We start from the raw sequence: 72,089 nt of genomic DNA on the forward strand, positions 1-72,089 counted from the left end.
GCAGACAGTTTACTCTGGGCACGCTTTTCATCCGGACGTGAAAATACTTCCCCCTACCCCAAAGAAGTTAAACCTTCTGCTCAGACTCCTCAGGTTGGGTGGAAAATACCATAACATTTTGTCTGAGAGCCAAAACTGACAGAGCTCCTGGCTGGTTAACCAGTGGTCTCTCTGGAGATGCTGTGGTTTTATGATTTAAGCAGGTTGTTCACTTGGTGTGTATGTGTGCATGTATGTGTTTGTGTGTTATTCTCTATTATGCATAATCTCTGTTCCCTCTACAGATCCTGAATAGAAGACGTGTGTAACCAGGCCTGAAGGGGACCGTTTGTCTCGGACGCTTCTTCAAGAATCCACACAAAAGGTTAGTACATTCAGTATAAACAGCATGGTCAAAAATATGCAGAACAGTAGATGTGAAAGAATTCTGAATCTGATTCCGATTCCAAAATAGATGTATTGACCTCATGGAGAACTTCATTGTTACAAGTGTAGAGAGGAGTAGGCAGGAGGTAGTTGCAGGTTTAGAACTACTGAGTTTATTAAAGCACTATATATATATATATATATATATATATATATAGTACTGTGCAAAAGGTTTAGGCAGGTGTGAAAAAATGCTGTAAAGTAAGAATGCTTTCAAAAATAGACATGTTAATAGATTATATTTATCAATTAACTAAATGCAAAGTGAGTGAACAGAAGAAAAATCTAAATAAAATCCATATTTTGTGTGTCCACCCTTTGCCTTCTTAACAGCATCAATTCTTCTAGGTACACTTGCACAAAGTCAGGGATTTTGTTGGCATATATTCAGGTGGATGATTAAACAATTATACCAAACAGGTGCTAATGATCATCAATTCAATATGTAGGTTGAAACACAATCATTAACTGAAACAGAAACAGCTGTGTAGGAGGAATAAAACTGGGTGAGGAACAGCCAAACTGTTAAAAATCTCTCTAGGGTAGCACCTGGCCAACATCCGGTGAAATTGCAGAGCGCCAAATTCAAAATACAGAAATACTCAAAATAAACATTCATAAAATATACAAGTGTTATACATCGGCTTAAAGATTAACTTCTTGTTAATCCAGCCGTTGTGTCAGAAAAGGCTTTACGGCAAAAGCATACCATGCGATTATCTGAGGACAGCGCCCCGCTTACAAAAGCATACAAACATTTTCCAGACAAGTAGATTAGTCACGAAAGTCAGAAATAGCAATAAAATTAATCACTTACCTTTGATGATCTTCATAAGGTTGCACTCACAACACTCTATGTTACACAATAAATGTTTGTTTTGTTCGATAAAGTCCCTCTTTATATCCAAAACACTCAGTTTTGTTGGCTAATCCAATGGCTCAAAGGCAGTCACAGCAGGCAGACGAATAGATCCAAATAGTACAGGTAAAGTTCGTCGAAACATGTCAAACTATGTTTTTTATTAATTCTCATGTTGTCTATTGTCTTTATAATCAATAATATTTCAACCAGACAATAGCGTATTCAATACAAAGGAAAAAGAACGGAGGACGCGCTCCCGGTCGTGCGCACAAAAAGCTCAGGTTCATTCGACCGACCACTCAGATAATGTTGTCATTCTTACTCATTTTTCAGAATAAAAGCCTGAAACAATGTCTAAAGACTGTTGACATCTAGTGGAAGCCATAGGAACTGCAACCTAGGTCCCATCCATTTATATGGTGGATAGGCTTTCAATGGAAAAACACAAGAATGACACTTCCTGGATGGATTTTCCTCAGGTTTTCGCCTGCCATATCAGTTCTGTTATACTCACCGCCTCTGCGGTCTGCATGGCCGTAGGGAGACCAGGCAGAAGAATCAAACGACAGGCTTTGGAAAACTGGTCCACAACGACCAGGATGGTGGTGTGACCATCCGAGGGGGGGAAGGTCTGTGACAAAGTCCATGGAGAGATGGGACCAGGGTCATTGTGGAACCGGCAGTGGGTGGAGTTTGCCATAGGGGAGGTGTCTCGGTGTATTGCTCTGTGCGCAGGTGGAGCAGGAGGAGACCCAGATGTCCCAGGCCAAGGTGGCCCACCAGTACTTGGTGGAGAGACAGTCGATAGTACAGGCTATACCCGGCTGCCCCAACACAGGTGCTGTGTGTGCCCAGGCGAGGAGACAGTCCCGCACATCAGAGGGAACGTAGGTACGCCCCTCGGGACAGTGGGCAGGTGAGGGCTCCTGTCGCAGGGCTCGACAGATGTCCGCGTCCACATTCCACACGACAGGAGCAACAATGCAGGACAGGGGAATAATGGGTTTTCACTTTCTCCCTCCAATCCTCTGTGTCATGCACCCGGGACAACGTATCGACCTTGACGTTCTTAGATCCCGTCCGGTAGGAGAGGGTAAAGTCAAACCTGGCGAAGAATAGGGCCCAACTGGCCTGACGCAGGTTCAGTCTCTTCGCTGCTCGAATCTACTCTAGGTTCCGGTGGTCCGATCAAACAAGGAATTGTGCTGCCATGTTTTTAGCGCCTTCTTGACGGCCAGCAACTCACGATCCCCCACGTCCCGCTCCTTGGGAGACAGCTTCGTGAGTAGAAGGCGCATGGATGGAGTTTAGGCGGCAATCCAGTGCGTTGGGAGAGAACAGGCCCTACTCCAACCTCGGAGGTGTCCACCTCCACGATGAAGGGCAGAGACAGGTCAGGATGAGCCAGAACAAGCGTAAAAAACGTTCCTTGAGTGCACGAAAGGCTTTGTTGGCCTCCCCAGGAGGGAGGTGAGAAACCCCACTGTGCTGAAAGCCCTAATGATGCGCCTGAAATAGTTGGCAAAACCTAGGAAGCACTGTACCACCTTTATGTTGGATGGAACAGGCCACGACCGTACTGCACTGACCCTCTGCTCTTCCATCTCCACTCCCGCCGTGGATATCCGATAGCCCAGGAAGGAGACTGCCTGCTGGAAGAAAAGGCACTTCTCCGCCTTGGCGTACAGGTGATGCCCTATCAGCCTCTCCAAAATGGACCTGACATGAGAGACATGTTGCTCGCGTGTAGTGGAGTACATCAAGATGTCGTATATGTACACCACTACACAGCGACCCAACATGTCTCTAAACACCTCGTTAATAAAGGATTGAAACCCATAGGGTGCTTTTGTCAAGCCATAGGGCATTATCCTGTATCCATAGTGCCCGGTGCTGGTGCGGTCTTCCATTCATCCCCCTCTTTGATGCACACCAGGTTGTAGGCACTGTGTAAATCCAATTTGGTAAACTACTGAGCACCGTGCATCTGTTCGATCACAGTGGGTATGAGAGGCAGGGGATAACTGAATTTAACATTTGCCTTAATCAGTGTCCGGTAATCCATACAGGGGCGGACACCTGCGTCCTTCTTCTTCACAAAAAAATTATCTGGAGGAGGCCAGAGAGGTGGACGGACGGACGGAGGAATCCTTGGGCCAGTGCCTCCTGAACGTAGACCTCCATGGCTTCGGTCTCTGCATGCGAGAGAGGGTAGATGTGCCCCGCGGGAGGGTAGAACCAGGCAGTAGGTCGATAGTGCAATCCCATGGGCGATGAGGGGGAAGGCACGTGGCATGAGTCTTCGAAAAAGCCACCTGTAGGTCCCGGTATTCCTCCGGGATAGGGATGTGAGTGGCCTGGTCCGGACTTTCCACGGAGGTGGCACAGATAGACAGAGAGACACTTACCCTGACACTCCTGTGACCAACCCAACAACCTCCTCTCTGTCCACGGTGTCCTGGGGTTATGCAACTGTAACCAGGGGAAGCCTAAAACTACGGGGTTTGCAGGAGAGTCTAAGATGAGGAAAGTGATGCATTCATGGTGGTTGTGAGCAACTGTGAGCGAAATGGGAATCGAGGTCTGGCACACCAGTCCTGTTCCTAGGGGACGGTTGTCTAGGCCATGGACTGGGATAGGGGGTTGTAAAGCATAACCTGAGTCCACTAGGGCAGGTCTCAGTGGGGGTCCAGGATAGTCCGGGAAGGTGACAGGAAGGAGGACGGGCTGGGTGGATAGAGAGGAGCAAGGCATGTCCACGCCTACCTGTGAAGGTGCAGGATCGCTCCTCAACCTGTCGCTTCCTCGTCTGATTCTCCTTCTGGGACAGGTGTCCCAGGGGTAGTCTGACTCCCCGCAATAGGAGCAGAGACCCTTTTGACGGCGGTGTTGACGTTCCTCTTGGGGAAGGTGCGTCGTGCCCACCTCCATGGGCTCAGTCTCGCTGGAGGTTTCTGGGAGAGACCCGAATGGGCGACGATAGGCACGCAGGTGTCGTGTCTTTGACTATGCCAGATTAATTGCTATGACATGCTATTCTATAAAATAATTTCTCCGTAATTAATATTACCTGATTGAACTAATCATGTAAATATTAATTAACTAGAGAGGGACACCACGAAAGAATATTTATAGAGCTGTTATCTTTCGAATAAACTCTTAACGATTTAGTAATATTTTACTAAATAGCAGTCACATTAATCGTCATTATATTCAGTCTCATCTGAAAGTTGTAAGTCCTTGATTATCTGCAAGAATCCTGGCTAACAAGTTGAATCAGCAATACGAAATTGGGTTTAATTATTTATTTACTAAATACCTAACTAATCACACAGAATCACACATATACAATTAAATCATAACTTGATCACAAATTACGTCATACAGAAAACGTCCCTAGCGGGCGGAGTAGATATGGCAGCTTGTTACACAAAGAAAGGGGGGGAGTCCTAGTGAAAGCGCGGGAGACTTGAGCATAGGGGAGCTGTGCTATCGTAAATACAGTATCTTATGCATTCTAAATTACCGCCCATTTGAAGAGGTAAATGCAATCAATATTTACTCTGAGCTGCGCTTCAGTAGGTTGGTGGTAGATGGCCTGTGTCGCCAACCCGAGTCCTCTGTCCTTTGAAGAATGTCTCTGGTAGTCACGGGAACACGTTGTGTGTATTAGACGGGATACTTGGACTGTCCTTCCGAACCTGCGTTTAGCTGTTGCTAACTCCAAGGCTAGGAGATATCACTTCTGTAGTGAATACGAGTTCAAAGTTCATACCATTCACAATCAAAGTCCATGCTGATGTTGGCTTCCTCTATAGTGATTATCTGAACCATTCTGACACTGGATCGTCATCCTAGCATACCCGGAACAGAAAGTTATCTTCTGGGAAAGTGGCTTTATATAGTGGAGGGAGAGGGGTGTGTCTGAAAAGTCTATTACCCAGGTCTCTTCACAGGGGCGGGCCCCTGGTTGAGCAGAAGCCAAATTTATGAAAACACAGATCTCTCATTTGGAAGGTAAAATTACATTTCACCTCTTCACAAACAATGTCATATTCAAACATTTGAATTAAACAACAATTCCATGTGAATCCGATACCTCTGACGTTTAGACTTTTCACAGTAGCGTTTATGTCATTCTATCATTGATGAGAATGTGTCAGAGGGCAACCGAACTGACATAATATACCTTAAGTACCACCGCATATGTACAGTTGGTTGGATTACCAGAATATAGTTCATTTCCCCCAACTTCTGATGTTACCCAGAATCTCTATGTTAACCCATGGGTTTCCTTATGTCACATCAGTTATAGTGGGGAGAGAGAAAAAGGGGGAAAGAGGTATTTATGACTGTCGTAAACCTACCCCCAACCCAACGTCATGACACAGGAAATTATCCAGGCGGATAGCCATGGCGATGAGCTGGTCCAGCGTGAGGTCTGGACGTCCGCCTGTAGTCCATTCCGGAAAACAGGGCCTGGTTGTTCCAGCCTGTGGACACAGCCACCGTCTGGAAATCCAGAGCGTACTCAGACGCTGTCCTGGACCCCTTGCGTAGACGGAGGAGATGCTATCCTCCCTCTCGGCCCTCTGTAGGTTAGTCGAAAACGGCACGGAAGAGTTGGGTGAAGCGCTCATAGGACTGCACTTCTGGACCTTCCCTCTCCCAGATGGCGTGCGCCCACTCCAGAGCCCAGCCTGTCAGCACCGAGATCACCAAGGCCACCTTGTCCCTCTCGGAGGCCGTCCCGGCATGACGGGCAAGGTGGAGGTCACACTGCAGGAGAAACCCCCTACAGTGAGCTGGGGTCCCGTCTAACCGCTCCAGAAGGGGCAGGTGAATGTTTCTGATCTGACCGGGTGATGTAGATGGTGGTGGGGTGGCTGGAACGACCGCGGGGAGCTAGGAAGCTGATGGTGTAGCCTGCAGCTGGCGTACGGTCCCGAGCACCTCGTCCTTGGCTAACCCGAGGTGCTCCAGGCACGAGTCGTGGTGGAGCTTCACTCCTATAGCGGAGAGGTCGGAATGTCCTGCTGCTTCCTGTTCTCTAGGGTCGGTCATTGTGTCACAAGTGTAGAGAGGAGTATGCAAGAGGCAGTCCCAGGTTTAGAACTATTGAGTTTATTAAAGCACTATATATATAAAAGCGGGACGAAACCCAAAGTGCAAAATAATAAAGTACTCAGGAAATAGTAGGAGAGATTCCTCTCAGGAAAATGTGTGACATTCATTCTAAAACTTAACATACATATCTTGCATAACCTGCCACATGCTGCTTTTCCATTGTATTTAGAACAAATCAGATTAGGAGAAATAATAATACCTGTTGCATAATAATACCTGACCGTGTAGCTAACCTTGTCCTCTCAAACAAAGAGAGTCATAGTTTCCTGTCTATGTTGGTATTGTATTGGGTTCCTGGCACCTGTCTTGACCTGGTGCAATGACAGTCTTGTCCCCAAGGTCCTATTGTCCTACTGTAAGCAGGTGTCAGCTGATATGACCCACTGGATTTTGAAACCAAGTTGTCTGCCACAAGACTGTGTTAGCCTCTGAGCTAAACCTGAGGAGGCATTAGTTTGGGGGTCTTCAGGTCTCAGGTAAGCTTACTCACCATGTAAGCGTTACATATGCTAGGGGCTCATAACCCCAGTACTCAGGCCAAAACTAGTGTAGTTCAGGGTAAACAGTTTACGCCCGTTTATTTTGCTCAAGCATTTACACACCTATGCCGAAAAATGCATTGAAAGTATAGGAAACTTTACTTTATTCACTGTGAATGGCGATCAGCGTTTACCCACCTATTTTTTACCACTACATCACTGGCCAAAACATATTGTAGCCTAATGTACTCCAGCCGTTGGGGAGTATATAAGTTCATGGGCTGTTTTCATTGTCTCCCCCCCCCCCCCCCCCCCCCCTGACATGAAGGATCAGTCCAGTCTATTTATTAAGTGGAACTGGCAGGATTGGGGGGGGGGATGTTTTTCCAATATGGAGGGAAAACCATGGTGTAAGTGATACTGCTCTGGCCTGCATGGCTGGACCACCTGGGTAGGTCGTCTATAAAGGGGAAAACCTCTGAAACAATAAGCACAATAATCACCGTTGACTGTCACTGGCCTGGGCAGAGAGGACAGAGGAGAGAAGAGGATAGGGAGGTTTCAGAGGGTGTCAGGGGTTCACTTCCTGTTATCTGGAGCCTGTTTTGGTGCTGACTTCCTATCTCTCTGCGTACAGGATCAGAGATACAGCCTGTAGGTTTCTATAGGGGAGGAATGTTATCACTCAGGTTCAAAAGGTTGTTATCTTTTTAGTCTTAGTTATTATCTGGGCGATTTTTTGCGATGACATCAATGTGGGTTCTTCAGTGGTTCACCCCAGGAGCACCACAGAAACAGTATTTATGTATTTGGTGTGTGTGTGTGTGTGCACGTGCATGTTTTTATGTACCTTGGCATCTTTCACAGAGGTAGTTGTTTATATGAGTACCTCTCACTGGTGGATCACTCATGTGTACAGTAGGAGAGGAGTAGGTAGAGGGCCTCAGTGGCGTGGCGCAGCGTGGCGCAGGTAGAGTGGCGCAGCGGTCTAAGGCACCGCAATGCTTGAGGCGTCACTACAGACCCTTATGTGCAGTATTAGAGGACTGGGTAGAAGTTGATCCTCATGTGCAGTATTAGAGGACTGGGTAGAAGTTGATCCTCATGTGCAGTATTAGAGGACTGGGTAGAAGTTGATCCTCATGTGCAGTATTAGAGGACTGGGTAGAAGTTGATCCTCATGTGCAGTATTAGAGAACTGGGTAGAAGTTGATCCTCATGTGCAGTATTAGAGAACTGGGTAGAAGTTGATCCTCATGTGCAGTATTAGAGAACTGGGTAGAAGTTGATCCTCATGTGCAGTATTAGAGAACTGGGTAGAAGTTGATCCTCATGTGCAGTATTAGAGAACTGGGTAGAAGTTGATCCTCATGTGCAGTATTAGAGAACTGGGTAGAAGTTGATCCTCATGTGCAGTATTAGAGAACTGGGTAGAAGTTGATCCTCATGTGCAGTATTAGAGAACTGGGTAGAAGTTGATCCTCATGTGCAGTATTAGAGGTCACAATGTAGAGGACATTTTTTTTTTTTTTTTTTTTCACCTTTATTTAACCAGGTAGGCTAGTTGAGAACAAGTTCTCATTTACAATTGTGACCTGGCCAAGATAAATCAAAGCAGTTGACACATACAACAACACAGAGTTACACATGAAATAAACAAACATACAGTCAATAATACAGTAGAAAAAGTCTACATACAGTGTGTGCAAATGAGGTAAGATAAGGGAGGTAAGGCAATAAATAGGCTGGGATACTGGGATGCAAAGGAGCAAGATAAATAAATAAATACAGTATGGGGATGAGGGAGTTGGATGGGCTATTTACAGATGGGCTATGTACAGGTGCAGTGATCTGTGAGCTGCTCTGACATCTGGTGCTTAAAGCTAGTGAGGGAGATATGAGTCTCCAGCTTCAGTGATTTTTGCAGTTCGTTCCAGTCACTGGCATCAGAGAACTGGAAGGAAAGGCGGCCAAACGAGGAATTGGCTTTGGGGGTGACCAGTGAGATATACCTGCTGGAGCGCGTGCTATGGGTGGGTGCTGCTATGGTGACCAGTGAGCTGACATAAGGCGGGGCTTTACCTAGCAAAGACTTGTAGATGACCTGGAGCCAGTGTGTTTGGCGACGAATATGAAGTGAGGGCCAGCCAACGAGAGCATACAGGTCGCAGTGGTGGGTAGTATATGGGGCTTTGGTGACAAAATGAATGGCACTGTGATAGACTGCATCCAATTTGTTGAGTAGAGTGTTGGAGGCTATTTTGTAAATGACATATCGCCGAAGTCGAGGATCGGTAGGATAGTCAGTTTTACGAGGGTATGTTTGGCAGCATGAGTGAAGGATGCTTTGTTGCGAAATAGGAAGCCGATTCTAGATGTCATTTTGGATTGGAGATGCTTAATGTGAATCTGGAAGGAGAGTTACAGTCTAGCCAGACACCTAGGTATTTGTAGTTGTCCACATATTCTAAGTCAGAACCGTCCAGAGTAGTGATGCTTTGGTGTAGTGTAACATGGATGGGACAGGTGGGTGTGTGTGCGTGTGTCAGACACTAGAATGAGAGCAGTAGAGGTATTCGCCCGAGGGTGTGACTGTAACACTATTCTCTTTGTCTCCAGGTGAAAACCCTGTCACATCTAAGTTACCCCCGAAACCAGCCAGACAATACCTACACACGTCCACATCTTTCACTTTCTCACCTTCTCTTTCTCTCCTCAGTTCCACTTTTCTTTCTACCTCCCTTCTCATCTTTCTACATCTTTACCCCCCCCCCTTCTTAATGTGTTTAGCTGTGAGCGGGAAGGGTTGCTGGGATCAGAGGTGATATCACTTGATACTCTAGGAAAGCTGAGATTCTTAGCCAGTGTACTCCCCCATACCTCTGCAGACAAGGGAGTGCTTACTGTTGATTGGAACAGAGTATAAGGTTTTCCTGGGAGAACACACACGCACAGTCCCAGGTCCGACCTGAGGGCCATTGGTGTAAAGCATCCAGCCAGGTTTCCAGCTAGCAGGAAGTCCATAGTGTTCTGTACTAGGGAGCTCAGTGGGAGAGTTGGTTACCCTCAGGCCAGTTTGTTTGGATTAAACTGCTGTCACCCCCTGGTCAGGACACAACCCCTCCAGAACAATATTAATCTACCCTGACTCCCTGTAGGGAAAACAGGCCTTCACAGAGGGTTTGGACTTTCCTTTCCCCATTCCATTCTGCGTTCATGTAAAGGGCTAAGGTGGGGCTGGAAATGGTTAAGTATAATGGGAACAGTGTTAAGGCCTACAGAGCCTGTTGGTCAGTGGGAAATGGGGTTTTAAGACCTTACCGAAAAGCAGTGTTTTGGTTGTCAGTGTCTGGGTGTTGAATAGTTTCCTGATCTCTCCTGGTCTTTGTGAGAGCTGCTGTATACTGTGGAGGATGTTATCTGGGTTTGTTTGGTTGCTTTTCTCCACTTCTTTAGTGTGTGTGTGTGTGTGTGTGTGTGTGTTTTCGTGCATGTGTCTGTGTGTGTGTGTGTGTGTGTGTGTGTCCTATAATCCTCTCCAATGAAAATCAGTATCACCTTTATTCACCAAGTATATTTACACATACTCAGAATTTTATGTAACCCTCTCACAAGGCTTGAATTTGACTCTCACGATATTACCTTACTTAGAATATCTGAACAGCATGGGATATTAGGTGAGAAGGACATCTCCAATAAGAATCCCTATTGTAAACTCGCTAGGGTGATGACAACTAGAGGATTCACTTCAGATAGAATGATTATGGATTTTTGTTATTATATAAGGATATGCTTTCCCATGCATTAAATGAAACAGTAAATGACTCCACCAATGCAGCAGACATAAGGTTCAAGATGTATATTATCACATTTTCAATGTACCAAATCAAAAGAAATTAAAATTATTAACCCCAATGATTTTTTACAACCCATATCCAAATTACTTGCAAACTTGCTTAAACCCATTGGCGGGCATTGGAGCTAAAAAAAAAAAGTGACGACACACATAAAGTCTTGAAGCACCCCATCGTTGTGGTTCACTACTCGTAGATATTTCCTCAGCGCCGTGCAGGTGTCCACACAAGATCCCTAGCAAGCACAGCTATCAATGCAGACAGTACTCCTTAGCAGCAACAGATATAACCATGGATACGTGAACTCGTTAATCTTCCACAAGCAATTCTCTCCAGGTCTCGCACAATGCTAGGCTAACCTCGAGCTGTCAAATACCTCCACGATGCGGCGGTAACTTCAGTCTCTACTAAGTCTTTCTTAGCAAAAATAATAACTCTTATAAAATCAAATCAGTATTTCCCTTCAAAACTCGGTAGATATGGGTTTTGTTTTATTTTTATCGTCTTCTTTTATCATTTTTCTTCACCAACTCTGATAATGTCTCTCCATCTCTCTTTCAACGTCTCTTTTCCCAGGCCTCCAGTTAACCAGGTCAACTCTCCCATTGGCCACAGCTTAACAAAGCTACCTTATTGGTCAAAATTTAAACTTAAAAGTAAACCAACCTATTCACTTGCACATTAAATAAATATTTCTTCAAAATAGATACATTAACGACATTACAAATCAGGAGCAATTCGATCACCTTTTAAATCTAATACCAATTAATTATAACAAATAAACTCTATACTTGGTTTTAGCAAGGGTATTACATTTACTTGGTGATATGTTGCTGCTAGTTATAGGCAACATGTAGAGACAGAATACAGACAGAGGAGTTTAAACAAAGTTTACATACATTATAAACAACTAGGTAGAGTGAGCATAGAGCTATAAGAGAATGAGCAGATATACAATATACAGTGGGTATACGGTTGATATACAGTGGGTATACGGTTGATATACAGCGGGTATATGGTTGATATACAGTGGCTTTACAGTATCAGTATGAATATCTAAATGCAGAGAGATGAACAGAGTGCAATGCAGTTTAGTGCAGTTATTTTGTGTGCAGTTCAGAGATGGCTTGATACGGTGTGCAGCATAGAGTGCATAGTCCTTTAGTCTCTGTGGGCCAGATGGCTGGTTGGTGAGGACCACAGCCCGGGGGAAGAAACTGTTCAGGATGTGGGAGGTTTTGGTCATGAGTGAATTTCTGGAGTTGGGGACCAGGTGGGAGGGGTCGGCGATGATCTTTCCTGCACGCTTCCTTGCCCTGGAGTTGTGCAGGACCTCGATGGAAGGAAGATGGCAGCTGATTACCCTTTCTGCAGACCATTGCACTTTACCCTTGCAGCAGGCAGACTCAGACCCAAACCAGACTATGATAGAGGAGGTGAGGATGGACTCAACGATTGATGCGTAAAACCAGATCAGGATTGACTGGGAGATGTTGAGTTTTTTCACCTGCTACAAGTAGTCCATCCGCTGGTGTGCCTCCTTGGTGACCTCTGTGATGTTGTCTTCCAACTTGAGGTTGTGGGAGATGATGGTCCACAGGAATTTGAAAGATTCAGCCGTGCTAACAGTTGAGCCATTAATCTCCAGGGGGAGAGATAGTGGGAGGAGTCTTCTAAAGTCAACCACCATCTCCATGGTTTTGTCTGTGTTGAGTTCCAGGTTATTGCGACTGCACCAGGCCACCAGCCGCTCGACCTCTCCACGGTACATTGACTCATCGTCGTCGGTGATCAGACAGACCAGAGTGGTGTCATCTGCAAACTTGAGTAGTTTGTCAGATGCGATGCTGGAGGTGCAGTCATTGGTGTAGAGTGAGTGAGTAGAGGTGAGAGCATGCATCCTTGCAGCTGAGGGATAAAGAGTCTGAAAGGTGTTTTCCCAGCTTCATGTGTTGCATCCTGTTGGTCAGGAAGTCAGGGATCCACTGACAGATGGAGCTGGACACGTTCAGCTGGGAGAGTTTGTCTTGTAGCAGTTCTGGGATGATGGTATTGAACACAGAGCGAAAGTCCACAAACAATATTTATTTAGGTTATCAAGGTGGCGACAAAGTGTAAGTAAGCCCGTGTTTACAGCGTCGCCCCCCTCCATCGAGACAGTATCCCTGCACATTGTAAATATGGTACTGGAACTGACCCTGTATATAGTGTACTTTATCATGCTCTTATTTCTAGATCTTGTGTGTTTTTGTTCTACCTTGTTATTTTTAATATTACATTGTTATTGATTACTGCATTGTTGGGGTTAGAGCTTGCAGGAAAAGCATTTCACTGTACTTATGCATGTGACATTAAAACTTGAAACTTGCTGGTTGGCCACACACTTTGACAATGCCAGACTCTGATATGTCAGATGGTTTTTGTTTTCCAACAGACTCTTAACCTCCGAGGCGCTGGGCTCGACAGGCTGGCAGTGTTACTGTCAATATAAGAAGACACACACACACCCGGACCACCCTCCAAGTCTCTTTCCTGTACTAGGCTTGAGTATTGAGGCCCGGCACTTTTACCCTCATACAATTCAAACACATATACACACGAGGAAGGAAAGAGGGGGAGGATGAGAAAAGGAAAGGTGTTGAGACCTCTGTGACGGGTGGATCCCACCGCTGCCCGTCAGCTGAGAAAACACCTGGGAGAGTTGAGCTCCCCATCGCTTTCTCTCCCTCTTTCCTCCTCTCTTTCCTCTGTTTCCCACGGTCTGAAGCAGTACAGAGACTCCGTCACCTTCAACACAGCACTGTGTTTACGACACCTCAGACCTTAGTACATTAACAGATACACCCATGACACTGTATCTGCTCCTAACAGTGCTAGACAGTCATTACACTCAGCCCAGGACACCTAACTATCTTTGGGGCTAATGGAGTTGCCGACTGCTGAAGTTGAAGTATTGCTTTTGCCTGTTTATTGTGAGTGCAGTAGTTTTAAATTCCAACAGGAATGAGAGGCCTATTAGGCCTGCTGAAGACAAGGAACCTAAGAGGTGCTGAATGGATGGACAGATGGATAGATGGATGGTTTATTTTTCAGGGGAAGTTTGTTTTGTCCTTCCGATGGCTTTTCAAGGCTGTCGTTATGTAATGCTGGAATGTCTACTAGTGAAGGAATCATTCAGGTAGTCCTAAGCTTTATTACAGACGTCTTCTACATAAGCTCCTCTCGATGTCCCTTCTTCATGACTGAAAGACCTTTCCAGATATTTACTGTTCTAGGCCTTTTTCTATCAGTGTTGCACTATGGGGGATTTGGACTGAAATCCTCATCCATGAAATCATGAAATAAGATCCCTGCAGACTGGGCTGTAGGTTATATGATACATTAAACTCAGTGGACACGCCTATCCCCAGAGCAGGGTTTCCATTAGCTGGTAATAGCCGGCTTTTGGCCGTTAAAAAAAAAAAAAAAGTGAGAAATATAATTAGCACCGGCCAATTGACCGGGAGAAGAAAATAAATCCCATGTGAAATAATGGTTTTTGGCCTATTCATTGATGAAAATACCAGTTGATGGGAATACATTTAACTGGTCATGCTTATCGGTCTATGGGTTCATTCGCATAATTGAGTGGAATTAAATTGGCGTGTGTGTATATTTGTTATGTAGCTTATCTTATTTATCACACGCGCACAGCATACAGATACAAAGCCTTTGAGCAGGAAATATGTCAGACAGCACTTTTATAAGCCCAATCATTGCGCAACAATTCTAAATGAAAAAAATAAAAAATAATTTGCCATGATTAAAAAGAGCTACTATTTTTATTTCTCAACTGGTAATTGAAGGATGCTTCCCATTCACTATTCAAATGCATAGGCAACAGAAGGAAGGCTTCATCAGCGTGTCACACACTGCTTTGCAATGAGCTGGAGGCAGTGTGCGTTGTGAAAACATAGCTACTTAATTGTTTGAAACCTGAAAGTTTTAGAAAATATTGAGGCATGTTTTACCTTGCTTTAAAATAGCCTACGCAAAATTCTACCATATCTGTGGAAGCAATTTTTCTATTATTTCATATGCCATTGAAACCAGTAGCCTATTTCTCTCATGTTCTATTGGTTTTCAAGTTTATTTCATTGTCTGCTAGCCAAATGCACAGTCGCACATAGCCTATTGCCTTGTGTGCATTGCTGCGCAAATAATGTTAAAAAATAATAGTTTTGTAATATTTTAAGCTTAACGTTCTGATCTATCGCTTTTTGACATATTTTTTATGTATTCCAGGTCTACTGGTTGTATGAATTTGGGATCTATTGTCCCACAACTGTCCCAGAGTCTGTCTGGGCTATTTCTTTCTCGACAAGCTGACCAATAGAATTGGTAAACTTATCTACTATGTGGGAGAGTAGATTGACATAGGCTCATAGGCGGCGCCTCCATAAGGCTACGGGAAGCTAAGCTTTCCCTAAGTAAATTGAATTAAATTGACAAAATGATATACCCTAATTAGCCTGCTCCTGTCTATACAGAAATAAATACAACCATTTAAAATAGGCTACTAAAGCATGATTTGGCCACAGAGGATCATTAGCTTTTAATTTGTTTTAAATCGCATTGCCTGCGGTCGGCAAATGCCAAATAGAGGATTGTTGAGTTACGACTGTCAGTGAAAAGTAGAGAGGCCCAGCCAGGAATATCGCAATATTTAAAAATAAATTGTGGGAAAACATTGTTTGAAAAGCAAATGGCTTTGACAATGAAAAGACTCTAATCTGTCTTTTAGTTATCAACATTCTCAGCTTAATTGAGCGAACAATAGTAGGCATATAGCCTATCTTATTGGCGCCAGCGGAGAGCATTGGCCATATCTCCGGTGAGTGCGCACTGCACATATTCACCATTTATTATTGTTGGGTCAGTGCTACTTAAAAGTTTGTTTTTGGACAGTAATTTCCTCCTCCAGTTTAGATGGACGTCACATTATATTGGTGTCTCCCCTTCTCATAGGCCTATTATATGGACAAAGGCGTTTTTATTGATATTTTTGTCAGTATCAGCAGAGTAGGCTACCCTGTAATTTTTCGTATTAAAAAAGATTCTGCTGTCTCCAGTCATATAAAGTGTAGTAGAAATGCATGAAATGTGTTTTTCCAACCAAAGAAAGAAGAAACCTATCTGATATAGCCCATAGTCCAGGCCTCTATCCATGCATTGAACAGTCTTTTTGGCGAATAGGGATTGAGTTATATTATTAGCCTAAATATGACTATCCAATCTACTCACATTAGGAATAGTAGACTATCTTACATAAGTCTGAAAATGTGATGATGCATGGAATGCTTTATTATTAAGATGCATTTTTATGGTGAAAATTAGCTTCCCCAAACTTGAAACTGACACGCCGCCTATGCATAGGCTAGAGATATTGCTTTTTGTTACTCATCTTGTTGGCTGAGGAAAAGTACATATGGACAGTTAGTGCGCGGTAAGGACACACGTCGTTGCATCCTCGACTTGCATGTTCTGTTAAGATGAATTACCATCATCTAAATGGGATTTCTGTCATTCTGAGCACCGTAACCCTTATCAGGTTATACACTAAATGCATATGGGTCCGCAAATTTCTCAAATGTCCGGTAAATTAAAAAGCTGCTGGTCAAATGTCCGGCGCCACATTTTCATAACGGAAACCCTGCCCCAGAGCATCTTTAACGTGTGTGTGTGTGTGTGTGTGTGTGTGTGTGTGTGTGTGTGTGCATGCACATCTTTACCATATTACTCCTCCATCTGTGTGTAGACTCAGATATGCAGGCGTGGCCTTGGAATGGCCAGATGGCTATTTGCTCTCTCCCAAGAGTATGATCCAAGTGTGTGTGTGTGCATGTATGTGTGTGTGTAATCGTCGAGGTCTGGTTGCATGTAGAGGATGCCAGTGGATCCATTTATCATTGTACAGTATATTTGGCTACTTTGGGCCCCAATAGTCCTCAACTGCTAACATACAGTACTGTATACTACCCTGTATACTATCCTGTATAGGCTGCTTCTATTGGAGATATCAACACTCAGTCCAGACCTCAGTGTTGTGGCCCCCCAGGAGTACCAGTGTAATAGAATAGTCTGAGTAGAGTGGGTTGTCATTAATATTACTTTTCCTGACTGGAAACTCCATAGACTCCATATCAGAGTCTTTCCATCTTCTTTCCATCTGCCCATCTTTCCAGATTCTTTCCGTGTGTCTGTCCATCAGTTTCCACTGGGATTTTATGGGGGGGGACTCTGGATAACCTCATTACGCTGGCTGGAGATACACATGCATGCACATACACTCACACACACGCACATACTCACACACACTCGCACATATACACACACACACACACAGGCACTACACTGATCTAAAACACATGTGGACGGGTATAAACTGCATGGAGTCATATGTGAAGCACGTCTGGAGATCTGGCGTGTCGGGGGTCCAAGGAGAGGGTTGGGAAATCCTGGTCTACATTGACTGCTTCCTTTCTTTGTCTCACTATATTGCTATATAGTTATTCCAGGGCGCAAAGTCAGCAAACTGCATTGATCTGGTCAGCCTGTTGTCTAGCAACCTGTTTTCTCTTTTTTCTTCATCTTTCCTAAGAGCTCATCCCTTCTCTCCTGGTCTGCTTAGATCTATGTGATACTATTGATTGGTCTGTGTCAGGAAAGACAAATGACCCGCCCTCTGTGGCCTTTGTGTGTGTGTGTGTGTGTGTGTGTGTGTGTGTGTGTGTGTGTGTGTGTGTGTGTGTGTGTGTGTGTGTGTGTGTGTGTGTGTGTGTGTGTGCGTGTGCGCGATGGAATTTTAGAATGAGCTCTTTTCTGCTAAGATCAGCAATAAAAGCAGATCATCATCAGTGTGCTACTTTAGACTGAGACCATGCTGCATGGCCTTTAAAACAGACCTTTCACCTTTCTAACACACACACAGTAGATAGAGGTCTGTAGTATTTATAGAGGCAGGGTAAAAGAGGAGTCTATATTGGGCTGGAGATGAAAGCAGATGGATTATAGTAGCAGACATTGTGAACTGTTCTGTGGCTCTGCTATCTCAAGTGGATCAATGCATGGTTTCCCTAACACCCTTCTCTGCTCCACTCTGAAAGAAGCTCTTATCTATCATTTTTTTTCATGTGTTGGTGAAAAACAATCTCCAGAAGCTTCAGGTGGATCAGAAGAAACCTAACCTGACCTAACCCCAACCTTAGGAAGGACGCCCCTATTAAACTGGCCAATAGGAAAGGCTTTGGTCGTGTGTGTGGGTTCTCATATGGATCTAATTTCTTCCACTGTGACAGAAAACAGAGCAGCTTTCACTTTAATGTCCACCCATTGGAACATTAGGCTGGCTGAATGGGGACTCCCATCACCAACACACAAAACTTTGTCAGTCCATCCACCCTTCAGTCCGGACACCCGTCTGCCTGTGAGTCAGTCAGTCCGGGCTGTCATTCAGTCTGTTTCTCTGGCCGAGTTATGTTACTGGAGGCCATAAGGTGATGTAACCTGGGATTGTCCAGGGCCGTATACTTCTTATTAGCGGCAGCAGCTTGGCTAGCATTCTGTGCATGTGTACGGGAGAGAGAGCAGGCAGGACACACACACACACACACACACACACACACACACACACACACACACACACACACACACACACACACACACACCACAGAGGGTGGCCCTGTGCAGCTGGCTGCAGCATTTGTTATTTTAACCCAGATTCTGGGCTGAGCTATGGTCACCATGTGTACCCTCTCAGGGGTGTGGCCTCGTCATCTGTCTGGCAAATCACTGCCGGCTGTGAGTCCAGGGGGAGGGGTTAGGGGAAGAGCTACAGACTGGGGTCTCAGTGAGAGTTAGTTAGCGGTTGGGTGTGTGGAGTCCAGTGGTAGAACCACCAAGACATACAGCAGAGCTGCACTGAAGGAGGAGAATATGGCAAACAGGTTGGATCATATTGTTTCTCTTCTTCTCTTTGGTTTTGCGTTAGTTGTGCTACTCTTTCATGACAGAATATAACAATATGACTTGTTGTAAGGTTTACATTGATTAATTTAGCAAGTGAGAGTGCTCAATGCTCACATTTACCTCATAGTGTTTAGAAGACAGTTTCAAGTATTACTTTCCCTGATTGGAAATATTTCCCAGGCCTAACAAAGGGGGTGACTAACGCTAGAGGATGTAAATATTATGTTCCTCATATTAATCATAATGTAACTCCAGTGTTGAGCAGGTTACACAGTAGCCCTGGGAAATTATGGCACTCTCACTGTGGAAATGTTGAGCACTACAATCATTTGTCACACAGCACTGACACAACTACAATTGTTAAGAGTCATATTATACTTAATACCGGACGACAAGGCTGTGTGTGTGTTTACTGATCTTGTGTTTACTCTTCATTATCCTGACTGATGACTCAGTCATACACTAAGTTGTTTTCCAGTTGGTCTGTGGAAGTAGGCCATGGGAATGTTATTGTGTTATATGTTCATGCTTTATGTGTTTGAAGAGGCAACATGTGAAGAGTTTCATTCCAAAATGCTATATATGCATTTTCAGAAATGTGCTTTTATTGTTTTAACAAATTATGAAAGAGATTGGTGTATTTTTTCACTATCTAATCGTGACATGGGGTTGTTCAACGACAGACATGTACAGTATTTGTTTAACATCTATCACTTGATGGTTTCATTTCAGGGAGAAAAATAATCATGTTTTTTTGCTAAATGCTGCAGTATATCCACCTCACTCTCAGAGAAATAAGTAGTACTGCTAGGTTTTACACAGTGAAATGTAACAAATAACTACATTTTTTAATGAAGAAATGTACAAGTGATACATTTGTGACATCGATATTATAATTTTTGTATGATAATTCAATATAGTAATATGAGATCTGTATGTAAAACATTTACTTTTTACATTTGACTCATTTAGCAGATGCTCTTATCCAGAATGACTTACGGTAAGTGCATTCATCTTAAAATAGCTAGGTAAAACAACCACATATTACAGTCAGATGTACAGGATATGAACATTCCATTCCAGCTAAACAATGGATGTATAGCATTTCACAAAAAAAAAAACATTTTCATTCACAGCTAAAATCTATGAATATACAATCTGAGAACAGTAATATTTTACACACACACATGAAGGTACCAATAAGCAATCATTTCTGATGATATAGCGTTTTGGAATTAAACTCTGCATATGTTTCTGAAGTTGCTTTGCAATAAATAGGATAGCAACTGAAAGTAGTTTTCAGGACAGGTTTCAAAAGTAAAGACTTTGAAAGTTAGTTAGGGGAACGTCTAGAAACGTCCATACTTTTGTTCCCCTGCCTGCCCTGAGTGGATGGACGAATGACTTTATTTGGTTCTTCTTAATGAAAACCTGATGTGTAGATCTAACTGTACAGTATAGGCATTCCTCCATAGCCTCAATGTATATGGGTGTTTGACCTACAGTTGCCCCCAGTGAGTGAGAGAGAGAGGAAGAGAGAGATTGAGAGACCACCATGTACCACCCGCCACTAACCACCTCGTCTCCGACGTTTACCGTAGCCGTTGTATTTCCATAGATGTATTTCCATATTTCCTGTCAATGTTAGTGTGCTGAGGGACCTGCTGTTGAGACTGCATATCACTGTGTGACTCAGACATATTTGTGTACTTTGTAGTGCAGATGAAGTGTAGCAAAGTGTTTGTGAACTAATGGGGGTGGTAATGTGTACACACACTCGCACACAGACACACTCTAGGGTTTTTAAGTCTATGGTCACTGGTTCACTCTTATTAGTGTGTGTGTGTGTGTGTGTGTAATAGACATCATAAATCCAGTCATAGCCTAACACGTTTATGGTCTGGTTTGCTGTGCTTCACAGAGTGCTGGGAAAGTTCTGCTCATGGTAACAAACCACTTGAAGCTCTGCCTGTTTAGTGGTCTGTCTGGTCTATCTCTAGGGGAGAATATTGAAGTAGGCCATGTCCTAATATTACCTCAGAACAAAGTATACACAATCTTATCATACACTAGCAAATTTATTGACTGTAAGCTAGTTTTACCTTAGTTACAGATACTCCCCTTGACCAGTCTCTCTCTCTCTCTTCCCCCCCCCCCCCCCCCCCCCCCACCCTGCAATCAGGCACCCCTGCCTGTTGGGGTCAAAGGCCAAGTGGCCTAAACTTCAAAGTGGTCAGTTGACCCGGCTCTGTATTCCTTTCTCCAGCTGCTTTAGATTGTTTCAGCTTTCTAAGTGTTTTCGAACAACGTGTGTGTGTCAATGAGGAATTAGTCTCTGCAACTGACCAGAAAGTGTCCCAGTGCGTGACTCTGAGCCAGAGCCTTTCCTCTAGTGGTGTTTGAACTGGAGTCTGTGAAATATCACTGGTGTCAGAAAACATCTACAAGGATCTACAGAACATCATGGGTGGGTGGGAGTCCCAAAGTTGAAGAAGTTACTTGAAAGGTTGTTCTGCATCAAGACAGTGACTGAGCCATACGCTTGGCTGTTCTTCAATTGACATCTGTGTGTGTGTGCTTAGTTAATACAGATATTTGTGTTTCATAAAAGTTATTCTGATCCTATCCTACACCACAGGGATGGCTGTCTGCGCCTGTTTTTATGACCTCACTCGACTTGGACACACACCACACAATACACAAACACACATTCACACACACACTCGCTAGCCGCCCACAGATCTGGGTCATTCTGTCTGTCTGGTGGAAGGATAGAGAGGGAAAAGAGAGGGAAAGAGAGGAGAGTGAAAGAGGGGAAAGAGGGGGAAAGAGAGGAGAGGGGAAAGAGAGGAGAGGGGAAAGAGGGGAGGAGAGGGGAAAGAGAGGGAAAGAGAGGAGAGGGGAAAGAGAGGGAGAGAGAGGAGAGGGGAAAGAGAGGAGAGGTTGAAAGAGAGGGAGAGAGAGGAGAGTGGAAAGAGAGGGAAATGAGGAGAGGGGAAAGAGAGGGGAAAGAGAGGAGAGGGGAAAGAGAGGAGAGGGGAAAGAGAGGGAGAGAGAGGAGAGGGGAAAGAGAGGGAGAGAGAGGAGAGGGGAAAGAGAGGGAGAGAGAGGAGAGTGGAAAGAGAGGAGAGGGGAAAGAGAGGAGAGGGGAAAGAGAGGGAAACGAGGAGAGGGAAAGAAATGAGGGAGGAAAGCTAGGGTTTGTTGATATTTCAACAGGATAACAGAGGTCAAGGTTTCAGTAATGCTGTCACTGTATCATCTCCCTATCACACACACATAATTAATTAAACACACACATACACACACACTGATCCCTACTAGAAGGGAGTGTGACCTCATAGCAGAGTCGACTTGAACTATTATCCCTCTCCATGGTGACCGGGTGCCAAGTGACAGGAACGACCCCCAGGAGGTTCAGATCTTTGGCGGCACAGGTCACCACTGGCCCCCTACTCTGCTCCAGGCTGCTCCAGGCGCTCCTCGCTCCTCGCCCAGCTCCCCAGACTGGAAGACTGGCCCCATGTCCCTCTAGCCTAGACTTTCCCATACCACCCCTCCCTCCCAACCAGACTCCACACACTGTCCAGGCTTAGGGATTCCCATGAGCTGGGAAGGGAGGGAGAATAGGAGAAAGGGAGGGTGGTGGTTCAGAGAATAAATGGAAAAATGGTGTGTGTGTGTGCCCATCTCTCCAGTCACAATGATCCACAATACCAGACACAGTTTTACTATTCACCGCTGTGCTCATGAGTCTGAACTCATGACTGGAAATGTTAGATGGAAAACGCAATACTAGTTAAAGTGAGCCTGCTGAGAAGATGGAACCTGTGTTTCAGCACACTCAGGACTGTGTTTCAGCACACTCAGGACTGTGTTTCAGCACACTCAGGACTGTGTTTCAGCACACTGAGGACTGTGTTTCAGCACACTCAGGACTGTGTTTCAGCACACTCAGGACTGTGTTTCAGCACACTCAGGACTGTGTTTCAGCACACTCAGGGCTGTGTTTCAGCACACTGAGGACTGTGTTTCAGCACACTCAGGACTGTGTTTCAGCACACTCAGGACTGTGTTTCAGCACACTCAGGACTGTGTTTCAGCACACTGAGGACTGTGTTTCAGCACACTCAGGACTGTGTTTCAGCACACTGAGGACTGTGTTTCAGCACACTCAGGACTGTGTTTCAGCACACTCAGGACTGTGTTTCAGCACACTCAGGACTGTGTTTCAGCACACTCAGGACTGTGTTTCAGCACACTGAGGACTGTGTTTCAGCACACTCAGGACTGTGTTTCAGCACACTCAGGACTGTGTTTCAGCACACTCAGGACTGTGTTTCAGCACACTGAGGACTGTGTTTCAGCACACTGAGGACTGTGTTTCAGCACACTGAGGACTGTGTTTCAGCACACTGAGGACTGTGTTTCAGCACACTGAGGACTGTGTTTCAGCACACTGAGGACTGTGTTTCAGCACACTCAGGACTGTGTTTCAGCACACTGAGGACTGTGTTTCAGCACACTGAGGACTGTGTTTCAGCACACTCCGGACTGTGTTTCAGCACACTCAGGACTGTGTTTCCGACTCCAAGATACAGGATCCAGATAGATAATTTTAATACAGAAGGTTTTTACGTCCCTCTAGGTATGTGTGATAGAAAGAGCGAGATAGGGAGATGGAGAGAGAGAGAAAGAGAGAGATGGCGAGAGAGATAGAGAGAGGGAGGGAATGGTAGAAACATTTCTGTAGACCCAGATACTTCATTCAGATCTAGAGGCCCACTGAGAGACCTCAGCCTGACCTGAGAATGAAGTCATCAACAAGTGACTGCCTAGTCGATGATCTCATCAGCTGTCGCCTGGTTATGCTGTTTAATACAGCTTGTGGTTTAAAACCTAGCAGCTTTTACATTGCAGTAATTTACTGCTGCATTAATGTTCTGTAGCAAGAGCTCCTTGCCTTGCTATGTTTTATTACATTAATGCCGTGGTTCACATGGACTGTTAAGCTGCCTTATGGTAGAGCGTCTTTGCGGCCAAGTTATCAATTAAATTAAATGTGTTTTCAGGTAAACTGAGGGTTAGATAAAGAAGACAAATGTTTGTGAAAGGCCTTTTGAAGTAAAGCCCTTGGGATTGGGTATATGATTTCCTCCTGTAGCTAAAATCTTTTATGAACGATGTTCTTGCCATGGGTTATCTCTCCGAGCCCTGACGTTTTACAGTATTTATTGTTTATTAGTTTAGAAGGCCATGTTGTGAAACCAAGCCCTGAGGGTCAGCTTTCTGTATTGTCTAGAGATAGTGTGTGGGGTAGCCGAGTTGTGAAATGATGTCATGGGTTGTTATCCCACAGCCTTCTAGAGATAGTGATGATGGTGAATGATGTGTTGTTAGATGGAGACAGTCAGACCATCAGTAGGTTATCTATTCAACTCTCCAGCAAGCGTCAGTGAGAGTCAGTGAGATGACAGTGTTGTTGTGAGATGGACGTGGTTACCTCTCCCCCAGTACTGATGGTGTTAATGACATGTTCATGTCACTGGGGTTATCTATCTTTAGGAGGTATGTGACAGTAGTGTTCGTGAAATAGCTGTGATGTGATGGTGACACTGGGGTTCTGTGAGTTCTGTAGTGGTGGTGTTTATGAAATGGCCGTGTCAGCAGGGTTATCTCAGCCTGGCTGACCCTAGGTCAGTTATGTGTTAGCTCTGTGGTGGTTGGACAGCCAGGCTGCTATCAGCCCTACATCAGTGGCGTGGGCTGTTTCATCTGAGATTGTTTGTTTTTCCCTCTGTCTGTGTCTGTTTGTCAAAGGATCCCTCATTCCCTCTTTCCACATCTCTCTCGTCTCTTCCCTTCAACTCTCCTTCTCCCCTCCACATCTCACCCAGCTTCCCCTGGGACCGACACTACACAGACACCAGTGTGGACCCAGAGTAACTCCTCACACACAGATGCATGCACCCTCCTACACACACACAAACACACACACACACACACAGTACACACAAACACCCCCCTGGGAAGGGGAAAGGGGAGGAGCTGACCCTGTCAGTCAGGGAGCTCTGCAGGGGAAACCAAAACAGAGCAGAGCAGAGGAGTCAGGCTCCTCCAGGCTGGCTGACCAGGCCTGCCCTTTCTCTCTCTCTCCCTCCTCCTCCATCCTCCTCTCTTCCTCTCCAGGCCTGGCTTTATGTAAACATGACAAGAGGTTGTTGGTTCGTTTTAGACAAACCCTCCCTCTGTCTGCAGCCCTGTTGTCATAAGGCTCTCCCTGTCTATACGTTTCATCCACCATTACTCCCATTCACCATGGCTGTGCTATGCCACTTACTGTTAGTGTATGGTTGGTTATTTTAAACTGCTGTGTTGGTCAAGTTTCTTTGCTGATTACAGTTAAATGTTGCCTGAGTTGGGAGGGGGGAAACACTGCTTCTGAAACGTTTGATTCCAACACTGCTAATCCGTCTTTCGGATGGGACGTTAAATGGGTGTCCTGACTCTCTGTGGTCACTAAAGATTCCATGGCACTTATTGTAAGAGTAGGGGTGTTAACCACGGTATCCTGGCTAAATTACCAATCTGGCCATCACACCATCATGGCCACCTAATCATCCTTAGCTTCCAATTGGCTCATTCATCCCCCTTCCTCTCCCCTGTAACTATTCCCTAGGTCATTGCTGTAAATGAGAATGTGTTCTCAGTCAACTTACCAGGTAAAATAAGAGTTAAATAAAAATAAATACATCATGTAACTGAGCGTTCTACCATGGTCTGCCCTTTCAACTGCCATAAATAATAATCACACACTCACTTTCTGTTCCCTTCTCCGCCCTCCCTCCTCTCTTTCTCCCCCTCCCCTCTGTCTCAAGGTGTGTAGTTGGTGAGAAGCCAGCTGGCTGGCCTTGGAGACACTCCTTCACTACGATGTAGAGTCCAGAAGAGAGAGAACGAGAGAGCGTGTGAAAAACAGACACTCCGGCTGGAAGAGAAACTGAAAGCGGGTGAGTAAGACATCGCAGGAAGGATTGGAAAGAAAGATAGGGAGACAAACCAGAAAGAAGGAAGAGGAACAACACCAGGGGGAGATAAGAGAGAGAGAGAGCGAGAGAGAGAGACTTTCAATCATTGACCTCAGACCCTGCCTCCAAACCAACCTCTCCCTCCCTCCTTCTCCTCCCTCCTTTCCCTGCACTGGAACTGTTTACCCTCTCTCACACCTCCGTCACAACAGGACCCCATCCTTCACTCTCTCCCTTCACCCTTTCCCCTCTTCCTGAAGACCCTAAGGACTTGAACCTTCACCTTTGACCCCACCTGTGTAACCACTGGGCGGGAAAAGACATCACCAAAAAGACATCACCAGGAACACTTCAGAACCACTTCAAACATCATCATCACCATGTGCCACGTGATCGTGACCTGTCGCTCCATGCTGTGGACTCTACTCAGTATCGTGGTTGCCTTCGGAGAGCTCATCGCCTTCATGAGCACCGATTGGCTGGTGGGCTTCCCCCGGACACCGGACGCCGTCTTCGGCCCTCATGGTGCCACAGCGGCTGGCGAGGCCTACCGGCCCACCCTGGGCATCTACGGCCGCTGCATCAAGCTGCCCCACTTGCGGCGCGGTGTGCTGTGTGGGCCGTACGCCGTGCACTTTGGGGAGATCGCCAGCGGGTTCTGGCAGGCAGCGTCCATCTTCCTGGCGGCGGGGATCCTGCTACTGTGTGCCGTGGCCTTCATCTCTGTCTTCACCATGTGCTTCCAGAGCATCATGAAGAAGAGCATCTTCAACGTGTGTGGACTGCTGCAGGCCATCGCAGGTGAGACAGAGAGGGATACACGCACATGTAGACGCACATGTAGACACACATTTCACACACACACACACACACACACACACACACACACACACACACACACACACACACACACACGTATACACAGCAGAGTTGCACACTTACTTTCACATTGAGTTATAGACATGTAGGTACAGTGCTGACTTTAACTCACGCAGGAAATCCACAGACCCTCTTGTTGTAGTGTTGCTGCTTGCAGTATTGTATTGCCTGTTGATTGGTTGTAGTTTTGTCTGGGCTGTTCAGTAGTTAGATACAGTTGACTGACTGTTAAACCCCTGGAATGGAGAGAGAGAGGGGCTTGTAGAGGGATGTGTTCTATCTGAACAGCCAACATTCAACCCCATCCAGCTAACCTTTAGTGCTGCTGTCCACCTCTTCAGAGTTTAAACATTCACTAACTAGAGCAATCAGACCCCACTGACCACAAACGAACACATGCACGTGTACACACACACACACACATACATACACACACACATACATACATACACACAGGCCCCCGAGAGTGCATTATCTCTTACTCCCAGCGTCCTCTCTGTGTTTTTGAGGTGAGCATTAACCCTATTGGTCAAGGGTCAGGGAACCACGGCAGCCTTGTACCTCCCTCTGAGGTCGTTGCCATCAGCAACAAGGGCCCAAATATTTGTCCTCTTGGGTCAGCTGGGAATGATGTCATGTGACCTGTGTGGTGTGTCCGCATGCGTGTGTATCTGTGTATGACTCTCAAGCCGCTTTGACCTGCTGTGGAGAATTATGGGAGGGAGGAGACAGTCATTGGAGAGAGTGAAGTTATTCCGCCTGGATCTCTCAGAGCTCTCATCCTCTCTTCTCTCCTCTCCTGTACTAGTTCCTTAGACTCTATCAGGAGTAGGTCACAAACGAGCCCTACAGACACTGATCTACTGTAAGATTAGTGTGATGCCTTTTCAAATTAGTCGTTAAAGTTAGAATCTAGTGATTGCTACACTGGTGGACAGTTACCACAATGTAAAGCACATTCAGACCTAGTGAAAGTGTCAAATACTGTCCATTGCTATTGTGTTGTTATTGAACGTAGTCAGAGGACGTCCACAACTGGACTGATTAGAAGAGCAGAACTGCTCGTTAAGGGTCTGTGGGTCGCCGGGGGGAAGGGGATGAGAATAAGGAAGAGGAAAGGGGCAGAGGGGAAACCAGAAATAGCAGGGGGATGTTTCTTTAATGCACTCAGCCTAGGGTTGAATGGCGGGAACCAGGTTACTGAGATTTACCACCCAAAACCACTCCCTTTTCTCGGGATATATAACTGCGAGAAACCAGTAAATTAAAATAAACTATGAACAGCATGGCGTGAAATGGAAGTGTTAAATTATATGTGATGTCTAATCTGGCTTCTCAACTGCCTCTGCATGATGAATATTCAATGCTCAGGCTGGGTACAGACAGCCCATCTCAGTATGGAGTGCAGTTCACAATGCATGTAGACCTATCATCTTATCATGGTAACTTTTTGTCTTATGACAGATAGGGCAGCATAGTCTATGCTACAGTAATATAAAGACTGAATGCACGTCTAATCTCCATCTGGCTTTCGGAGGACACCTTACTTTTTTATTGTAAAGATGTTTTTTTTAATTGCAGCAGCAGAGTTTTAAAACAGCCTATCACTTGAATATTATTGCTTTCAATCAGAGCACGTGCGAACACGCTCTTGCAGTCTTTCTCTCTCTCCATCAACTCCATTCAAGTTGCCTCCAAAATAGATAATCCTGTTCTAGATTGATATATAGATTTTCTAGCCTACCTCTTTCAGGTAATATATTTATTGCAGTACTAGCCGTATAATTAGCTAATTAGTGATGGATTAGGCATAATTTCTAATTTATAGCCTTTGTCTCTTGCACAATACGCACGCACCTGTGCTCCGCTGGCCTCTCTCCTTAAAAAACACTCTTAGCTCTTGGAGTCCCATGCAGGAAAAGCTGGACTACAATAGCTTGCTGGACATCATTTTTTATACCAATAGACTATTCAAAGAGGGACGCAAGCTCTTGTTTGATGAATGTTAAATACAGCAGCCAATAGAACTCATGGGTAGTTTGAAAGAAGAGCGAACGCTCGCGCGGCGGTAGGCTATAGCAGTAATTTATTCAGACCCATAACCATTCAATCTTCGTGAAAAGAAGAGAAAGCCTTCTGCATCTAGTTCTAGTACTATTCAAGGTGTCATTAGAATGATGAAGGTAAGGACAATGAAACGTATTTCATTTAACTGTTGAACGCGAGGAAGTAATGAAGCAACAATAGAGAGAGAAAGAGGAGGTAGGCTACTAATATTAGGGGAAATATTATTAAAAGTATTTATGCGTCAGCCTACGAATAACACAAATAGGCCCTATTATATTTCAAAATTAAAATCAAATTCACTAGCCTGTAATTGTAACTTTGTAGGCCGCATGTGCTGCACCAGAATCGCATGTTCTCTCCCTGCTTTATCGTGGTTTGAATGATGTGCTTAATTCAGTCAATATAATCCAGTAGTCTATAATACAATACAGTACAGTAATACAGTTCACACTAAAAAAGATTAGCCTTCTTGAGCTAGTTTCATTCATTTACCCAAGAGAGCATATAGCTACAGTAGCTACATCCATAGGCTTTTATGTTTTTCTGTCAGGCGTAATGTGCAGTAGCCTATATCATGTATGTATTGGATAACAGCACAATCATTTGTTCTTTTTTGGGCTTGACCTCATTAAATGTATTTAATGTGGGGCTCATAAAATGTATATAATGTATTGCTCATCAGGGTCAAGTAGCATCATGATTGAATTGTCGATCAAAGCTCTAATCAAATCCAGACAGGCTTATTTATATGCTTTATAATGCTGTTGAATGACACTTCCGGTTTTTGGTTACCTGGTAGAAAAGGGATTTATTCTCAGAATGGAACATTTGTAAAATACCGGGAAAATATTCAACTCTACCTTAACCCTCAGCCCCTTGTCATGAACCGTCTCCCTGGCTACAGAAAGGGATAAAGAACAAAACACACTGCAGAGACACCACACCAAGCAGTGGTCAGTGTTGATGTGTCTCTGGTACTTTTTTCTGTTGGTGTTTTTCCTCCACCTCCACATGTGTCTTAGATGAGAGGGATGGAAAAGTCTGTAGTTTCTCCGCCAGGCAGAGTTCTAAGATATCCCTATATCACTTTATCATCTCTCTCCACCTCTCTCTCTCTCCCTCTCTTCCTTTCTCCTTTCTGCCAGTTTGATTTTCCTCCAATCAACATTTCCACTAAGTGTGCTGACCGACCGTAATGTTCCCGTAATGTGACCGTAACTGGGATCAGGTGGCAGATGTTTTGGGAAATACTTTACCTCAGAGGGAGAGATTGTGTTTCTGTAACCAGCGGTGGTCACGTCATCTCACTGGAGTCATCAGAGTGGTCCTGATTCTATTAAACACATTTATACACACTGATGTCATATTGGGAAGGCTTTATCTCTAATAGAAATCAATTGGATATGCAATATAACTAGCCAAGTGTTTAAGGCCAGACCGAGGCAGGTTTTTTTTCAGAAACACAGTTAGAGACGAGAAGACTAAGAAACAGCAGGTAGTTAAACTGTCTTCAGGTCTACAGCTGGGAGTGTCATAATATCCTTTTATTGTGGCCATAAACTCTCCCTCCCAGCTCCAACCAACCAGCCAGCCAGCCAACCAGACGACGAGCCAAATTCAGCCATGATGAGTTATAGGACTGTCACACAGACGGCTTTTGACCTGGGCGCTAGCTGTGGGTTGATGGCAAATGGGAATGTGACAGTGATCCAGTAAACAGATGCAATAATGATACAGCGTGACTATGACTGTTACAGGTCTGATTGACAGATGATCATGACTGTATTGGAACAGTCTGATCATGATGAATAGTCTAGGTCTGGATGTTACTATTGTTGAGCAAACAGAGAGAGCAGAAGTACAGTACAGGGTCGGGACGGGTGTGACTGGAAATTCATCTGATTACCAAAGCAAAGGTCTGAGATGTTGGTCAATCACAACCAGTGTTGACAATAGAGGTATGTGGGTGAGAGATATAGCGAGAGATGGCGAGAGAGTTTACAACCGTAGTGTGGGTGTATAAGAATTAAAGGCATAGAAAGAGAGAATCAGTGAGTAATGAAAGAGTGAAAGAGAGTCGGGTAAAAGGAAGTGCGGTGTAGATAAGGCTGATAGATATGAATGGAAAGTCCAGTCCATGGTCACGGTGCATATTACTGTAATCCTGAATCAGGCTTGTAGGACTTCCTACCAACAGAACAGTACCAGAACAAAATGACTGTGTGGAAGGAATCAGGATAATATAGGTCCCTATATTCCCTGTTCATCTATTACACTACAGTCCTCCGTGGGACAGTGGAGCTAAACAGAGAGGAACACTACAGTTTTACACTATAGTCCTCTGTGGGACAGTGGAGCTAAACAGAGAGGAACACTACAGTTTTACACTATAGTCCTCTGTGGGACAGTGGAGCTAAACAGAGAGGAACACGACAGTTTTACACTATAGTCCTCTGTGGGACAGTGGAGCTAAACAGAGAGGAACACTACAGTTTTACACTATAGTCCTCTGTGGGACAGTGGAGCTAAACAGAGAGGAACACGACAGTTTTACACTATAGTCCTCCGAGGACAGTGGAGCTAAACAGAGAGGAACACTACAGTTTTACACTATAGTCCTCCGAGGACAGTGGAGCTAAACAGAGAGGGACACGACAGTTTTACACTACAGTCCTCCGTGGGACAGTGAAGCTAAACAGAGAGGAACACTACAGTTTTACACTACAGTCCTCCGAGGACAGTGGAGCTAAACAGAGAGGGACACGACAGTTTTACACTACAGTCCTCCGAGGACAGTGGAGCTAAACAGAGAGGAACACTACAGTTTTACACTATAGTCCTCCGTGGGACAGTGGAGCTAAACAGAGAGGAACACTACAGTTTTACACTATAGTCCTCTGTGGGACAGTGGAGCTAAACAGAGAGGAACACTACAGTTTTACACTATAGTCCTCTGTGGGACAGTGGAGCTAAACAGAGAGGAACACTACAGTTTTACACTATAGTCCTCTGTGGGACAGTGGAGCTAAACAGAGAGGAACACTACAGTTTTACACTATAGTCCTCCGTGGGACAGTGGAGCTAAACAGAGAGGAACACTACAGTTTTACACTATAGTCCTCTGTGGGACAGTGGAGCTAAACAGAGAGGAACACTACAGTTTTACACTATAGTCCTCTGTGGGACAGTGGAGCTAAACAGAGAGGAACACTACAGTTTTACACTATAGTCCTCCGTGGGACAGTGGAGCTAAACAGAGAGGAACACTACAGTTTTACGCTATAGTCCTCCGTGGGACAGTGGAGCTAAACAGAGAGGAACACTACAGTTTTACACTATAGTCCTCCGTGGGACAGTGGAGCTAAACAGAGAGGAACACTACAGTTTTACGCTATAGTCCTCCGAGGACAGTGGAGCTAAACAGAGAGGAACACTACAGTTTTACGCTATAGTCCTCCGAGGACAGTGGAGCTAAACAGAGAGGGACACGACAGTTTTACACTATAGTCCTCTGTGGGACAGTGGAGCTAAACAGAGAGGAACACGACAGTTTTACACTATAGTCCTCCGAGGACAGTGGAGCTAAACAGAGAGGAACATTACAGTTTTACACTATAGTCCTCCGAGGACAGTGGAGCTAAACAGAGAGGAACACTACAGTTTTACACTATAGTCCTCCGAGGACAGTGGAGCTAAACAGAGAGGAACACGACAGTTTTACACTATAGTCCTCTGTGGGACAGTGGAGCTAAACAGAGAGGAACACTACAGTTTTACACTATAGTCCTCCGAGGACAGTGGAGCTAAACAGAGAGGAACACTACAGTTTTACACTATAGTCCTCTGTGGGACAGTGGAGCTAAACAGAGAGGAACACTACAGTTTTACACTATAGTCCTCTGTGGGACAGTGGAGCTAAACAGAGAGGAACACTACAGTTTTACACTATAGTCCTCTGTGGGACAGTGGAGCTAAACAGAGAGGAACACTACAGTTTTACACTACAGTCCTCCGAGGACAGTGGAGCTAAACAGAGAGGAACACTACAGTTTTACACTATAGTCCTCCGAGGACAGTGGAGCTAAACAGAGAGGAACACTACAGTTTTACGCTATAGTCCTCCGAGGACAGTGGAGCTAAACAGAGAGGAACACGACAGTTTTACACTATAGTCCTCTGTAGGACAGTGGAGCTAAACAGAGAGGAACACGACAGTTTTACACTATAGTCCTCTGTGGGACAGTGGAGCTAAACAGAGAGGAACACTACAGTTTTACACTATAGTCCTCCGTGGGACAGTGGAGCTAAACAGAGAGGAACACTACAGTTTTACACTATAGTCCTCTGTGGGACAGTGGAGCTAAACAGAGAGGAACACGACAGTTTTACACTACAGTCCTCCGAGGACAGTGGAGCTAAACAGAGAGGAACACTACAGTTTTACACTACAGTCCTCCGTGGGACAGTGGAGCTAAACAGAGAGGAACACTACAGTTTTACACTACAGTCCTCCGAGGACAGTGGAGCTAAACAGAGAGGAACATTACAGTTTTACACTACAGTCCTCCGAGGACAGTGGAGCTAAACAGAGAGGAACATTACAGTTTTACACTACAGTCCTCTGTGGGACAGTGGAGCTAAACAGAGAGGAACACTACAGTTTTACACTACAGTCCTCCGTGGGACAGTGGAGCTAAACAGAAAGAAACACAAACCTCCCCCAGGTTTCCCATAGAAACAACATGTCCTCTCTGTCTCACCCACTCTGTAACTATTGAAACCATTCTCTTAACTCTATAGGGCAGAGGTGGCCAACCCTCCTGCAGAAATACTGGGTATGCAAACTTTTGCTCCAGCCCTGCTCTAACACACCTGATTGGTTTAGAGGAGCAGCGGATGAGTAAAGTCAGTTTAGTTGTTGATGAGAGTGTCTTTAGAAGCCAGGAGACACAGACCGAGACTCTCTTGGCTTACGGTCCTACCTGACAATCATATCAGTCTGTATGTTTCCGGTGAGAGACCTCCTCCTCTCTCTTCCTCCTCTCTTTTTCCATCACACTCTAATATGTGAGCCACCACCTGGATTCGGTCATATCTAGCAAAATTTGAAATGGTGTTTTTTACATTGGATAAAAGTAGAGAAAATGAAATGCTGCAGTTGAGGAACAATGGGAAAGTAATTCTGCTTTGAAAGTTGATAAACTTGTAATCCCACTTTTGAGAAGATGGCCTTTTAATTTTTTGGTACTGCTACTGGAGAGCCCTTCTTTGTCTACACCCATTCAGCATTGTTCGCACCCTCTTAAACTGTAGCACCTCCCATCTCTTTAAGGATTCCCATGTGAGGTCGTGTGGCAAACAGAGTGAGCAGTGTAGTAAACAACCAAAGATTTCAAGACTAAAAGTGGTGATAGTAGTAGACTACAATAAGGAAAAACTGCAGATTAAAGTACACTTTATCAGGGCCTCCTGAATGGCGCAGCGGTCTGAGGCTGCAGGAAGTTTCCTGTCTTTTTCCGTGGCTAAACCAGCTAGGCTCGTAATTTAACCATTTTATTTGTATTTACACATGGAGTACACATTTGTTATTGAGGCACATAAAAGTTCACATGCTCCAGAAGGCATTGCTGGCCAAAAACGCATTTTGAAAAAAATATATAAAAAGACGTTCATTTGCCTCTCCTGTGAAGTAGTGACATACGGCTGGCTTCCTGAAAATGGTCACATATATGTGGAGAGGAAAGAAATATGAGAAAGATTTTTTTTTTTTAAACCTGCATTAAAAAAATAAAAACAACTCTTTCTCTCTGTACCTCTGGCTCTCATAGTCTGTTGCGATACATTTTCACCATCTCCTGGAGCTGAGGGGAGGTGGATAGTCAGATGTTCTGGGAACCAGGGTCAGGGAGAGGAGGGGTACGGGCGGGGTAGAGAGAGAATGCAGGGCTACCCCACCTAGAGATGTAGAGGAAGCGAGTACAGAAAGAGAGGAGACTACGGAGACAGTTGGAGGCGAATGGTTAATATACAGGCCAGGTTGCAGAAGGAGGCAAGCAGTTAATATTCACAGAGGATGCAGGATACTCAGTTGAAGTGGACTGGGGTATTAGGTTAGGGGTCCATTGGGTAGTGGGATGTCTTTAGAGGGGGTTGTGTGTGTGTGTGTTTGTGTCTGTGTGTGTGTATTGGGGGGGGTTGTAGAATTGAAACCATACCTCCAGTCCATCACCAGAGCTGCTCTGGCAGCAACATGTGGAAAGAATTTATGACCTACTTTTCATTTCCGTGTTTAATACAATATTGTTCTGCTGAGAGGGAGAAAGCTGGTGTCGGCATTGCACTTTTGTTTTTCATCTCCTGAAGGAGCAAGTGAGCAGGGCGGAGGCAGATGGAGGGAAGGAGGGAGGTAGGGAGGGAAGTGGGGTAAGTGTGCTGGTCTGGTATAGAGGTGCAGGAGCTGTCTCTGTTTCTCTCTCTCTCTCTCTCTCTCTGTATCTCCCTCTCTCTCTCTCAATTCCATTTTAATTCAATTTCTATTCAATTTCAAATTCAATTTAAGGGCTTTATTGGCATGGGAAACATATGTTAACATTGCCAAAGCAAGTGAAGTAGATAATAAACAAAAGTGAAATAAACAATAATAAACAACAAACAACAATCTCTCTATCTGTCTGTCTGTCTGTCTGTCTGTCTGTCTGTCTGTCTGTCTGTCTGTCTGTCTGTCTGTCTGTCTGTCTGTCTGTCTGTCTGTCTGTCTGTCTGTCTGTCTGTCTGTCTGTCTGTCTGTCTGTCTGTCTGTCTGTCTGTCTCTCTCTCTGTCTCTCTGTCTGTCTCTCTCTCTCTCTGTCTGTCTCTCTCGTAATATGTGCCTGTAGGCATATTGTAGTTCCATAGCTCCCAGTCTAGACTCTAGTAGTAGACTTCTGATATTGTAGTTCTAGAGCGTCTCCTGGTGTGTGTCAAAGCCTGAACTAGAAACAGGCTCACTGCCTTTTCCTGTCAGGTCATTCTTGAGTATGGTGATGGTGAAAGGTAATATTGAACACAGACTACATGCATTGTCTCTACTTTACTAGGTCATATTAGGGATTGGGTGAAGCCTTCTCTTGCTCCTCCTGAGCAGGCCTCTATTAGGCTCTCCTATAGGTTCTGGTGTTGTACAAGGCTGTTGGAACAGAATCCATTTGCTGTTACAAGTGAAATATTGTACAGTGCAGGGCTGTTGGAAGTGGGTCTCAAACCCACAGAAGTGGCTCCATCCTTCAGCAGAGAGAGACACAGGAAGCTGAGACACAGGATTAGTTGGTTAGTTCAGTGACTGGGGAAACCCCTCTGGCTACCCTTTCCTGTTGTTGAGCTGCTGTTACCCCAGGTCACACATTGTGCGATACCCCCAGGGATTCAGAGCTGACAGCAGGGTTGTATTGTGCCATAACCCCAGGGCTGTATTGTGCCATAACCCCAGGGCTGTATTGTGCCATAACCCCAGGGTTGTATTGTGCCATAACCCCAGGGTTGTATTGTGCCATAACCCCAGGGTCGTATTGTGCCATAACCCCAGGGTCGTATTGTGCCATAACCCCAGGGTCGTATTGTGCCATAACCCCAGGGTCGTATTGTGCCATAACCCCAGGGTCGTATTGTGCCATAACCCCAGGGTCGTATTGTGCCATAACCACAGGGTCGTATTGTGCCATAACCCCAGGGTCGTATTGTGCCATAACACCAGGGTTGTATTGTGCCATAACCCCAGGGTCGTATTGTGCCATAACCCCAGGGTTGTATTGTGCTGTAACCTGAGGGTCGTGACGTGGGGACATGTTTGGGGAAAGACTTGAATCTGGCCAGGTGTATTATTGGAATAGAGCATAGGAGAGTCCCATTTGAAAAGAGAGTATCATGTTTTTTTGCAAGTATAGTATTTTTGACCAACGGGAAATTAGAACGCTAACGTGTTCTTGAAACAGGAAATGTTTTGATACCAGAGAATGTTCTGTGGATTGACTTTAGACAATGTGCTGTTGTCATTATTCCACTCTTTTTTGAAGCTACCTTTCAAACACACAATTCAATCACACACACATTATAACTGTTGATCTGTGTAGGTCTATTATGTAGACCTACACAGGTTAGGTCTATTGTGTAGGTCTATTATGAACTAACAGTGCCTTTCTCTCCCTTCTCTCTGGTCCAGGTCTGTTTCTGATCCTGGGTCTGATGCTGTACCCTGCAGGCTGGGGTTCAGACAAGGTGCAGCTGTACTGTAGTCAGGACGCGGCTCCCTACCAGGCAGGGCTGTGTACCATGGGCTGGGGCTTCTACACAGCCATGGGAGGCACTGTGCTCACCTTCATCTGCGCTGTGTTCTCAGCCCAGGCCGAGATCGCCACGTCCTCAGACAAGGTGCAGGAGGAGATCGAGGAGGGCAAGAGCCTAATCTGCCTGCTCTGAGATGGACCAGGAGGGGAGAAGGAGAGGAATGTCAAGTCCCACCCCCTCTTCTCCACTCTGGGTCCCAGCTGTCAATCAAACGGAAGCCACATGTTGTTTACCACTAAGACTGACTCTCTGACCTTTGACCCTGTATTGTTGTTATTGTTCATGTGGGAGAAATCTACAGTGCCAAGCTTTTCACAAACCTGTGTTTCAATGTATTTCCTCTCTCCGCCACCAGAGGTGCTGTCTGTCTGTGTTCTGTGTTATTATTTCTAATGTGTGCCAGTACCAGCTACCCTGACACCAGTATGTGTGTATTGTAAATAAGTGTGTATATACTGTACATAGTGATGATGATGATGATCTGAGAATGGTGGTCCTCTCAGCTCTGTTCAGGCTGTGTTTTAAATTAGTGTCACTCTTGCCTTGAATACTGGTGTGATGAGGACAACACCTAAAGACCAGTCTTCCTTGTGCTAATCTTCTGTTGTACCATAAAACGCCAGGTAGAAGTTGCCCCTAACTACAGATCTAGTATCACATTACCCAACCCCAAGTCATAACCTGAACCGCGAGAAGGATAAAATAATATCGTATCGCATCCCGGACCCGCAGATAGAGGTAACTTCTACCAGCTCCAGCTTAAACCAGGTGTGAGTAACTCTACAAGGGAACCACTTCTCAGTCCAGTAAACTACTCACAGACATGTCCTTAGTTTAGCATGGAATCATGATGTCCTTAAAGCTTACAGAATGTACTGTCAATTGAAATGACCACTGTATGTCTTCTTGGACCCTTGAAATGTATTGATGGGACGGACACCTACAAAAGCCACAGTTACACATGGACTGCATGAGCTAGCTAAGAAAGACTTGGACAACTTGGTCAACGATACACACAAGTATTCCTATTAGTGTATTCCTATTAGTGCCTTGTTTCAGGAAGGACTCCTATTCCTGCAACCCCCGAGGCAGGTCAGTTATTCCTACAACACCAGCCACAGCGCTGGAGAGAAACTGTTGAGACTTGTGTTGTTGCGTCATCATCTGACTATCACAGCTCCCCAGTCTGTCTCTCTGCCAAACTAATAAAAACAGAAAGAAAAAGACAAGAATATCTGGTCTGAGTTTTTCTCCAGCAACATTCATCTCTTTGGGGCTCTATGTAATGTGGGGGAGGATGGGTGAGGGAGGGAGGGAAAGAAGTGTGAGACCTTAGTTTGGGGTGGAGGGTGTTGTGGGGTGAAGTTGTCAGTCAGTCAGTCAGTCAGTGAGTGAATGAGTGAGTGAGTGAGTGAGTGAGTGAGTGAGTGAGTGAGTGAGTGAGTGAGTGAGTGAGTGAGTGAGTGAGTGTGAGTGTTCGCGCGAACGAGTGAGTCTGCCTTCCACCACAGTGAAAACTCCTGCCGCTGGCACCCCTAGTCGGGGCGAGCGGGAGGGGACAATAAGGACAATTATGGAGGAAAAGTGTGCTCACGCGGGAAAAGTGTGCTCACGCGGGAAAAGTGTGCTCACGCGGGAAAAGTGTGCTCACGCGGGAAAAGTGTGCTCAAGCGGGAAAAGTGTGCTCACGCGGGAAAAGTGTGCTCACGCGGGAAAAGTGTGCTCAAGCGGGAAAAGCGTGCTCATGCGAGAGAGGAAACGCCCACTTACACAGCCAGGAACATTGACAATTTTTTTCAGTGGTAAACGGCCTGAGTAAACTTATTTATCCATCATCTTTGCCAGTTATTCTAAGACCTGGAGAATCACAGAGATAGGAATCACAAAACGGCACACACAGGCATGTCTTACCATACTTGTGAGGACCTTTAGGGGACAAACAATTGATTCCCATTCAAAATATATTTAAACCTAACTCCTAAACCTAACCCTACACCTAAGCCTAAAACAGATATTTTACAAGTGAGGACCGGCAAAATGTCCTCACTTCTGTGAATTCTAGTTGGTTTACTATTCTTGTGATAACTTGTATGTCTGTCTGTGAACTTTGATTGATGAACGTTTCTTTGCTACCTGCCAACTTTACGTTTTTTACTTCTTAATTACCGTTTTATATTTTTCCCTCGCTCAACTTTTTTCATTCAACATTTTCACCCTGGAGGCTTTATCTGGACATGGTTCTACACGACCTCCACCAGCCGACGCTAAGTAGTAACATTAACATTATGCCTTCTAATTGCGGTCGCTGTACTCATAATATACAGGAGAGCGATCACCTTATGGCACAGATAGCTGTGCTGCAAGCCCAGCTTCAGACGCAATAGTTAGGCAAGGGTCATTTAAGAGTAGGAAAGGATGAAACAGCGTCTGCCACCAATATGTACAGATAGTAGTATAAATCCCCTCGCACAGTCCCCGCAGCCGGACAATTTTCACATGGCTTCTGGAAGGAAATGCTGTAGGAATGCTCAACCGGTGTCGCTTATTCAGCCGACAGAAACGTTCAACCAGTTCTCCCCATTAAGCAATGGGTCGGAGTCAGAGGCCGAGCCTTCTCTGGTCTCTCCTCCTCCTGTTACGAGATCTGAGACGCCGAAGCCTCCCACCGTTAGCTCTGACAAATTGAAAACCCTAGTCATTGGCGACTCCATTACCCGTAGTATTAGACTTAAAATGAATCATCCAGCGATCATACACTGTTTACCAGGGGGCAGGGCTACCGACGTTAAGGCTAATCTGAAGATGGTGCTGGCTAAAGCTAAAACTGTGTAGAGAGTATAGGGATATTGTTATCCACCTCGGCACCAACGATGTTAGGATGAAAGAGTCAGAGGTCACCAAGCATAACATACTGTAGCTTCAGCGTGTAAATCAGCTAGAAAGATGTCGGCATCGAGTAATTGTCTCCAGCCCCCTCCCAATTAAGGGGAGTGATGAGCTCGACAGTCTCAACTCAATCGCTGGTTGAAAACTGTTTTCTGCCTCTCCCAAAATATAGAATTTGTAGATAAGTGGGCCTCTTTCTGGGACTCACCCACAAACAGGACCACGCCTGGCCTGCTGAGGAGTGACAGACTCCATCCTAGCTGGAGGGGTGCTTTCATCTTATCTACGAACATAGACAGGGCTCTAACTCCTCTAGCTCCACAATGAGATAGGGTGCAGGCCAGGCAGAAGGCTGTTAGCCACCCTGCCAGCTTAGTGGAGTCTGCCACTAGCACAGTCAGTGTAGTCAGCTCAGCTATCCCCATTGAGACCGTGTCTAGGTTGGGCAAAACTTAGAATGGCGGTGTTCGCCTTAGCAATCTCACTGGAATGAAGACCTCCTCCATTCCTGTCATTATTGAAAGAGATTGTGATATCTCACATCTCAAAATAGGGCTACTTAATGTTAGATCCCTCACTTCCAAGGCAGTTATAGTCAATGAACTAATCACTGATCATAATCATGATGTGATTGGCCTGATTGAAACATGGCTTAAGCATGATGAATTTACTGTAGTCTGGCCCAGGGGTGTGAAGGTGAATGGAAAGGCACTGGAGCAACGATCCGCCCTTGCTGTCTCTGCCTGGCCGGTTCCCCTCTCTCCACTGGGATTCTCTGCCTCTAACCCTATTACAGGGGCTGAGTCACTGGCTTACTGGTGCCCTTCCATGCCGTCCCTAGGAGGGGTGCATCACTTAAGTGGGTTGAGTCACTGACGTGATCTTCCTGTCCGGGTTGGCGCCCCCCTCAGGTTCGTGCCGAGATCTTCGTGGGCTATACTTGGCCTTGTCTCAGGGTAGTAAGTTGATGGTTGAAGATATCCCTCTAGTGATGTGGGGGCTTTGGCAAAGTGGGTGGGGTTGTATCCTGCCTGTTTGGCCCTGCCACAGTGTCTCCCAACCCCTCCTGTCTCAGCCTCTGGTATTTATGTTGCAATAGTTTGTGTGTCGCAGGCCTAGGGTCAGTCTGTTATATCTGGAGTACTTCTCCTGTCTTATCCGGTGTCCTGTGTGAATTTAAGTATGCTCCCTCTAATTCTCTCTCTTTTTCCTCTCTCTCTTTCTCTCGGAGGACCTAAGCCCTAGGACCATGCCTCAGTACTTCCTGGCCTGATGACTACTTGCTAACCCCAGTCCACCTGGTCATGCTGCTGCTCCAGATTCAACTGTTCTGCCTGCAGCTATGGAACCCTGACCTGTTCACTGGACATGCTACCTTGTCCCAGACCTGCTGTTTTGGACTCTCTCTCTACCGCACCTGCTGTCTCTAACTCTGAATGATCGGCTATGAAAAGCCAACTGAAATTTACTCCTGATGTGCTGACCTGTTGTACCCTCTACAACCACTGTGATTATTATTATCTGACCCTGCTGGTCATCTATGAACGTTTGAAAATCTTGGCCATGTTCTGTTATAATCTCCACCCGGCACAGCCAGAAGAGGACTGGCCAGCCCTCAGAGCCTGGTTCCTCTCTAGGTTTCCTCCTAGGTTCCGGCCTTTCTAGGGAGTTTTTCCTAGCCACCGTGCTTCTACATCTGCATTGCTTGTTGTTTGTGGTTTTAGGCTGGGTTTCTGTACAGCACTTTGCTACATCGGCTGATGTAAAAAGAGTTTATAAATCAATTTGATTGATTGATGATATTACAGTCATAGTAAGTACATTTTTCCTCAATAAAGTTCCTATCAGCAAAGTCAGAACTAGTAATGGAAAAAGTCAAATACAAGTGTCAGGTCATGAAATACTTTTAAAAAAATTCCCACGAAATTTCCCCCATGAAAAAATACTACAGTATATTATGGTTTAAATACTATAGAATTCACTGTAGTGTTTTTGCAAACCAAAGAATACTGTAGTATTTACTGTAGTCTTGCGAACATGACTATAGTATTTACAGTTTTCTATAGTATAAATGCTGTAGCTAAATCTCCCCTAAGACGCTCTCTAGCAGTTGGAGGACTAAATCACCTCAAGCTTAACATTTAAATGGACTGGAAAACAACATTAATTTTTGCGAATAAATACACCCTTCTGGCTAGCTGACCACCGATTTTCATTAGAATTTATGTAGGTTAAGATAGGTTATTGGAGTAAAAAAAAATGCTATGTATATACATTTTGTGGGACACGCTGTATATACCACACATCATTTAATATCCAACTTTTAAACCTCTGAAAGATAGCTAACGGATTTACTAATGTTGCTAGCTTAGTTGCTAAATATTGATAAAACTGCTTAGTAACCAAAAAGGCAAGAAATTGTAAGTGTTAGATGATACATATAACGAAAAGGATAATGGCGCCGGAGGGGATGGCTGACGTTTTACGGGCTCCTAACCAACTGTGTTTTATTGTGTGTTTCTTCACATTGTTCGTAACTTATTTTGTCCATAATGTTGCTTCTACTGTCTCTTATGACCGAAAATAGCTTCTGGATATCAGAACAGTGATTACCTCAAACTGGACGAACCAGGCCCAAATGCCCGTCAATCGTGTGAAGAAAAGACGTAAATACACGGAACGGAGATCGGGGTGCCTTGTGAGAATTTGTCAGCGAGTTGGTAACCCTCCTTTACCATCTGTTCTATTGGCCAACATGCAATCACTGGAGAATTGACTGGATGATCTCCGTTGGAGACTATCCTACCAACGGGACATTAAAAACTGTAATATCTTATGTTTCACCGAGTCGTGGCTGAACGGCGACACAGATAACATACAGTTGGCTGGGTTTTCAGTGCATCGGCAGGACAGAGCAGCTTACGTCTGGTAAGACGAGGGGTGGTGGTGTGTGTCTATTTGTCAATAACAGCTGGTGCATGATGGCTAATATTTCTCTTCCACCACATTGCACGCAGGTCCTGCAGCCACTGGTCGTGGCATACTTTGGCCCTTTAAAGGCCCTCTCCAAGGTAGCTGGAGACCCCATGCTGCAAGGAGGCATGAGGACCGCAGATGTGGCCAGAGCAATAAATTGCAATGTCCGTACTGTGAGACGCCTAAGACAGCGCTACAGGGAGACAGGACGAACAGCTGATCGTCCTCGCAGTGGCAGACCAGCTGTAACAACACCTGCACATGATCGGTACAACTGAACATCACACCTGCAGGACCGGTACAGGATGGCAACAACAACTGCCCGAGTTACACTAGGAACACACTAGGAACACATAATCCCTCCATCAGTGCTCAGACTGTCCGCAATAGGCTGAGAGAGGCTGGACTGAGGGCTTGTAGGCCTGTTGTAAGGCAGGTCCTCACCAGACATCACCGGCAACAACGTCGCCTATGGGCACAAATCCACCGTCGCTGGACCAGACAGGACTGGCAAGAAGTGCTCTTCACTGACGAGCTGCGGTTTTGTTTCACCAGAGGTGATGGTCGGATTTGGGTTTATCGTCGAAGGAATGAGCATTACACCGAGGCCTGTACTCTGGAGCGGGATCGATTTGGAGGTGGAGTGTCCATCATGGTCTGGGGCGGTGTGTCACAGCATCATCGGACTGAGCTTGTTGTCATTGCAGGCAATCTCAACGCTGTGCATTACAGGGAAGACATCCTCCTTCCTCATGTGGTACCCTTCCTGCAGGCTCATCCTGACCCTCCAGCATGACAATGCCACCAGCCATACTGCTCGTTCTGTGCGTGATTTCCTGCAAGACAGGAATGTCAGTATCCTGCCATGGCCAGCGAAGACCCCGGATCTCAATCCCATAGAGCACGTCTGGGACCTGTTGGACCGGAGGGTGAGGGCTAGGGCCATTCCCCCAGAAATGTTCAGGAACTTGCAGGTGCCTTAGTGGAAGAGTGGGGTAACATCTCACAGCAAGAACTGGCAAATCTGGTGCAGTCCATGAGGAGGAGATGCACTGCAGTACTTAAACTTCTTATGGATCAAATCCCTTTAGCGGGATCGATTTGACAACATCCGGTGAAATGGCAGAGTGCCAAATTCAAATTAAATTACTATAAATATTAAACTTTCACGAAATCACACATGCAATACACCAAATTAAAGCTACACTTGTTGTTAATCCAGCCACAGTGTCAGATTTCAAAAAGGCTTTACAGCAAAAGCAAACCATGCTATTATCTGAGGACAGCACCCCATCAAACAAAGACAGACAATCATAATTCATCCCGCCAGGCGCGACACGAAACTCAGAAATAAAGATATAATTCATCCCTTACCTTTGACAAGCTTCTTCTGTTGGCACTCCAATATGTCCCATAAACATCACAACTGGTCCTTTTGTTCGATTAATTCCGTCGTTATATGTCCAAATGTCCATTTATTTGGCCCGTTTGATCCAGGAAAACACCGGTTCCAACTCGCGCTACATGACTACAAAATATCTCATAAGTTACCTGTAATCTTTGTCCAAACATTTCAAACAACTTTCCTAATACAACTTTAGGTATTTTTTTACGTAAATAATAGATACAATTTAAGACGGGATAAACTGCGTTCAATACCGGACGAAAACAAAGTGAAGCACGTTCCAGGTTGTGCGCACCAAAACATTAGAGTGCACCTGGAGTGACACAGGAAAATAACAGGGCTACTTCTTCATTTCTCAAAAGAAAAACATCCACCAATTTCTAAAGACTGTTGACATCTAGTGGAAGCTATAGGAACTGCAAGCATATTTCTATTAAAACAGGCTTGCCATAAACAAATAATGGAAAACAGATTGACCTAAAAAAAAATTGCTTGGGGTTTCGCCTGCCAAATCAGTTCTGTTATACTCACAGACTTTATTCAAACAGTTTTAGAAACTTCAGAGTGTTTTCTATCCATATCTACTAATTATATGCATAGTCTAGCTTTACTCTGGGCACCTTATTCATCCAAGCTACTCAATACTGCCCCCCGTTCCCAAAGAAGTTAATGCAGCTGGTGGCCACACCAGATACTGATTGTTACTTTTGATTTTGGGACACATTATTCAATTTTTGTTAGTCACATGTCTGTGGAACTTGTTCAGTTTATGTCTCAGTTGTTGAATATTGTTATTTTCATACAAATATTTACGCATGTTAAGTTTGCTGAAAATAATTGCAGTTGACAGTGAGAGGACGTTTCTTTTTTTGCTGAGTTTACATGTAGGTAGGGGTAAAGTGACTATGCATAGATAAGAAACAGCGAATTGTAGCAGTGTAAAAACAAAACAGCACTTGCTGTGCGGTAGCAGAGAGAACAGTTTATGACTTGGATGACTGGAGTCTTTCCTCTGACACCGCCTAGTATATAGGTCCTGGATGGCAGGAAGCTTGGCCCCAGTGATATACTGGACCGTACACACTACCCTCTGTAGTGGCTTACGGTTGGATGCCGAGCAGCTACCATACCAGGCGGTGATGCAACCGGTCAGGATGCTCTCGAGGGTGCAGCTGTATAACTTTTTGAGGATCTGGGTACCCATGCCAAATCTTTTCAGTCTCCTGTGGGGGAAAAGGCGTTGTCGTTGCCCCCTTCACGACTGTCTTGGTGTGTTTGGACCATGATCGTTTGTTGGTGATGTGGCCCCTTTGATGTTAATGGAGGCGTGTTCGGCCCTCCTTTTCCTGTAGTCCACAATCAGCTCCTTTGTCTTGCTCACATTGAGGGAGAGGTTGTTGTCCTGGTACCACACTGGCAGGTCTCTGACCTCCTCCCTATAGGCGGTCTCATCATTGTCGGTGATCATGCCTACCACAGTTGTGTCATCAGCAAACTAAATGATGGTGTTGGAGTTGTGCTTGGCAACGCAGTCGTGGGTGACCATGGAGTACAGGACGGGACTAAGCACGCACCCCTGAGTCCTGATGTGATTTTATACATATTTAAACCTGAGACATCTGTCACTGCAGTAATTTACATCATATCTGAATATGTTAACCTGTCAGGGTACAAAATTAACATGAATAAATCTATGGCTTTACCTTTGAATATCCCTTCTACAATCAACTTAGAAACAATATCTCCATTCCAATTGACTGAAACAGGCTTAAAATACATGAGCATATGTTACTCCAAATCTTAAAGACGTATTCACTTCAAATTATTTGCCTTTGCTCACAAAGATTAAACAGGACCTGGTTAACTGGTCTACCCTACCAAACTCTCTTTTTGGCAGGATTAATGTCATCAGGATGAATATCTTTCCTGGGCTAAATTATTTATTCCAAAATATCCCCTGCCATCTATCTCAGTACTTTTTTCAGAAAATGAATGCCAATCTCTCTAAATATATCTAAAACAATAAGAAACCTAGAACCAAATTTACAAAACGAATTAAGCCTAAGGACTTAGAATGGGTCTCTTTGCCAAATCTACAACAATATTATTGGTTGCTCAGAGCAAGCAGAGATTAGTTGGTGCCTAGGCAGACGCCACTCACTTTGGGTTGGGATGGAATCAATAGCATGTCATCCAAGAGCAATAGCATCCTTACCATTTATTAATAGCTTTCAAAAGATCCAGGCCTTGTCTGACAATTTTACAGTACATAATACACTCTTAGCTTGGAAAGATGCAAGGAGGTACTTGCAGATTGCAGACCAAATATCACTCCGGTCACCGATTGCCCTAAATCCAGACACCCCCCCCCCCCCCCCCCCCCCCCAATAAAGTGTATTGGACTTATGGACTGGAATACGAAGGGTATTGCTGACCTTATGCCTTTAATTTCTCAGGGCACTCTTAAATTGTTCCAACAGAGAAAAACTGAGTTTGACTTACCCAACAAATATTTTTTTAAGTACCTACAACTTAGACACTTCATAGAGGGTCAGAAGAAAGTCGATAAACTACGTTTTCAAATTACTGAAGTTAAAAACAATTTACGAATCCTATTGTTCAGAGAGGTTTATTCTCCAACTTATATTCTATTTGGTTGATCAGAAGTGCCTCATTCATTCACGAGTTGAGACATGTTTGGGAGAGCGACATTGGAGATGCATTCGGTGAGGAAGAATGAATGGGCTTCTATCTACGAAAGGGTCTAACCCAAATTCACCTCCGTAAGCATACAAAAACTACATTTTTTAATAGAACCTACTTTACACCTGTCTGCCTTCACAGAATGTGTTCCAATGCATCACATTCATGTTTCAAATGTAAACAGGATACTTGCACCTTCATGCACGTTTTGTTGGTACTGTAGCAGAATCCAGTCTTATTGGAATTATATTAATTTACACATCCAGAAAATCTTGGGTAGACAATTAGCTTTTTCACCAAATATATATTAGGTCTACTTTGATTGTAACGTTGTGTTAGATCTTGACTCTGAACGTGTTCAATACCCTTGTTTACTTAGCGAAAAAATGTATCTTGTTATTATGGTCCACACCTGAAGTACCATTTGCGAGAATGTGGCTTTCTCAAGCTTCTGCTATTCTACCTCTAGAGAAACTTACCTTTGATTTAAACCAGAAGTCTTGATACATTTTGGAAAATCTGGTCTCCATTGTGGTCCTATGTAGAAAACTTCTCATAAATGCCCCATGTTATAATTGTGATGTTTGTATTTTTGTCTATATTTTTTTCATTTTATGACTGCCTTTTTGTTTAATGTTTTGCTCTATCCGTAGTCATTTTATTGTACTTAGTCTGTGTGGTGCACTTTGTTTGCTTGTCTATGCAACCCCTGTTAAAATAACAGTCTAATAAAAAGATAACTACAAAAAATAAAATAATAATGATATATACCCATTGATTCTTGAAAAATATAACTTATATATATGCATCATGAGCTCAGTTCAACTTTCAGACCCCATCAGAACGCAAAATATAAGCATGTTATAATTTTGATATAATGGATGATCAGTCCTTGCATCCAAAGCTCTGTCTATGAATTAGAGAGTGGTAGCTTATCAATTCTCTAGCCCCATCCCTCAGCTTTTTAACAAACCAGGGGTGGGGAGACGGCTTTGTTATTATTTCTAATGCTGATTGCCGCTTTAAGCATTACGATGGCCGTACCAGATATATCCTTTTTTACGATCCGATTTTTTAAAGTGTTTCCCAAACAAGCACGTAGAGTGAACTGTAAGAGCGACAGCTAAGAGCGTCGTTGGGGGCATGTTCGGTTTTTCATATGACGGGGGAGCTGTCCAGTTCCCTGGTGCTAAAATCGATGCCGCTTGCATCAAACACGACTAATAGCCCACATTTCATGTGAAACGCCAGCTAGGCCTATACATTTCACAGACTAGTTTCTATTAATGAAAATAAATAATGCCATTATCTACAAACTAACTATATATGTTTGAATTTTCAGAACTGGTTTTCATTGGGAAGGCAGGTCAAGCATTTTTATCAGAGCAATCACTTTGCACGTGAAAACACATAATCCTACTCCTTACTCCAAAGAATCCTACTCATTACTCCACGCGCTTAATACACACTAAACAAAAATATAAACGCAACATGTAAAGTGTTGGTCCCATGTTTCATGAGCTGAAATAAAAGATCCCAGAAATTTCCCACAAAAATATTATTTCTCTCAAATTTTGTGCACACATTTGTTTATGTTAGTGAGGATTTCTTCTTTGCCAAGATAATCCATCCACCTGCCAGGTGTGGCATATGAAGAACAGCATGATTACACAGCATGATTAAACAGCATGATTACACAGGTGCACCTTGTGCTGGGGACAATAAAAGGCCACTCTCAAATTTGCATTTTTGTCCACCAGATCCATTGCCAGAGAATTGAATGTTAATTTCTCTACCAACATCGTTTTAGAGAATTTTGCAGTAGGTCCAACTGGCCTCAAAACTGTAGACCACATGTAATCACACCAGCCCAGGACCTCCACATCCTGCTTCTTCACTTGGGTGATTGTGTGAGACCAGCCATCCAGACAGCTGATGAAACTGTGGGTTTGCACAACTGAAGAATTTCTGCACAAACTGTCAGAAACCATCTCAGGGAAGCTCATCTGCGTGCTTGTAGTTCTCACCAGGGTCTTGACCTGACTACAGTTTGGCGTCGTAACTGACTTCAGTGGGCAAATGCTCACCTTTGATGACCAATGACATGCTGCAGAAGTGTGCTCTTTACAGATGAATCCTGGTTTCAACTCTACCGGGCAGATGGCAGACTGGGTGTTGTGTGTGTGGCAAGCATGTGGGCAAGCTCTGTGGGCAAGCTGTCCCAGTTCTTCCATGGCCTGCATACTCACCAGACATGACACCATTTGAGCATGGTTGGGATGCTCTGGAATATCCAGCAACTTTGCACAGCCATGGAAGAGGAGGAGAATAACATTCCACAGGCCCCAATCAACAACCTGATCAACTCTATGTGAAGGAGATGTGTCGTGCTGCATGAGGCAAATGGTGGTCACACCAGATACTGACTGGTTTTCTGACCCACGCCCCTGAATAATGGCACCGAAGGAGATGGCCGCCGTTTTACGATCCCGTAACCAATTGTGTTGCTGTGGATGTGGACGACAGTCCGGGTGTCTTATAAGGATCCGTCACTGAGAGGGTAATCTACCTTTACAATCGGTCCTGTTAGCCAACCTGCAATCAATCGATAATAAAATAGACGAATCACAAGCACGCATATCATACCAACGGGACATTAAAAACTGTAATATCTGAGTCGTGGCTGAACAACGACATGATTAACATACAGCTGGTGGGTTTTAAGCTTTTTCGGCAGGATAGAACAGCGGCCTCTGGTAAGACAAGGGGCGACGGCCTATGCATATTTGTAAACAACAGCTGGTGCACAAAATATAAGGAAGCCTCAAGGTTTTGCTTGCCTGAGGTAGAGTATCTCATGATAAGCTGTAGACCTCACTATTTACCAAGAGAGTTTACATCTATATTTTTCATAGCTGTCTATATACCACCACAGACCGATTCTGGCACCCTGTATACAGAGGCAGCGCTCCTAGTGGCTGGGGACTTTAATGCAGGGAAACTCAAATCAGTTTTACCTCATTTCTATCAGCATGTTAAATGTGAAACCAGAGGGAAAAATACTCTAGACCACCTTTACTCGACACACAGAGATGCATACAAAGTTCCCTCTCCATTTGGCAAATCTGACCATAATTCTATCCTCCTGATTCCTGCTTACAAGCAAAAACTAAAGCAGGAAGCACCAGTGACTCGATCTATAAAAAAAATGGTCAGATGAAGCAGAAGCTAAGCTACAGGACTGTTTGCTAGCACAGACTGGAATATGTTCCGGGATTATTACAATGACATTGAGGAGTACACCACATCAGTCACTGGCTTCATCAATAAGTGCATCGTTGACGTCGTCCCCACAGTGACCGTACATACATACCCCAACCAGAAGCCGTTGATTACAGGCAACATCCACACTGAGCTGAAGGGTAGAGCTGCCGCTTTCAAGGAGCGGGACTGTAACCCGGAAGCCGATAAGAAATCCCGCTATGCCCTCAGACGAACCATCAAACAGGCAAAGCGTCAATACAGGCCTAAGATTGAATCATACTACACCGGCTCCAACGCTCGTCGGATGTGGCAGGACTTGCAAACAATTACAGACTACAAAGGGAAGCACAGCCACGAGCTGTCCAGTGACACGAACCTACTAGACGCGCTAAATTACTTCTATGCTCGCTTCGGGGCAAGTAACACTGAAACATGCATGAGAGCACCAGCTGTTCCGGAAGACTGTGATATCACGCTCTCCGTAGCCGATGTGAGTAAGACCTTTAGACAGGTCAACATTCAGACGGATTACAAGGATGTGTACTGAGAACATGCACTGACCAACTGGCAAGTGTCTTCACTGACATTTTCAACCTCTCCCTGACTGAGTCTGTAATACCAACATGTTTCAAGCAGACCACCATAGTCCCTGTGCCCAAGAACACAAAGGCAACCTGCCTAAATGACTACCGACCCATAGCACTCACGTCTGTAGCCATGAAGTGCTTTGAATGACTGGTCATGGCTCACATCAACACCATTATCCCAGAAGCCCTAGACCTACTCCAATCTGCATACCGCCCCAACAGATCCACAGATGATGCAATCTCTATTGCACTCAACACTGCCCTTTCCCACCTGGACAAAAGGAACACCTACGTGAGAATGCTATTCATTGACCTCAGCTCAGCTTTCAACACGATAGTGCCCTCAAAGCTCATCACTAAGATAAGGACCCTGGGACTAAACACCTCCCTCTGCAAATGGATCCGGGACTTCCTGACGGGCAGCCCCCAGGTGGTAAGGGTAGGGAACAACACATCCGCCATGCTGATCCTCTAAACTGGGGCTCCTCAGGGGTGTGTGCTTTAATCAGGGGTGCTTCGCTTTAATTCTACCTACATGTACATATTACCTCAATTACCTCAATTAACCGGTGCCCCCGCACATTGACACTCGACGGGTACCCCCTGTATATAGCCTCGCTTGTTATTTTACTGCTGCTGTTTAATTATTTGTTACTTTTATTTTCTATTTTTTACTTATCTATTTTTTACTAAAAACAAAAACAAAAAATGTAAGCATTGTTGGTTAAGGGCTTGTTGGTAAGCATTTCACTGTAAGGTCTACTTGTATTCAGCGCATGTGACAAATACAATTTGATTTGATTTACCTTTTAAAAAAGGTTGTCTGTGACCAACAGATGCATATCTGTATTCTCAGCCATGTGAAATCCATATATTAAGGCCTAATGAATGTATTTCAATTGACGGATTTCCTCATATGAACTAACTCAGTAAAATGTTTGTTGCATTTATATTTTTGTTCTTCACTTTCGCTTTGAGCCGACTTCGGCATTAGCAAGAACGGGGCACCCGACTCACGTTCGGGAGGCAGCCCGTTTCCAAAACGAATGCAATCACTTTTCAACTGGTATAAACCGCATACCAGGTGCCCGGGACAGTTTAATCGTATCCCCTCATTGGTTAAAAATGGAGCATATGATCACTGTAAGGAGGAAGAGGAGTCCTGCATGAAGTTTGGCATGAGGCAATCTGATCCCCTCTGATCCCCTCTGTCCCCCTGTCTTATTGTTCCTTTCTATATCTTCCAGTCTGTCCCCGGTATCTGTTTATTAAAGATTACCAACCATGAGTCAATCACAAGGACGTCTAGAATTTTAGTTGAAGGATCAATGTAGTGTCACAATCCATGACAAGCTGATAAACCACTTTTCAGTACTCCAGATCCTTTGGTTTCTACTGACCTCTGCTGGGCATCAACTAGTAGTGCAGCTTTTAACACCAGAAAATACCATCGCGAAAAAAGGAGGTAGAGTTGACTTCTGAATTTTATTTTGTGTTAATACAATAAATATACAAAACTTAAACTACTCAACATGCGACTAAAAAGGAGGAGAGTTGTCTGTACAGTACAATAAAATTCAGGATACCGGCCGACAAGTTGTCAAACTTTACAAAATTTACAAAAACATCCCTTAAAGTTTGCTTAATTTTTTTAATAACTTCAATTTATTCCATTGTCAGAGTTGAGCAAGACAAATGTCATATTTATTCTCAGTATTTTACTATATACTTGATACATTGATTAAAAAGCACAAGTTAAAGCCACAGTCCATCTCAAAACACAAACATCGCTTAGTTTCACCTACTGACTTTCTCACATTATCCAGTTGATGCATTTTTTTTATTGTTTTCAAGCCAACACATATTTAACAGGAACATTCAGGTGCCATTCATTCAGATTTTCAAAATATGTAGAATAACTTAAAGTAGCTCAGCACACACATTCACTCATACTCAAGACCACAGAGTGGTCACAGAATGACTATTAGACTATTAAGGGAAGTATAAAAAGGAGGAAACTCATGAGGATGTCAGCCTGTCTCTGCCCACATTAGTGTTCAACTGAACAACCAGTTATCCTTGTTAAGACTTCACTTTGACACCCCACAACACACACGTCAATGATATTACAGCACACATGGACACGCACACACCCCTCAAAACATCCCCAACCCCTCTTCATGTCACATTCAAAAGCTGAAAGTCACAGGTAGGTTCAGTTATAAACACTCAAGACATGTTAATAAATTGAATGGAATCAGAACTTATTCAGTACTTTCTATCTAACATGATGAATACAATCCAACTGAGGGGAAGACACAGAACAGACAAACCAATAAACAAGCCTCTCTGGGAATAGAAGAATCTCTCCTTTCACTCAACCATGAAGATAAAATAATGAATACTCAGGCTATCAGCATCTACACAGCACAGACCAATGATATAACTGGGATATAACCAATGATATCTCCTGTTCTGAAGGAGTGTTTGGAGAAAGAGGGACTACTGGAGTGTTCACTTTAATGCACAGCATCAACTTCAAACAGACAGAATCCTCCTTTTTCATCAGTTCACCCACTCACTGGAGTGTAACCATGGACTTCTATACACACAGATGCCTAGACCAGAGTAGTGTCCAGCTGATCTGCAAGCTTTGTCATGCACGCAGAGTACATCTTGATATAATCCTGAATAGTACCAACTGTAACTGAGGTATGTCTCCACCAGAAAACCAAGGCTGGAGACGAGCTAGCTCTCTCACACACTGCAGTCATTTGTTAGCTAGCATACATGTGTCTGTGCAGGTATCAAGGCCTAGAATCCAGCTATTGGGTGGATGTGTCTGTGTGTGAAGGAGTGTCTACATGAAGTGCAACTTTACCACTAAAGCAAGGGACAAGGCTAGAGGATAGAGGCTATGACATTTAGGTTCATGTCATCTGGTTCTTTGTTTATATTATAAGGTATTTTGATCAAACGTTATCAAAGGCAAGACTACAAGGCTGTGAGAAAAACACAGTTATGAAAAGGATAACCAAGACAGTACAAGACAGAATCCTGATTTCTGAGACACGTACCTGTTAAGTTGAGGATGGATGCAACCACAGGTGTCAGAGCTAACTGCTCCCTTTTAATCATAACGTCAATTGAACAATAACATGTCACGTGACTGTCATAGTGTATGAACTGTACAGACATAATAGTACCCTTCCTTCCTGATTTAGAGTTCTGATCAGTTTACACTCGCTTCTTGAGATTAAACCATTTAGATGTGATCATTCCGAGGTATTAAACAACTTGTGGAATGCACAGCATTCATCATCAACACTAGCCAGTATCACCACCAGAGGACAGACCTCACTGACTAGGGACCATCTCAGCCTGACCGGCTCAGGGTTCAAAAGAAGTAAACAAGTGTTGATTTTATTAAGTGTTACATTTGACCAGTACTTGGCTGAATCCAGTTAGTACAACAGTCGTGGAAGTGAATGGATAGCTACAGCTAAGAGAGTCTTGGTGCAGTGAATTGACTTGGTACAATGCTTTAGAGACAGTGAGAGAAAGAATAGAATCTATAGCTGGGACTCACACAACATATAGGCCTCAGCATCAACATATGGAGAGACACTAATATTCATATACACACGCATACACACAGCTGCACACTCATACACTCAAAGGAAAGTTTGCAAACACTTAGTGACATGACTAAGGGGTATGGGGTAAGACAGACACAGCACAGGAGTGCATTAATAAAGTCACTGGGGTGGGCGGAGTTACAGCCCTCAGGGCATGTGAGAGGCGGGGCTTGGTGGAAGCGGGTGTCGCCATGTGAGCAGAATGAGAAGGAGAGGGATCAGACGGGGATGTCATAAAGCACAAATTCTATAGGAAGTACATCTGCACTGGGAGACAAATTGAACTGAATGAAACGATTCAAACGAGCCTCTCATTTCTACTTCCTGCTTTCATCTACTATGACATCATTGGTCTCATCCTTCTAGGTGTCATGCTAGTCATGTCAGTAGAGTTAGGTTAGGAGGGTAGGGAAACTCCAGCTCGCTCTGGAGCTTGGATTGGACGGAGAGAAGAAAGAGGGCGAGCTCTAGGGGTGTCTGTGGACCAATCAGATCTGTTGCTTGAATGCTCCGCTGGCAGCGTTGGAGGCTGCAGTAGCGGCGGCTGTCTGGACCGTCTTGTTGGCCATGACGCCCGTGGCGAACTCTGCCTGGGCCTTCTCAAAGCTGGCCCCTGTGGTGCGGTACATACCATGTACCTGAAGAAATTAAGGGGGGGGGGAGATGAGAGGGAGGGGGGAGGAAGAGGAAGGGAGGGAGAAAGGAGACAGAGTAGTGAGAAGAGGTAATTATCTACTTGAGCATGTCTATAAATACCCCGTGTTCATCATCTCAGAGACTATGTGGGTGTTCTGGTTCCATTAAGTCTCATCGTCTCTAACACGGTGAAAGGCTGAGTCTCATTCATACCTTTATGAATATGATGAAAAATTGTGTGTGGGGTACCTTTTTGAACATGATGAGGGACATGGTAGCAAGGGCAGTGAATAGAGCAGCGATGAGGATCATGATGATGCCAACAGGGATGCTCTTATTCAGACCAGTCAGAGCTGAGATCCACCCACTGGAGAAAAAAGGACAACAATAGACAAGATTAAAGGGTGAGTAACATGTAACCTTTATTACTTACTATGTGCAATCAAAGTTCAGTATGTTGCACCCTCTATTCTCAGAGAACATTGTGACCGTGTCACCTCCTGTCAATATCTGTGACCGCTTCCTGTTCTTACCTGGCACCCCAGCCGGAGATGCCGATGGACTGCATCACGTGAACACCAAACTGACAGATGTAGACGAAGAAGAAGACGAAGAAACGGAAAGAGCTGTCACTCCTGGAAAGGGAGAGGTGGAGAAAGTTTCCTGTTTAACGTTGACAAAGACGTCTGTGTGTGTGTGTGTGTGTGTATGTGCTTGTGTGTGTAGCGACCTGAAGGCTCCGTAGAGGGGTCTATACCAGCAGACGAAGGAGCAGGGGGTGAAGATCATGAACCAGAGCATGGACAGGCCGAAGTCCAGTCCTTTGGACGCATCCACACAGAACCAGGCCAAACAGCCAAACATGTTGGCAAACAGTGTCCCCGTGTGGACTGGAGCAGAACCAAACACACAATATCATTGGTTAGTTCACATTAAATACGTTGCAGATAGAAATGTAACTTATAGAGCTGATATAAATCTTTGTTGTGCAGAATAAAGGTGTAGAAATCAACTCTAAACACTACATCTCTATCTGAAAGACTTTGATAGAGGACCTCAAGCTACATCACTGTCCTGCCAAGTCATGCTAATGAAGAACAGGATGTGAGGAACAGGAGGAGGATAAGGAAAGATGGCTACTAAATAATTTAACACACTGAGGAGCCTGGTGGTGCCGTGCCAAGTGGAGCGTGAACAAGCACACACAGTGTACACACACACAAGAAATGGATAATAAGATGATAGTTGGAGCTGTTTTGTTGGATTTCAGAGCAGCCTTTGATGTTATTGATCATAATTTGTTATTGAAAAACCTCACTTGTTATGGCTTTACATCACCTGCCACCACATGGTTGGAGAGTTACTTATCCAATAGAACAGAGTATTGTTCAATGGAAGCTTCTCTAATGTCAGATATGTACAGTGCGGTATCCCTTAGGGCAGTTTCCTTGGGCTGTTACTCTTCTACTATTTTTACAAATGATTTGCCACTTGTCTTACAAGAAGCTAAAAGGACTAACACTGTGTTCGAATACTCATACTACCCACACTAACCGTACCATTTGTGACGTGAATTGAGTATATAGTGAGCTTATTGGTCATAGTATGGATATAATTAGTATGCCACTTATACATCAAAGGGTTGCAAAGGGTCGGAAATTTTCCGGGAAATTTCAGGGAATTTTCCATGGGAAGTTAAGCCCTGGAATTTTGCTTAAAACTTCTTAGGGATAGGGGGCGACATTTTCACTTTTGGATGAATTTGTGCCCAAATTAAACGGCCTCGTACTCTGTCCTAGATCATATGATATGCATATTATTATTACTATTGGATAGGAAAAAACTCAAGTTTCTAAAACTGTTTGAATTATATCTGTGAGTAAAACAGAACTCATATGGCAGGCAAACAGGAAGCGAAAATTCTGAAATGGGTCGCTGTGAAAGGCATCGCCTATTCAATTGCCTTATATTTATGGATCTGTATGCACTTCATACGCCTTCCACTAGATGTCAACAGGCAGTAGAACGTGGAATGAAGCATATAGCTTCAAGTGGGACCGGATGAGAGCCTTTGGAGTGACAGGTCAGGCAGATTGCCAGTTCTTGGCCACGCGCAGAGGGCATGTGATGTCTTTGTCTGCACTGCGTTAGATAGACATGAAGAAATGCTCCGTTTGGGATGTTATTGGATATATATGAGAAAAACATCCTGAAGATTGATTCTCAACTGAGTTTGACCAGTTTATTCGATTTGTAATATCACTTTTTTAAGTTTTCGTTCATTAGCGTAAAGTTCGATGGACACGTGAACTACACATGCTAGCCAAAGTTGTTGATTCGACAGAAGTAATGGACATTACAAAACAAAACAACGATTTATTGTGGAACTAGGATTCCTGGCACTGCATTCTGATGAAAGTTCATCAAAGGTAAGGGAATATTTATGATGTTATTTCTGTTGACTCTTGACTCCAACATGGCGGAGAATGGCTGAGCGCTGTCTCAGATTATTGCATGCTGTGCTTTTTACTAAAGTTATTTTTTTACATCTAACACAGCGGTTGCATTAAGAACCAGTGTATCTTTAATTATATGTTAAACATGTATCTTTCATCAAAGTTTATGATGAGTATTTCACGTTGCTATCTGTAACTACTTTCGCTATTTTGGAGCCATTTCTGAACATGGCGCCAATGTAAAACCACGATTTCTGGCTATAAATATGCACATTTTCGAACAAAACATAAATGTATTGTATAACATGTCATAAGACTGTCATCTGATGAAGTTGTTCAAAGGTTAGTGATTAATTTTATCTCTATTTGTGGGTTTTGTGAAAGCTATCTTTGCGGTGAAAAAATGGCTGTGTTTTTTGGGATATGGTGGTGAGCTAACAAATATATGTTGTGTTTTCGCTGTAAAACATTTTAAAAATCGGACATGTTGGCTGGATTCACAAGATGTTTATCTTTCATTTGCTGTATTGGACTTGTGATTTCATGAAATTATATTATATCCCTGTGGCGCTAGGCTATGCTATGCTAGTCAGCGTTTCTGATGAGAATGATCCCGGATCCGGGCTGGGTAGTCCAGAAAGGTTAAATTCATCAAAAAAAGTTAGCTTATAACAGTGAACCTTTTTTTAATGGGATACACAAAGCAATTCTAGGTCTTGTGGCATATTTTGGTTAAACTATCAACGAAATTGCAACCCTTTGCATGCACAGTGCATTCTTCCATCACATGTGCAGCTGATTCAAGATCTTTCACACTAATGATGTGCTACTGAGCACACACTACTACACTGTCTGAGCCAAAGACTACATGCTTTCTGGTAAGTTTTGATTACAATACTGGGTGGGGTGAATATATTTTATATGACATGCATCATTTCTTGTTAACTAGTAAATAGTAGCCTACAGCAAAGTGTGTTTAAATCATTTCTAACTTGTCAACTATTTCTGCTAGTTAGTTTTTGCTACCATGTGGGTTTTAGCTTGCTTGAGCCTGCTAACTGAGGAGTGTTAATTCACCTGTTTCCATACATGTTTCATTTTAAAACATTTATCTTACAAAGGAGTTGTTTAATCTAACTTATTAACTATTTATCTGTACATGGAATTGCATAGTTTTTTACTCATTTTTTCCTAATATTTACAGGAAAATGCCACGGGCATTATCTGATGTGTGGAGACATTTCACTGCAGCTAATGTAGAAGGAAAAGCTGTGTACATTTGCAAATACTGTGCCAAATCATATGTGAAGAATGCAACAAAGAATTATCTGGCCAAGTGCATAAAGTTCCCTCAGTGCTCACAACAAGCAACCTCTGACAAAAGTCCCTCTACTTCTATTTGAGGTGAAAATGATAAATCAAACACCTTATCGATAGCAACAGCTCATGGTCCTCCTGGAATCAGAATACGTTTTTTTTACTCAATGGAGGAACGTAGTCAGAGAAATGCTGATGAATGTCTTGCTCGAGCTGTGTATGCAACTAGTTCACCTCTGATGCTAACAGGCAATGTGTATTGGAAGAGATTTTTGAACGCTCTTCGCCCAGCATACACCCTCCAACCAGACATGCTCTATCTACTAATTTGCTGGATGCAGAGTTCAACAGAGTTCAAGTGAATATCAAGCAAATAGAAAAAACAGACTTTGGCAATCATCTCTGGTGGGTGGTCGAATGTTTGTGGGCAAGGAATAATTAACAACGTCATCTCCACCCCTCAACCAGTATTCTTCAAGAGCACAGGCACAACAGACTCACCAGTCTCTACATTGTAGATGAGCTGAAGGTAGTCATCAATAACCTTGGACCACAGAAGGTATTTGCACTGGTGACAGACAATGCTGTAAACATGAAGGCTGCTTAGTCTAAAGTGGAGGAGTCCTACCCTCACATCACACCCATTGGCCGTGCTGCTCATGCATTGAATCTGCTCCAAGGACATCACGGCACTGAAAACAATGGATACACTCTATAAGAGAGCCAAGGAAATGGTTAGGTATGTGAAGCGTCATCAAGTTATAGCAGAAAATCTACCTCAAAAAAGCAAAGTGAGAAGAATAAGAGCACCACATTGAAGCTGCCCAGCAAAACCCGTTGGAGTGGTGTGGTCATGTTTGACAGTCTCCTGGAAAGGAAGGAGTCTCTCCAAGAAATGGCCATATCACAGACTGCCGATATGGACAGCCCCATCAAGAGGATCCTCCTGGATGATGTATTTTGGGAGAGTGGTAAGCAGCCTGAAACCTATAGCAGTAGCCATTGCACGGATTGAGGGAGACAATGCCCTCCTGTCTGATGTTCAGACTCTGCTTGCAGATGTAAGAGAAGAAATCCATACTGTCCTGCCCACTTCACTGTTGCTCCAAGCAGAGGAAACTGCAGTTCTGAAATACATCAAAAAGGGTGAAGACTTCTGCCTGAAGCCCATACACGCCGCAGCATACATGTAGGACCCCAAGTATGCTGGAAAGAGCATCCGGTCTGGTGCCGAGATCCCTACAGCTAATTCTGTCAAATCAAAATAATTCGTAAAAAAACAGATTGACAGAAATATGGCTGAGACGCAAAGAAAATTCAAAGAGAGGGGGTACAAAAATGGTCAGATTAATACTGCCATTGAGAAAATTCAAAACATAACCTTTTTCAAGGTCAGTCTCGCATTCTAACTACCCGCTACTCAAAGTGCTCAGAACAAATTAAGGGAATCGTTCGAACATTGGCACATTCTAAGATCCGATGATGGTCCGAAAACACATTACCGATACTATCCCTTGGTCGTATTCTCGCGGGGCAGAAACCTCAGATCAATTGGTAAACTGATTTACTACCCAAAGATATCCCTGCACAACGTGTATTTGTGCCCCTATTGGATGGAAACTACAAGTGTAATGGCTGTGCTCAATGCAATGGCACTTAATGTAGATCCTTCAAAACACCCCCAAACAGGGAAACAGATCCCAATCAAAGGTGTTATCACGTGCTCCACTAAAGGCAGTTATTTATCTTATAACTTGTCATTGTGGTAAAAATTATGTGGGTAAAACAAAGTGTGAATTAAAAGTACGTATCTCAGAGCATCGTAGCACCATTAGATGCAAAAACTCGACTTACCCAGTTGCGGCCCACTTTTTGGAAGCAAACCACTCGATTTCGTCTCTACGTTATATTGGCATCAAAATTCCCTAGGAGGGGGGGGTGACCGCAACAATTTATTGTTAAAACGAGAGGCTGCCTGGATCTTTAATTTAAAAGACCCATGCTCCCTTTGGTCTCAACGTAGACTTTGATCTGAAGCCATTCTTGTGATTGTGTATTGTAAATGGTTTGTAGGCTTATGCAGCCAAATTGTATATATGATCGTACGCTATCCATTTATGTTATTTGTATGCTATTTTAATTTATGAGAATTAACCAATGATATCAGACCACAGCCGGCCATGATTACAGACACCTGTGTGTGTCTTTTGACAATATAAATGAGTCACCCCGCAGTGTGTCATTATACCCTGATGAAGACCGCTTGTCTGTCGAAACGTTGGACATACATTTTTTGCATCTGAGCTCCTAGAATGTGCGGCTCTCCTTTATTTTTTTGCAGAGATCAACAAGGCCTACGGTGTCATCACTACCGTGTCTCGCCACCTTGGCCTGGATGAGGTACACTTCCAAGCAAGGGCTTTGGGATGGAGATGCAATATGGCAGTCGTGCCAACATATCTCATCAGCCACCTGGTGGAAGGGACTTTGTGGATCTGAGGCTCTTTCCCAAGTTGCCACCATCATCCTCCAAAATCAGCCACCTCAGAGCACAACTGGTCCTTGTTTGGGAACACACGCACCAAAGCACGCAACAGGCTGACCAATACAAAGGTTGAAGAGTTGGTGGCCATCCGGGCAAATTTTGGGCTTTTAGAGGCTGACAACAAGCCATCCTCAACAAGGTTTGAAAGTGACAGTGAAGATGAGGCCTCAGAGTCTGATGTTCAAGAGGTGGACATTGAGGAGGTCCAGGGAGAAGACAAGGAAGCCTGAGAGGTAGACAACCAAAGCTTTAGTTTCTAGACTATCATTTTACAGATATATGTTGAATTGTTTTGGGGGAGATGCGATGGATCATTGGGGATCATTCAATATTCCCTTTCTTTTGTTGTTCAGTGAAATCATCCCATATGAAGAGTCAACTCCTTTAATTAAAGTTTAATTTGTAACTATTTTTTATTTTTTTCTATTGGGAGGTAAAATGTTTGTTTCTGTCTCCATATGATATGGTAAACATATACAATGCAAAAAACATCTACATTTAAATGGTATATTAATTTGCATATATTTTCTTTAATTCCCACCTCTGAATATTCCCCAAAATGTGCAACCCTATTTGCCAGTATCTTAACTATAGACTAACTGCCCAAAGTTTGACTTGATTATTCCAGTCATTTTTAGCTTAGCTAAATGGTATAGTCGTTGTGCGTTCTCAATGGACATTCGGGTGCTTTCGTAAATTCGCTCTGGCTAGCTACTCCGATTTCAGAGTACTCTCGTCTGAGTGTACCAGAGAGCAGAATAATGAATTTACTAGCACTCAACACCGGTTGAATATGGTCGGTGTCAGTTAACGTCGGCAAAAAAGCATAATTAAATTGTTGCCAGCAACAGTTGGTCACCAACGCACTGGATAACATGAAAACTGCCTAACCAGCTCTGCTAGGGTGAATAAAATGGTCAGAGTGGTCACTCATTTGTCTGGAAGTAGCTAGCAAGCTAGCCAACGTTAACTTGGGCGCTTGACTGCCGTTGTAAGGTCAGAATGTTCAAATCAACCCTACTCCTCGGCTAGAGCACACTCCGAGAGCGAAACACTCTGATTTCACAAACGGACAATCTGACAACACTCTGAATTTACAAGCGCACTCCAGATTGAATTTAAAAACACACCCGAAGGTGTAAAATGTCTAACTAGTCATTTGTTATGCCAACTAGCTAGCAAGTGGTTGCACAGCAGTAGCATCAACTTCCGGTAGACCGGCAAAGATCAAGAATGCACAACTGAAACGATACTGTTCCTTTTACAGTATAATCAAATTTACTAATTAGTATATACTCATTAAGTATGTAGTATACGGTTTGTTAGTATGGGTATTCGAACACAGTTTATGTATGCTGATGACTACACACATCAGCACCTACAGCCAGTAAGCTCACTGAAACTCTTAACAAGGAGTTACAGTCAGTGTCAGAATGGGTAATTAACTGGTCTTAAATATACTGAATGCAATTATAGTTCATATAAGGAAATCAGTAATTTGAAATAAATTCGTTAGGCCCTAATCTATGGATTTCACATGAATGGGCAGGGGCGCCACCATGGGTGGCGTGGTCTGCGTTTTTTAGTCCAGTTGGAAGTACTGCCAAATTCTTTAAAATTACGTTGTATGAGGCTTATGGTAGAAATTACCATTCAATTATCTGGCAATAGCTCTGGTGGACATTCCTGTAGTCGGCATACCAATTGCACGCTCCCTTAAAACTTGAGACATCTGTAGCATTGTGTCGTGTGACAAATCTGCACATTTTAGAGTGGCCTTTTATTCTCCCCAGCACAAGGTGCAATTCTAGGAGTAACATTGGATGGTCAGTTATCATGGTCACGTCATATTGACAAAGTTGTCGTGAAGATGATGAGGTATGTCTGCGTTTTTTCCACAAAGATCAACTGTACTCGTTGTTCAGGCTTTGATCTTGTCCCATCTTGATTACTGTCTGGTAATATCAGGTGTAGCAAAGACAGACCTAGCAAAGCTGCAGCTGTCTCAAAACAAAGCAGCACGCCTTACCCTGAACTGCAAACATAGAACTAACATCAACAACATGCAGGAAAGTCTCATGGTTGAGGACAAAATTACTGCTTCTCTTCTAGTCTTATTAAGTCATTTGAAAATGCCTAACCACTTGTATAATCTATTTGTATACACTTCAAAACAAATACACAGTACATTCCCAACACGCCAATATGGGTTTCTTCATGGTATTCAAACCCAAAACAGATTCAATGCACTGCTCAGTTATGTATAGAGCCAGATGTTACTCAGGCAAAACTAACTGCAAAAATCTCTGAAGCTGGAGACTCTTACCTCCCTCACTAGCTTTAAGCACCAGCTGTCAGAGCAGCTTACAGATCACTGCACCTGTACATAGCCCATCCAATCTACCTCATCCCCATACTGTATTTATTTATTTTGCTCCTTTGCACCCCAGTATCTCAACTTGCACATTCATCTTCTGCACATCCTACCATTCCAGTGTTTAATTGCTATATTGTAATTACTTTGCCACCATGGCCTATTTATTGCCTTACCTCTCTTATCCTACCTCATTTGCACATGCTGTATATAGATTTTTCTACTGTATGTTTGTTTATTCCATGTGTAACTCTGTGTTGTTTTATGTGTCGAACTGCTTTGCTTTATCTTGGCCAGGTCACAGTTGCAAATGAGAACTTGTTCTCAACTAGCCTACCTGGTTAAATAAAGGTGAACAAATAAAATAGTTAAATGAAAAAAAAAAGCGGGTTCAGCTTTAAAAACATATATCACAGCGCCTCCTAAAGCTCTCATTTAACTGTAGTGTATATAAGAATATGAATACTGTGTAAATAGTATTTTTGTTGTCTTTCCTATATACACAATGTAATATCTTACATTGTTCTTGTCTATTACTGATCTGTACTTCGTCATGTATTTGTACGTTTTATGTGGACCCCAGGAAGAGTAGCTTCTGCATGTGCAGTAGCTAATGGGGATCCTAATAAACTAAACAGTGTTCACACACACACACACAGTCAATTAAATAATTCACAATGAGCAGAACTCTACCTTGGGGCTATAATAATGGCATGACTCTGGGCATTGTATAGAGTCTGGTGTGTTGTAGTCTACAGTCACATTGGCATGGTACAGTCATAACTATAGTGGCAGGATTCTGAACCATACTGAAGAATGCTCTCTGGTGAGACGGGGAAAAATACATAAGGTGTGGGGAAAGAGAGGAGAAGGTGAGAGAGAGAGATACAGAAAGGTAGATACCGTAGGAGAAAGGTAGGAGGAGTGCCCTAGACAGGTTGGAACTCCCAAAGCCTCCCCCAGTCACCTGACCCGGTCACATGACTAGCTGCATCATGTGGTAGTGGAATTCCACCCTGTACTATTGGCTCATATTGAATACATGCTGCATTTATGTGTTCCTTTGTACCACTTCTCAATGGCCTTTTCAGCTTTAACAGATATGCTGTCAGACAAGACAGCTGGGAGATTTGGAGAATAGTAATTTTTTTAAGCTTTCAACAAAACTCAGGCAAAAGTTCAGGCATATTGAAAGTACAATTCTAAAAAGTGTACATTTGCCATAGTAGAGTCTGACTTGACAAGGGAGCAGAGCAGTTAACATATGAGGTCACTTATCCAGATGTAGTACATGATCTTGGGTAGAGACTGGAGCTAGGTTTATGTGGTTATGAGGTATAGGGAACATAGATACAGTCACTCACACATCCAGATGTAGTACATGATCTTGACAGTCTTCTGGAAATCTACAGGGATGTCCACTGTGATGTCATGGTAGAAACAGGGACCCACAGGGAACTTCTCTGGGAGAGGAGGCCAGTTGTTTTTCCTACCTGAGACAGGAGAGAGAGAAGAAACATGCTTGAATGATTTTGCTAAGATCTTGTTTGAACTTTTGGGTCTGACAAAGCTTAACAATGTTTTAATGTGGAAACATTGAATGTTGTATGAAGGTTGGTGCCAACCTCCTGATGCGTTGAGGGATTGCATCTCTCTCTCCCGGCGGTCTAGCTCTGCTGCCTTCCTCTCCAGCTCCTCCTGTCTCCTCAGCAGCTCTGCTGAAGCCCGCACTTGCTCCTACACAGTCAAACAGGGGGCACTGACAGTCTACAGTACACAGAGATGTTGCAGACGTTATGCAGACTGAGGCTCCATATGACTGACAAGTCTGATTTGATCTCTGACAGTTAACTTCAAGTCAACTTGAAATTGAGGCAGCTGACCTTGTTTTTGTAATGTACAGTTGAAGTCGGAAGTTTACATACACTTAGGTTGGAGTCATTGAAACTCGTTTTTCAACCCCTCCGCACATTTCTTGTTAACGAACTATAGTTTTGGCATGACAAGTAATTTACTTTGTGCATGACAAGTAATTTAAAAAAAATGTAGTTTAAAGACAGATTATTTCACTGCATCAAATTCCAGTGGGTCAGAAGTTTACATACACTAAGTTGACTGCGCCTTTAAACAGCTTGGAAAATTCCAGAAAATTATGTGATGGTTATAGAAGCTTCCGATAGGCTAATTGACATAATTTGAGTTAATTGGAGGTGTACCTGTGTATCAGTGCCTCTTTGCTTGACATCATGGGAAAATCAAAAGAAATCAGCCAAGACCTCAGAAAAAAAAGATTGTAGACCTCCACAAGTCTGGTTCATCCTTGGGAGCAATTTCCAAACGCCTGAAAGTACCACGTTCATCTGTACAAACAACAGTACGCAAGTATAAAAACTATGGAACCACGCAGCCGTCATACCGCTTGTCTCCTAGAGATGAATGTACTTGTGCGAAAAGTGAAAATCAATCCCAGAACAACAGCAAAGGACCTTGTGAAGATGCTGGAGGAAACAAGAACAAAAGTATCTATATCCACAGTAAAACGAGTCCTATATCGACATAACCTGAAAGGCCGCTCAGCAAGGAAGAAGCCACTGCTCCAAAACCGCCATAAAAAGCCAGACTACGGTTTGCAACTGCACATGGGGACAAAGATTGTACTTTTTGGAGAAATGTCATCTGGTCTGATGAAACAAAAATAGAACTGTTTGGCCATAATGACCATCGTTATGTTTGGAGGAAAAAGGGGGAGGCTTGCAAGCTGAAGAACCCTGTGCTTCACGGTTGGGATGGTGGTGGCAGCATCATGTTGTGGGGATGCTTTGCTGCAGGAGGGACTGGTGCACTTCACAACATAGATGGCATCATGAGGGAGGGAAATTATGTGGATAATTTTGAAGCAACAACTCAAGACATCAGTCAGGAAGTTAAAGCTTGGTTGCAAATGGGTCTTCCAAATGGACAATGACCCCAAGCATACTTCCAAAGTTGTGGCAAAATGACTTACGGACAACAAAGTCAAGGTATTGGAGTGGCCAACACAAAGCCCTGACCTCTATCCTATAGAAAATTTGTGGGCAGAACTGAAGCGCGTGCGAGCAAGGAGGCCCACAAACCTGACTCAGTTACACCAGCTCTGTCAGGAGGAATGGGCCAAAATTCACCCAACTTATTGTGGGAAGCTTGTGGAAGGCTACACAAAACATTTTACCCAAGTTAAACAATTTAAAAAGGCAATGCTACTGAGTACTAATTGAGTGTATGTAAACTTCTGACCCACTGTAAATGTGATGAAAGAAATAAAAGCTGAAATAAATCGTCTCTACTATTATTCTGACATTTCACATTCTTAAAATAAAAGTGGTGATCCTAACTGACCTAAGACTAGGATTAAATGTCAGAAATTGTGAAAAACTGAGTTTAAATGTATTTGGCTATGGTGTATGTAAACTTTCGACTTCAACTGTATCTCTGTGTGTGTGTGTGTTTGGCAGAGACTACGGTGTCAGCACAGTCCCAGTCGTCATCTCCAACTGCTCTCTCTCCATGCAAGTCAGAATAATTAACACTCTGCTTCTTACTTTACAAAATGCTAATTGCCTCGCTAACATGTGTGCCCCATCTGTAGCATGCTACAACTGCAGGTGAAGCAATATCTGCATTTGACATCATTAGCCATCGCTAGTCACTTGCCAAACTACTGAAAAAGAATGCAGAACAATGCATCTTTAAAGTAGGAAGGATTTGTATTTAAACAGTGAAGAGAAAGGATACTAGTCACATGCCTTATTGCCAACTTCCTGGTGCAGCATTCTGAAACTCTCTCTGTGTGTATGACCAGGGACAAAACTGTGTCAGTAGAGGTATAAAAAGTCCCTAAAACTTTAGATTAAGGCGTTTTCTTTTTCCTGTGTTATCTGTCTTCTTGTGTCTCTAATCACACTCTTTTTGCAAACACTAAGTTACACTTTTCCCTCAGGAGGCAAGGTGTAGAGCTAGGCCATCTCCACACTGTCACAAACAGCTTTTATTAGAACACTCCACATGCTGAGGAGAGCCTGCTGCCTCGTAGCCAGGAGCTGTCACACCCACCCCAGGGGGGCATGCATGGTGTTTATATGGAAATACATTCCATCGCGAAAAGGTGCAGCCGTAGAGCTCTCCTCTCTTTTCTTCAGAGGGGTGGAATTGCATGGTGTAAAAGGGTAGAAGAGGTTGTGAGGTGTGTGTGTGTGTGGGGGGGGGGGGGGGGGTACCTGTGTCTGTTGAGGCTGCGAGTATGCAGGCGGTTCTTCCGTAGGCTTCATGATGGCTGGCTGTGTGTTGGTGGTGGGGGCAGGTACTTTGGGTGCCGTGCCAGAAGGGACCTGGGAGAAAAAAGAATCATCACACACTGGTTTAGTGTCAACCCACACCCTATTCTCCATGTAGTACACTACTTCTGACAAGAACCCCATGTAGCTCAGCTCAAAACAAGGTAGTGTACTAGTGGTCCTCTGTTGGTAGAACATGGTGCTTGCAACCCCAGATAGTGGGTTCAATTCCCGGGACCACTTAAAATGTATGCACATATGACTAAATTGCTTTGGATAAAAGGGTCTGCTAAATGTCATATAATATATCACTAATGAGGGAATAGGATGTTAGCTGAGAAGCCGACATTCAGGAATCAGAATCTTCAACCACTCCTCCTGGAAGTTAACGCTGAATATAATACCATAACGAACACTAATCATCTGTAGTCACCATCAGTACCATATCAGCTCTTCTATTTATCTCATCAATGGTGTCGCTATCTCACATCCAACAGCTCACCTCTCCTCAACACTTCTAACAGTGTGCAGTGTACTGTGCAGTTCTCACCGACTTGGCATCTGTGAAGGGGTTGTACTCTTCCAACCCTGGAGGAGCATTTTGTGTTACTTGTGTCACTGACGGATCCTGAGAGGAAAGGAAAAGAGAGAACAAAGTCAGTGTTCATACAGTATATCACTAGGAGCAGTGAGGCCGTCAACAGGCTGCACTCCCATGTAGTAAATCAGGCCTTAATAACAGGCTCTCAAATTGCCTAGCCTATATCTGCTGCATTGCCATGGTGTGATGAATGAACTCTGAAGCCACTCCAGTGTGACGTGAACGGATCATCTGTAGTGGATGCTAGCCTAGCCTAAGCTTACTTCAACCCAATCTATGATGTCTGCTTACAAATCAAGAGCACCACCAGCCTCATCTACCTAACCTGGCCTCAGGTTTTCAAAATAACAAACAGAACGTACTTTTCATCTGAAGAAGAGAATTCCTCCACAATTACAAGGCTGCAGACAGACAGACCGACCCAAACAGCAGGCTACCCTTCACTGTCAACCCAGGGCTATAATCCAAAACTGGCAAAGACAGGATGATTCCAATCATTTTCCCCACCACAGAGAGCTATAAATATGGCAGAGCCCACTAGTTAGAGAAGAGAATGCCTTCCTCTGCTAAGAAAAAAAGACTGGGTACTGCTGCTGGCATGCTGTGCTGTGTAGACAGATACAGTCTAGGCTAATCATTATATTTCATCAACCTTTATTTTAGGCCATGCAGATTCAATGTTGGTATCAGTCAGTTAAAACCTCAGTTTAATTGGCCTACTTTGTTCTCCAGTCTCCTTGTAAATCCAGGAGGCTACAGGTAGGCTATTTGCCAAGTGCTAAAAGTAGGCCTATAGGTGCACCTCCCAGGACTGATGCATTGTTTAACTACTGTGTGTCCACTGTGTCTACAGGTGTGTGCTGCGATCAGCTCTGAAACAGAGAATAAGGTGTGCTTTGGTGTAGGCTATATCATCACTGTGTGTGCATGGATGCACGCGTGTGTAGGGTGCATTTCAGGTAGCCAGCTCACAATGACAAGAAGTTTCACTCATGCAGCATAAATTCAGATGAGACTCAGGTTCAGTGCAGTCCAATATAGCAGTTTATACTGGATTCATTGGCTACAGACTAGTGCAGTATAGCCAGTTACAGCCGGTACAGTCCAGTATCAGTAAGTCTGTCCCAGTCCAACCCTCCTCCTCTGTGCTGACTGAGTCTCATGTCTGTGTTTAACAGAAGCAGGCTGCTCCTTGTCCCGAGGACAGGCCAGTCATCAATATTTCAGGGTATATCGTGATGAATCTGTAATACGGTCCTGACGCACAGCCACAAACACACAGCGCTTAAGTATAAGCACACCCCATGGAACTTCAAAAATACAAGATAAGCTACTGCTTTTGTTAGCCTACAGTACAACAGATTCAACAGGTTGGACCGATCTAGGTTATGTGAAACACAAAAAACATCTCAGTTAATATTAGAAATGAGGGGCCGTTAACATAGCTCCACTAGAAGGTGAAGTATTCCTCTCCTTCTGAGAGCATCTCACAGAGAGAAAGCAGCCATACAGGCAGTCACTACTGCCACAGCAACAATGATGCTGACTCGCACAATGTAAACACACAAACACGTGGGTGTGTGTGTGTTAGATAGGGATAACTTGTAGCCTCTCTACATCAATCTCACGGAGACACTGCAACAACGACTTCTTCATCAGCTATTTGGTAGATGGGTTTTAGGAAGGCAAATGATTTGATAAGAGAAACTACCATGAAAGAACAGGATGCAAGTCAGGGGAAAGCAGCCAAAAATACCCTAAGCACCAGCTGTCGCCATGACAGCACCATATGATTTCATGAACTATTGAAGAGAGCCCGGAGTTGCAGGGAATTAATCACTAGGCTACAGGCTTCAAGGCTAAAACAGGCTGAAATGGGGAGTCAATGAAAAGCGGCTATGAAAAGTAAACTGACATTTACTCCTGAGGTACTGACCTGTTGCACCCTCTAGAACCACTGATTATTATTTGACCCTGCTGGTCATTTATGAACATCTTGAAGAACAATCTGGCCTTAAATGGTCATGTACTCTTATAATCTACACCTGGCACAGCCAGGGTTCCCAAGTGGCACAGCAATCTAAGGCACTGCATCTCAGGGCTAGGTGTCACTACAGACCCCGGTTCGATTCCAGGCTATCACAACAGACCATGATTGGGATTCCCATAGGGCGGCACACAATTGGCCCAGCGTCGACCAGGTTGTCATTGAAAATAATAATTTGTTCTTAACTGATTTGCCAAGTTAAATAAAGGTTAAATAAAAAAAAAAGAAGAGGACTAACTACCACCCAGACCCTGGTTCCTCTCTAGGTTTCTTCCTAGGGTCCTGCCTTTCTAGGGAATTTTTCCTAGCCACCATGTTTCTACATCTGCATTGCTTGCCGTTTGGGGTTTTAGGCTGCGTTTCTGTATAGCACTGTGACATCTGCTGATGTAAAAAGGGCTTTATAAATACATTTGATTGATTTAACTAACAATGCCATTACCGACAGTGGTCTGTTAGGTTAGCCTAGACCTAATTCTGGGGTGCACAGATTTGGTCATTGAGGACAGCAGTCCCTGCTGCTTTTCATCCATGCCTTTTAATCACTTTGAGAAACTAGGTGTGTGCTGTGCACTCTGTGCAATATGTGATTTATTGATCCATGACAGGGAGGAGCCAAACAACAGGACAGCGGCCCACTAGGACTGGGGTAAGGCAGGCACTCATGTCCCAATTCAAGTGACTGAGTGACAAATGTGAGCACTTCAGATGGAATCACTACTGCCTTCCAGCTCTGAAATCTGACCAATCCTGTATGTTCACACACACACACACACACACACACCTGAGATTATATATACAGTACCAGTCAAAAGTTGACACCTACTCATTCAAGGGTTTCTCTTTATTTTATACACATTTCTACATTGTAGAATAATAGTGAAGACATCAAAACTATGAAATAACACATATGGAATCATGTAGTAACCAAAAAAAGTGTTAAACAAATCAAAATATATTAAAGATTCTTCAAAGTAGCCACCCTTTGCCTTGATGACAGCTTTGCACACTCTTGGCATTCTTTCAAACAGCTTCATGAGGAATGCTTTTCCAACAGTCTTGAAGCAGTTCCCACATATGCTGAGAACTTGTTGGCTGTTTTCCTTCACTCTGCGGTCCAACTCATCCCAAACCATCTCAATTGGGTTTAGGTTGGTTAATTGTGGAGGCCATGTCATCTGATGCAGCACTCCATCACACTCCTTCTTGGTCAATGAGCCCTTACACTGCCTGGAGGTGTGTTATGGGCCATTGTCCTGTTGAAAAACAAATGATAGTCCCACTAAGTGCAAAACA

At 44.0% G+C, this 72,089-nt stretch overlaps 2 protein-coding genes across 3 annotated transcripts in view; one reads left to right on the forward strand and one right to left on the reverse strand.

The window, feature by feature from the left end:
• Positions 1-271: 271 nt before the first annotated feature.
• On the forward strand, positions 272-38,260 carry LOC120026477 (LHFPL tetraspan subfamily member 2a protein-like). 2 transcript variants are annotated; one of them, XM_038971349.1, is made up of 4 exons: positions 18,660-18,733; positions 25,634-25,765; positions 25,996-26,584; positions 36,924-38,260. In XM_038971349.1, the coding sequence occupies exons 3-4, from the start codon at positions 26,164-26,166 to the stop codon at positions 37,178-37,180; spliced, it is 678 nt and encodes a 225-aa protein (XP_038827277.1). In that variant the 5' UTR covers positions 18,660-18,733; positions 25,634-25,765; positions 25,996-26,163; the 3' UTR covers positions 37,181-38,260. The 2 variants fall into 2 exon arrangements, with proteins under 2 accessions (XP_038827276.1, XP_038827277.1); XM_038971348.1 differs by lacking the exon at positions 18,660-18,733 and adding an exon at positions 272-364 and having other exon boundaries at positions 25,634-26,584.
• Positions 38,261-52,335: 14,075 nt separating this feature from the next.
• Positions 52,336-72,089, reverse strand: part of LOC120026099 (secretory carrier-associated membrane protein 1-like) — a 23,987-nt gene continuing 4,233 nt past the window's right edge. The window contains exons 2-9 of the mRNA XM_038970903.1: positions 68,696-68,773; positions 68,089-68,199; positions 65,461-65,572; positions 65,200-65,328; positions 55,874-56,033; positions 55,677-55,778; positions 55,393-55,510; positions 52,336-55,145 (exon numbers count right to left, since the gene is read on the reverse strand). Coding sequence (XP_038826831.1) covers positions 54,996-55,145; positions 55,393-55,510; positions 55,677-55,778; positions 55,874-56,033; positions 65,200-65,328; positions 65,461-65,572; positions 68,089-68,199; positions 68,696-68,773 — 960 coding nt within the window. The 3' untranslated portion in view covers positions 52,336-54,995. The remainder of the gene's footprint in view (positions 55,146-55,392; positions 55,511-55,676; positions 55,779-55,873; positions 56,034-65,199; positions 65,329-65,460; positions 65,573-68,088; positions 68,200-68,695; positions 68,774-72,089) is intronic.

This window comes from Salvelinus namaycush, chromosome 31, assembly GCF_016432855.1.
Source record: "Salvelinus namaycush isolate Seneca chromosome 31, SaNama_1.0, whole genome shotgun sequence".
Classification (NCBI taxonomy): Eukaryota; Metazoa; Chordata; class Actinopteri; order Salmoniformes; family Salmonidae; genus Salvelinus; species Salvelinus namaycush.

Bases quoted from the DNA above. Each gene is read 5' to 3' on its own strand.
- LOC120026477 (XM_038971348.1), top strand. From the start codon at position 26,164: ATGTGCCACGTGATCGTGACCTGTCGCTCCATGCTGTGGACTCTACTC. The intron at 26,585-36,923 runs GTGAGACAGAGA...TCTCTGGTCCAG, and splicing joins ACTGCTGCAGGCCATCGCAG to GTCTGTTTCTGATCCTGGGT.